The sequence below is a fragment of the Bufo bufo genome, chromosome 1 (assembly GCF_905171765.1).
Source record: "Bufo bufo chromosome 1, aBufBuf1.1, whole genome shotgun sequence".
In the NCBI taxonomy this organism is placed as follows: domain Eukaryota; kingdom Metazoa; phylum Chordata; class Amphibia; order Anura; family Bufonidae; genus Bufo; species Bufo bufo.
The window spans coordinates 234,532,492-234,604,580 of NC_053389.1; the positions used below are offsets into that span (position 1 = coordinate 234,532,492).

At 44.4% G+C, this 72,089-nt stretch overlaps 2 protein-coding genes across 2 annotated transcripts in view; one reads left to right on the forward strand and one right to left on the reverse strand.

Annotated features, from left to right (window-relative positions):
• Nucleotides 1-13,561: 13,561 nt before the first annotated feature.
• B3GALT6 (beta-1,3-galactosyltransferase 6) lies at nucleotides 13,562-19,034 on the reverse strand. The gene is made up of 3 exons (XM_040437146.1): nucleotides 18,948-19,034; nucleotides 14,817-16,155; nucleotides 13,562-14,677 (listed from the first exon to the last, which is right to left on the reverse strand). The coding sequence occupies exon 2, from the start codon at nucleotides 15,839-15,841 to the stop codon at nucleotides 14,831-14,833; it is 1,011 nt and encodes a 336-aa protein (XP_040293080.1). The 5' UTR covers nucleotides 15,842-16,155; nucleotides 18,948-19,034; the 3' UTR covers nucleotides 13,562-14,677; nucleotides 14,817-14,830.
• Nucleotides 19,035-71,780: 52,746 nt separating this feature from the next.
• MANSC1 (MANSC domain containing 1) overlaps nucleotides 71,781-72,089 on the forward strand; it is a 20,178-nt gene continuing 19,869 nt past the window's right edge. The window contains exon 1 of the mRNA XM_040437136.1: nucleotides 71,781-71,913. The gene's annotated coding sequence lies outside the window, so the exon portion shown is untranslated. The remainder of the gene's footprint in view (nucleotides 71,914-72,089) is intronic.

The following is a 72,089-nucleotide window of genomic DNA, read 5'->3' on the forward strand; positions in this document are numbered from 1 at the left end:
AGGAACAAGTACAACGTTCTGGAATGGCCATCTCAGTCCCCAGACCTGAATATAATTGAAAATCTGTGGTGTGATTTAAAGAGAGCTGTCCATGCTCGGAAGCCATCAAACCTGAATGAACTAAAGATGTTTTGTGGTCAAGGCTACGGCCGAGCTCGTGCCTGAACGTGCCGAACCTGACAGAGGAAAACCACCATGCCTACCTGATATGGCTGGAGAGGTGCCCTTAGCCATGCCGCGGGTAAGCCTAAAAGGGGGCAAAAAGACAAACAGGTAGGGAGGAAAAAACCTTTATTGGCAGTGAATCGAGTTACAAAACCAACTTGTGGAAAGCCTGGGATATCTCGACCTGGGGGTTAGGTATGTAGCGTGTGAAGCATGAGGAGCGCCAGCGACCCATTTTCCGGATGATGTGACCGGGGACGTTGTGCTTTGACGCTGCGGATGCAGCTCCAATGCGGAATGAGTGCCCTGAAATGGCCTTGGGGTCGAAACCCCAGCCCATTGCCAGAGTGCGGACGTGTGAGATGAACTGCGAAGCTGTGAGGGCGGTGGCCCGAAACGGGAGCAAAGGTTGATCAGGGGCGGAGTCCCCTAGAGCCGACAGCAGACTCTTGAGTACCTGGACCGGGCACCATGCGTTGGCAGAAGGGAAAAAATCCACCTCCACTGGTGGACCTACCTGCGAGGTTTTGGAAGTGAGGAGGTGCAGGGAGAAATGGTCGTGGTGCCAGACTAGCTGACCCCTAGTGAGACCCTTGGACCTAGCTGAAGTGCGGGTGAATTCGCCGGGTCTTAAGAACCCATAGAAACCAAGGTACATGGCGGCCTTAATGACTATGCTGGGAAGGAGCCCAAAAGGAAGACTATCTAGGGAGTTTGAGAGTTTCCTAAAAAGTTCGCCAGATACGGGCTGCCTGCTCGGGATAGCTGCGTGACTACTTTTCTGAACCCCCCTAAGGGTTGCCCTGACCGCTTGGGATAGAAAAACCGACCTGCTTTCGGGGTCTTCCAACATGGAAAAATGTTGGACTCCGGCTAAATACAATTTAATGGTATTGAAGGACAGCTTGAGATCGAAATGACAGAAGGCTATGAAAGCTGTGATGTACGTGGTTTTGTTGGTGTCTTGACTTGGGTGTAGGCCCCTGAACCTGTTGAAAGTGTTCCAGGCGGTCCTGTAGTTCCTGGCAGTGTTGTGAGACAAAGACTTCTGCATCAATGTTTTTGCTGAATTAATGAAACGGTTTAATCCAACACTAGAAATTGGTACGTTGGAGGAGGTAGCCCCACACGGTCTGCCTCTGGCATGACCTGAAAGAAAGTTTCGTAATTAAAACGAGATAGGGCATCTGCGGCCACATTGTGAACCCCCTGGATGTGCCTGCATGCCACGTGAAAATTGTACATCAGCGAGAGCCAGACCAGCCTGCGGACAAATGACATGATCCGAGGTGACTGAGACCTGCCCTTGGTGATGATGTCCACTACTGTCTGGTTGTCAGTGATGAACGCCACAGAAGAATTGGCCCACTGGCTGCCCCACACCTGGGCTGCCGCCACGACTGGGTAGAATTCCAGCAACGGGGATGACTGCAAAGCGCCTCTGGCTGTTGATACCTCGGGTGGCCAAGGGCCCGCAAACCATTGGTTCCCACAGATTGCCGCGAACCCCCCGGAGGCGTCCGAGAAAATCAAGGTGGATTCCGGGCCTAGCCGAGGAACAAACAAAGAGACTCCGTTCCAAGAGGCCAGGAAGTTCTCCCACATGGCCAGGTCGGCCATGGCCTGGGCGTCTAAGGTGACGAGGCTGTCCTGCTCTGGGGCTGAGGGGAGTAATTGGAGAAGCCTGGACAAGAAGGCCCTGCCCTGAGGCATGACTTTGGTGGCAAAGTTGAGCATGCCTAAAAGGGACTGCAACTCGACCTTGGTGCACGTCCTGCAGCCTGCCGCTGTTGAGATGGCTTCCTTAATCTTTGCCAACTTCTCGGCTGGAAGCCTGGCCTCCATCTTCCCTGTGTCTAGAACTATGCCTAGGAAGGTGATTACCGTGGCGGGCCCTTCGGTTTTTGAAGCTGCCACCGGAACGTTGAGTCGACCGAACAGTTGTAGCAGAGCCTGGAGTTTACAAGGCTGGTGGTCTGGGCTTTCGATGATGAGAAAATCATCCAAGTAGTGGATGGTCATAGGGCAATCGCAGTGGTTGACCAGAATCCAATGCAATGCCTGAGCGAACTGGTCGAACAGCCAGGGACTGCTCTTGGACCCGAACGTCAGGCGATTGGCAAAGAAGTACTGATCTTGCCACTTGATGCTGTAGAACCTCCAGAGCCGTGGATGAATGGGCAGCAACTTAAAAGCGTCGGCGATATCTGCCTTTGCCAACCAAGCCCCCCGACCTACTTGGAGGATCAGTTGTATGGCCTCATCTATGGTGGCGTAGCTCATGGAGAACTCCTCGGATGGCACTAAGGAGTTAAGACTGGGTACGCTGGAGCCATGAGGCGCCGACAAGTCATAGATTAGACGCTTTTTATTTGTGAACTGCTTGGTCACAATACCAATAGGGTTGATCCTCCAGAGGTCGAATGGAATGAAGGGGAAGGGGCCAATGACAAAACCCCTTCTCCAACTCTGACCTGATCAGAGTCCCCACTGGCTCAGGGTCCCTGCTTGCTGACAGCAGGTTGGGCCCTTCCCAGGAAGTTTGTGGGAGAGCTACCAGCCCCGTGTGGAACCCGGTGGTGAACCCGGACACCAAGAACTGCACCCAATGCGGGCTGTGATGCTCGCGCAACAGGGACTCTAACAAGACCACGTTGACCCCGCTTAGTCAGGATGGCCTTGCTCTTTGTGGACACGCCGTCTGCGGGTGAGCCCTGAAACAGCCTGCGCAGACGTGGAGAGCCCTGCACTTATTATAATAACAAGCCTCCTGGTTGAAATTATTGCAGACTTGGCTGTTGCCCAGGAAAACTATTGGCCGGCCTAGCTTATCCGTGGTTGCGCCAGGTCGTGGGAGGGACCCGGAGCTACTACGGAGGGATCTGCCCTGAGACGTGGAGGGACCTGAGTTGGGGCACCAATCCGATGAGTGAGTAATGGACTGGCACGACGCACATGCCGGGGCCCTGAGGCATGCGAAATGTCGGCAAAAAAGCTCCATGTCCATGACCGCCCAGTTCGTGAGGTGCTGGAATTGGACCAGTGAGGCGGCGGCTTTCGCTGAAAAAGAGCGATGATAATCGTAGAAAGCCTGGAATCGTCCAAAATACCTTCAACCAGAATCCAGACTCTCATTGGAACCTACAGGAAGCGTCTAGAGGCTGTAATTTCTGCAAAAGGAGGATCTACTAAATATTGATTTCATTTCTTTTTTGTGGTGCCCAAATTTATGCACCTGCCTAATTCTGTATAAACAATTATAGCACACTTTCTGTAAATCCAATAAACTTCATTTCACTTCTCAAATATCACTGTGTGTGTCTCCTATATGATATATTTAACTGACATTTTTTATCGTAACAACCAACGATTTATACAGGAAAATCATGACGATTAACAAGGTTGCCCAAACTTTCGCATCCCACTGTATGTACACAATGACATCTCTATTTATATGCGTATCACATCACAGGTGGACACTGGAGTGAAGACACATGCCTTGGTGACACATATTAATGTTTGTGCAAAGTCTTGGTAAAGTTGCAGCAGATGGCAGCAATATCACTTACTGCTTTATATGTTGGCTGCCCCATGGGTCAGAGAAAAGTCTATTTGTTAGGTCCCACCGAGTTTTAGTCATATGTCACTCAAACTACTGCACTGATCAGAGGAGCAGACCAAGACGAGAGGTGGAGGAGGAGCAGAGCGAGGTGGAGGAGGAGCATAGCAAGATGAAAGGCAGCGGCTGCGAAGCACCAGACTTGTGCGGCAGTATATGACAGGTTTATATAAAGTGAAAAAAAAAAAAAGCCTGCTCGTCCCTGGTTCAGCCCTCCGTGTGCTAGTACTAATGCAGGAGGCAGCGGCCAGTGACCAGGGAACGCACGCAGGTGGAATCGGACATTTAGAAGTAGGTCAGCACACATGCGACCACTCCTATGACGTCATTAAATACCGCGGTTATTCGGAAACGGTGATATCGCCATATCACCGTGTTTTAATATCGCGGTATATCACTCAACCCTAGTCCGGGGGTAATCCGGGCGATTTCCAGCATAAATGCTGTGTTTTGGCTGGACAAAAACCATTGCATTGAACATTTTTTGTCTGGCGGACAGCCAGCATTTTGCACCAGATCTCCAAAACGGAGATGTGAACGCTATCTTAGACAGTTTGTATATATGCTTACAGCCAGCAGACATGCTGATAGCAGTGGCATATATTTGTAGAGAATGGGCTCCTATGATGATCTGATGGCAAGTGGTCTTGGGCCTCTGGGCCTGCTCAATCCCTTTCTTGCTTGGTTCTATGTTCTGTATAAAGGGGTCTGCATGAAAGGGTTGTCCAGCCTGTTCTAACAGATGGCCTTTCCTCAGGATAGGCCATCCCTCGCGGATCAGCTGTACGGGTGTAGCTGACTTCAGTGGGAGCAGCACTGCACTGAGGAGCATTGTCCACTACAATGCTGGTGGCGTTGTCTGCTCCGGAGGTACCGCTGATCAGCATGGGTGCAAGGTGTCAGTCCCCTGCCAATCAGCCATTACTTACAAAAGGCTGGCTAAACCCTTAAAGGGGTGTTCAAGCTTTTTGATACTGATGACCTATCTCATGTATGGAGATTAAAGGAGAAGGCTCCGTCCATTGTGCAGTGCCCGGCGTACTGCAGCCCAGCTCCATGAGCTGGCAGCCAGGAGACTGTTTTCTAGTGCCCAGCAATACTGGCATGGTCTGGAAGTGCTGCCTTGTACAACAGGCTGCCAGTTCACACAAGGGCCAATATGTGGGTGCACAACATGGTAACAATAAAACTTCAACCCCTTATAGACTAGGCCTTTTTTTGGACTTCAGGATGAAGCCCCATTTTGCAGATCTATATTGGATAGAACCGGCACTCAAAACAATAGGAATTCACGTGGGACTGAAGTAAAAGTATTTAAGAATTTATTAAACAGTATATCCTGTGTACACTAGGTTAAAATATATATAAAAGGCATATATAAAACATATCAATAAAAACGTATATCAAAGAAAAAAGCATACATCAAAAACACATTGCCCATATAATTCACTGTGTCACAGAAGGCTGCATCCGTATCTTCCCCGTTGGGTACGACTCATTGAATCACAGCCGTCTGTGGCAGAGCGAACCAGGACTAACCATATAACTGTGCTCCAAATATAGTTGATTGCATACAAATTTCATATATTGCTGAGTGCATACAGAATGGGACGCCACGGCAGTAGTCCTCCGGCGGAATAAATGCAGTGAGCCTACATGGGACACAGTGAGTAAATATACAATTTAAACATAAGTGGAGCTGCACCGTATCGTTGAACGAAAGGCGACACAAGTGCGGATGCAATAGACTTGCTGGATAGTTGAACTGACACACATAGTGTACTCAGACCTGAGACAACTATAGCGGATGGACAATCTATATACCGTATGAAGTGCAATTACGGATCACATCCGAATAATCTATATCTTGCGTCCTACACGGTGGCATATTATATTTAATCTGTATGCACTCAGCAATATATGAAATTTGTATGCAATCAACTATATTTGGAGCACAGTTATATGGTTAATCCTGGTTCGCTCTGCCACAGACGGCTGTGATTCAATGAGTCGTACCCAACGGGGAAGATACGGATACAGCCTTCTGTGACACAGTGAATTATATGGGCAATGTGTTTTTGATGTATGCTTTTTTCTTTGATATATGTTTTTATTGATATGTTTTATATATGCCTTTTATATATATTTTAACCTAGTGTACACAGGATATACTGTTTAATAAATTCTTAAATACTTTTACTTCAGTCCCACGTGAATTCCTATTGTTTTGAGTGCCGGTTCTATCCAATATATATCTATACCAATCAGAACTAGGGGTGTTTCTTCGAACCTGTGCACCAATCGGGATAAACCAGAGTGAGCCACCTGCTTATTATTTACTGTAAAATTTTGCAGATCTAGCATGTGTCAATTTGTGTGGTATTAATAACTTTGAAATGTTTTCTTTGTGTCACATTAGGGCTGATTTATTATTCTGTTTGCACCTTGTTTTTGGCATTGTGTATGCCTGCTTTCTTGTTTCATGGCTTTCTAGAATCCAGAGGAAAAAAATAACAGCAGTCTGGTTGGAAGTTGCACTTATACAAGCAGACAAACAACGCGAGTTTAGGTGTGTTTGCGTGTTTGATTTCCAGTGTGTGTTTGTATTAAGTGTGTGACTTTAGATTACGTGACTTCAGATTCAGGGACTTTAGGAGGGGACTACAATAAGTTAGATTCTTATCACTGCACTGTATTGTATTTTTTCTCTTTCTTGTGTAATCCCCATTTAGTAGGTGTTCCATTATTGACAGCGCAGTCCAGTGCACATCTTGTCTAATGTATGCAGTCTAATGTATGCAGTCCTGGAACAGCCGTTTGAGGGTGCATATCTTTGCTCAAAATATGAGAAAATTGCCCGTTTGGAATCGCACATCGTGTATCTAACCAGGCAAGTTTCAACACTGAGAAGCGTTGGCAATCTGGAAAAGAGTTTGCTGCTCACTGATCAAGCACTCTATGGGGTAGATGTGGGGGATGGTGGTAGCGAGGAGGCTCAGGAAAGTGAGGTAGCTAGCTGGATAACAGTTAGAAAGTGGAGTAGAGGGAAGAGTGCTAGGGAGGCTAGCCCTGATCTGACACACCCCAACAAGTTTGCAAGGTTGGCAGATGAGGGGGATGTCAGTTCAGGGGGAGCACTGCTGCAGCCGGACCATTCCTCTGCCAGTAAGGGGAATGTCAGCTCCAGTAAGCAGGGGACCAGGAGAGCAGGGCAGGCCAGACAGGTGCTGGTAGTGGGAGACTCCATTATTAGGGGAACAGATAGGGAAATCTGTCACAAAGACCGTGATCGCCAAACAGTGTGCTGTCTTCCTGGCGCTAGAGTTCGACACATCGCGGATCGGGTTGACAGATTACTGGGAGGGGCTGGAGAAGATCCAGCGGTCATGGTCCATATCGGAACCAATGACAAAGTTAGAGGTAGGTGGAGCGTCCTTAAAAATGATTTTAGGGATTTAGATCACAATCTTAGGGCAAGGACCTCAAAAGGTAGTGTTTTCCGAAATACTACCTGTACCACGAGCCACACAAAAACGGCAGCGGGAGATTAGGGAGATTAACAAGTGGCTTAAGAACTGGTATAGGAAGGAGGGGTTTGGGTTCCTGGAGAACTGGGCCGACTTCTCTGTCAGCTACAGGCTCTATCGTAGGGATGGGCTGCACCTCAATGGGGAAGGACCAGCTGTGTTGGGGGAGAAGATGGCTAGAAGGTTGGAGGAGTGTTTAAATTAGGGACTGGGGGAGGGTAATTACGTTATAGGAGGGGAAGATAGTGCAGATAGAGACCGGGGGCAAGGTAATGGGACTGGGGGAGGAATGGAAGGAGGGACTAGGACAGCTCAGAAGGAAAGGTGTAGGGTAAAAAATATACATAAACCTCTTAATTGTATGTAACACTGGAGAGTGTCGCGCTCATCCACAGAAAGCCAGGAGCCCGGACCTCGCCCTGAACCTTAGGCGCACAGCAAATCCAAAATGAAGAGAAAGATGGTCCAGCTGGACCGTCTTTCTCTTCATCTTAATTGTATGTATACTAATGCCAGAAGCCTGACTAATAAAACTGGTGAACTGGAATTAGTGATGTGTGAGGAGGACTATGACATAGTGGGAATAACTGAGACATGGCTGGATGATAGCTATGACTGGGCTGTTAATGTACAGGGTTACAGTCTGTTTAGAAAGGATCGAAAAAAACGGAGGGGGAGGGGTCTGCCTTTATGTAAAGTCCTGTCTAAAGCCCACACTCCGGGAAGATATGAGTGAGGGACATGAACATGTGGAGTTACTGTGGGTAGAGATACATGGAGCTAAAAACAATAATAAATTACTAATAGGAGTTTACTATAAACCACCTAATATACCACATAAAATCTACTTCTAAACGAGATAGACAAGGCGGCAAATCGTAATGAGGTGGTTATTATGGGGGACTTCAACTACCCAGATATAGACTGGAAAACTGAAACTTGTATATCTCATAAAGGAAACAGGTTCTTGGCAATAACCAAAGACAATTACCTTTCCCAACTGGTTCAGGACCCGACTAGAGGGACGGCCACACTGGACTTATTATTAACCAATAGGCCTGACAGAACAACAGACGTGCAGGTTGGTGGACACCTGGGAAATAGTGACCATAAAATAATAACCTTCCAATTGTCATTCAAAAGAGCCTTTCTGCAGGGAGGAACAAAAATACCAAACTTCAAAAAAGCATAATTTAACCAACTAAGAGAGGCCATAGGCCTAACTAACTGGCACAAAGTCCTCAAAAATAAAAAAATACAGTCACAAAATGGGATATTTTTAAAAGCATCCTAAACTCTAATTGTGAGAGGTACATACCTTATGGGAATAAAAGGTTAAGGAACAAGAAAAAAAGACAATGTGGATAAATAGAACTGTACAGAAAGCAATAAATGACAAAAAGAAAGCATTTAAATCACTAAAACAGGAGGGTAGCGAGGAAGTATTGTAAAACTATAAGGAAAAAAATAGAATATGTAAAAGACAAATAAAAGCAGCCAAACTAGAGAACGGGAGATACATTGCCAAAGAAAGTAAAACTAACCCTAAAATGTTCTTCAATTATATAAATGGTAAAAAGTATAAATCTCAAGGTGTCAGCATTTTAGTGGTGAGGGGAGAGTTGCAGAAAGTGATGAGGAGAAAGCAAAGCTATTAAATATTTTTTTCTCCATTGTATTTACTGAGGAAAATAAACTGTCAGATGAAATGCAGAATGTAATAGTAAATTCCCCATTAAACATACCCTGTCTGACCCAGAAAGAAGTGGAGCTGTGTCTTAAATCGATGAATAAAGACAAATCAGCGGGACCAGATGACATACACCCTCGTATCCTAAGAGTAATGTCATAGCCAGACCCTTATTTCTGATATTTAAAGCCTCTATACTGACAGGGAGTGTTCCACAGGATTGGCGCTTAGCAAATGTGGTGCCAATATTCAAAAAGGGTTAAAAAACAGAGCCTGTAAACTATAGGCCGGTAAGTTTAACATCTGTCATGGGTAAACTGTTTGAAGGTTTTCTAAGAGATGCTATCTTGGAGTACCTCAATGAAATAAGCAAATAATGCCATATCAGCATGGCTTCATGAGGGATCGGTCATGTCAAACTAGTTTAATCAGTTTCTATGAGGAGGTAAGTTCTAGACTTGACAGCGGCGAATCATTTAATACTGTACCACATAAAAAGTTAGTATATAAAATTAGAATGCTTGGACTGGGGTCAAATGTCTGTATCTGGGACCCGCACCTATCAGACAATAAGGGCATATCCTAGCGATATTCCCCCATTGTCTGTGATGGGAATACCCCTTTAATTTTGAAACATCCCCTCAATGTGCCGGGCCTCTCACAGGTAATATACTTACCCCGTGCCACTTCTGGTCCCCGCACTGCTTCTCTCTGTACACGGATGAAAACATCCGGTGTCGATGGGGAGCAGCCAATGACAGACGGGGACGAACAGCCCTATGTCACGGTCCCTTAGGTGACTGATGTCAGGAAATCAAGGAGATTGGCTGAGCGTGGAGGAAGCTAAATGTCTCTTTGATTTCTATTGATTCAGTGTTGATAGGGTTAATGACCACTTCCCTTTTCTCAGCTGTTGCTCAGTGGTCATCACTTCTACCCTTTATAGTCTCACCCCACCCTTCTGACTATGCAGTGGATAGCTTTATTTGGGTTTGGCTGAGCTGGTGTGAGATCCTCTCTGGTGTTCCTGTTCTTCCATCTCTACAGAAGTTAAGTGTCACGTTTGTTTGTATTTGTTATATTCCCTGTTGTTGTATCTGGGCCTGAGACAAAGACTTCCATTCGTCCATCTGGGGAGGAATGGGTTGTCTCTGGTCCTATACTTATTACAGGGCCTTATAGGGAAATCAGGGCCTAGGTATCCTGCTTATGAATATTCCTACCTTCAAGGTCTATTCATATTGATAGGTAGTCAGGGCCCGGATTAGGGTTGTCCAGGAGGTGACCCGTTTCTTCCCTTGTTTCCAGGCCCAGTTACTGTTCCCCTTCCCTCCTGTGTTCAGTGTGCAGTTTGCCCCCCCCCCCCTTCCCCACACTGATCGCGACAGGCTCCTCCCCCATCCCCACCTGCAATTGGCTGCTCCCCCCCGAAACCAGATGTTTTCATCCATGTACAGGGAGTAGCAGCAGCGGCGGTGCGGGACCAGGAGTACACTTTTCTCCCTACTTCGGATATTTCAGGGATGCTCTGTTTGTTTTACATGCAGTTTACACAGGCGTGCATTTGCTTGCTAGCCTCTTTATACCCTTTGGGTGCTACTACTCTGTCCTTTCGGGCAATCTTGTTCTACTTGACTTTGCATCTAGATCACAACCTCTATATTGTTTGGGTTTTAAAGAGGACCTTTTATGGGTCCAAACATTATAAACTAAGTATCAGGATATGTAAGGGATAGTGCAGGGATCTAACTGAACTTATTATTTTTTCTGGGCACTGCTCCATTCTCCCGCTTAGTATGCTAATTAATATCATCGTAGCATTGAGGAGGAGACTGAGTCTTTCTCTGTGGGCGTCTCCTTCTCCCTGGCTGTAGCACTATCCAATCGCAGCAGAGCGTCACAGCCAGGGAGAAGGTGAGTTTTTTTGTTCTCCCTGGCTGTGACACTCTCCGCTGTGATTGGACAGCGCTACAGCCAAGGAGAAGGAGATGCCCACAGAGAAAGACTCAGTCTCCTCCTCAATGCTACGATGCTATTAATTAGCATACCAGGTGGGAGAATACAATGGGGGCCACAGTGGGCTAATGGAGCGACGCCCAGGAAAAATAGTAAGTGCAGTTAGATCCCTGCACTACCCCCTACGTATCCTGATACTTAGTTTATAATGTTTGGACCCATAAAAGATCCTCTTTAACAGATTTTATGGTGTGATGGCCTTTATGCACGGAGTATGTATGTATTAAAGGAGTTTTCCTGCACTAAAATATTGATGACCTATCTTCAGGATCGGTGGGGGTCTGACTACTCGCACACCTGACGATCAGCTGTTTGACAAGACCTCCGATAAGTGATGCAGCCTCTTCCTAGGCCAATGGCGTCATGTTCATTGCCTATGTGCAGTTTACTCCTACTCAAGTAATGGGTCTGAGCTGCAATACCAAGCATGGATGTTGTCCATAGACGGCGCTGTGCTTGGTATGCAGTGAGGAGGCAGTGACACTCACAGGAGTGCTGCAGCCTCTTCAGACAGCTGATCATGAGGGTGCTGGGAGTCAGGCCCCCACTGATCAGATACTGATGACCGAATCATCAATACTTTGCTCCTGGAAATCCCCTTTAATAAAGACAATGGGGGAGATTTATCAAAACTCATGTAAACAAAAATGGCTTAGTTGCCTATTGCAACTAATCAGATTCCATCTTTCATTTTTCAGAGCTCCTTTGGAAAACAGAAAGTGGAATGTGATTGGCTGCTATTGGCAACTAAGCCAGTTTTCCATTACACCAGTTTTGATAAATCTCCCTCTATATACCTTCAACTAACATCTGGAGCTGTCGTTTTTGCAGCAAAAAATTAAAAAAAAATAAAACCACAGTAAAAAAATAGCAGGAAAACAAAAAAATAAATTAAAAATAAAACTGTGTGAAAGCAGCCTAATAGTAGAACTAGTAGGACACAATTTGTTAGGCAATTTCCCTGAGTAAGGCCTCGTGCCCATGACCACAAAACACAGATCCGGCTGTGTTTTCTTCCACGTCTATAAAAAACGTGGGTCTGTGAAAACCACTGACACAACACGGATAGCATCCTGATGCCTGTTAGATACATCTATGGTGGTCATTGTTTTTGTTATCTTGCCATCTTTCCCTTACGATTACTAGATGAATGGCGCATACTAGGTTTTCTGCCATCAAATGCTTTTAATTTGCATGCCTTGTTGTATGTACTAACCTTTCTGCTTTGAAAATATCTTCAATTTATTTCATATTGGCCCCCTGACGAACCTCCTTGGGGAAACGTGTTGGGGCAGTTGCCTTAGCTTTTTTTTTTCCCACCATATCAGCGTAGGGTTTATTAGGGTAATTAAGGGGTAGGTTCCTGAGCGTTTGCACCCACCATCAGAGTGTTATTCCGAGGGGTAAAAAAAAACAAAAAAAAAGGTAGGGACAGGTCCCTTCGTCTCTTTCTAATCCTACCCCTAAAGGAAAAAGAAAAAAAATTCTTGTCTCACCATATTCTGCGATCTAGAACTTTAAAAAAAATAAATAAATTGAATTGACATTTTCATTGGGATACCATCCACCTTTTTAGCACTTTCTATACCATTTTCAGAGTAAAAAAAACAGCAATTGTGGTACGGTTTCACATTTTATTTTATTTTTTACAGCGTGCAACATGCACATTAAATAACATGACCATTATGAACGTAATAATACCAATTATGTTTTATTTTTTTTACAATAAATTCGAATGGTAAAGGGTACTTTTTTAACTTGGGAGTTTCTTAAATTTTTTCTAAAACCTTTTGTCAACATTGCTAATTTTTTTTCTTAAGTGTGGGGCAAGTGATTCTGTATATTTTTGCAATATATATTTTGTAGATTTTCAACATTTTTATTACAAAACTGCCTCTGAAGTTGTCCCTAATCGGTCTGCACAACGCTGTAGTGAACGGTGATGATGCTCTTTACTCACTGCTGCTCCCCTCACGGACCACTAAAACTGTCTATGTATTATATATATCGGACATATGCAGTTTTAGCGATATAGAAGAAAGGCAGTGAGCAAGCAGCGTTCTCACTGTTCAGTACTGCGCTGTGCTGAACGGTGAGGAGGGATTTTCCATAGCAACTCACTGCAAAAAGACTTCAGAGGCAGCTTTGTAATAAATAAATTTAAAAAAGTAAAGCATACTACAAAAATAATCTGAATCACTTGCCCCACACATTTAAAGGGGCTTTCTCACTTCAGTAAGTTGCATTTATCATGTAGTGGAAGTTAATACAAGGCACTTACTAATGTATTGTTATTATCCATATTGCTTCCTTTGCTGGCTGGATTCATTTTTCCATCACATTATCCACTGCTAATTTCCATGGTTACATCCACCCTGCAATCCATCAGTGGTGGCTATGCTTCCTTGCACACTATAGGAAAAAGCATGGAAGCACACATAGGCTAGTGCTTTTTCCCTATATTGTGCAAGCACGACCACCACTGATGGATTGCAGGGTGGTCTGTAACCATGGAAACGAGCAGTGTATAATGTGATAGAAAAATGAATCCAGCCAGCAAAGGAAGCAATATGGACAATCATAATACATTACTAAGTGGCTTGTATTAACTTTCTCTACATGATAAATGCCACTTACTGAAGTGAGACGACCCCTTTAAGAAAAGAAAAGATAAAAACAGTTACATCAAAAATCTCGTTTTAGTCCCAGTGAGAACCTTGAGCCTGCAATCCTCGGGCCTACAGCTGTTGCAAAACTAAAACTCCCAGAATGCACCGCTCGCTTTTATAGGAGTCTTGAGAACAGCCAAGCAAGTGTGCATGCTGGAAATGGCAGTACCAAAAGGTTGTATGCTCCTGGAAACTTTACAGACAGAACAAACGTGGATGCTATTATTCCCCAAAGCAGGGTATCAGCAACCTCCAGCTGTTTGGAAACTACAACTCCCAGAATCCTCCTTCCACGGTGGCATGCTGGGAATTGTAGTGTCACAACAGCTGGAGTGCTGAAAGTTGCTGATCCCTGCCCTAAAGCATCAACTTGACTTTTCGTACCAGTTAACCCATTCATTTAACCTATCAGTGCTTACGGATCACAGAAGCATATCAGCGTGCCCATTACCCTCAGTACTCACTAGAACCAGCTGTGCAGACAGGGCTACATCTTTTCAGTCTGCCGCCATTGTTTCGGTAGCATTATGCTGATGAACTACCTCTACCGGAGAAGAAATTAGACTGCTATCTTTTAGAGGCTAGCTCGGGGATTTAGGCAGTCTAGGTAAACAGAGAAGGGAGCTTTCCGATGTGCCAACATGCATTTTGCCAGCTTCCCTGGTCCTTGTTTGAGCAGAAACCAACTGGAATGTCTGAGAAGTTTATTCCCCATTGAACAAAATATGCATGCTTGGCTACTCCGAGCATGCACGTCTATATAAAAAAAAAAAAAAGTCAGGAGAGACAAATAATCAGCTCGAAACTAGATTGGTAACATGTGAAAATAGCAGCAAACACACCATGTCACTCATCTCTGCCTATCTTGGTACAAGGGAATTCCTCTCTATACAATGACATTATACATTATTCAGACAAGTCCTAATATAACAATGGTTGGGATCCCTCAGCTAAGAGATGGGTATCCATCATACCCCTCCCTCCACACATCTGCTCTTTAAATAATAGGATACTTCTGGCTTATTCTTGATAGAGGCATTCCGATTCTTCGTCAAAGGGAAGACGAAGAACCGCTATTTCTAGAGAACCCTCTTTTAGAAAAATTAAGAACAAGGTCCCTTCATAACGTTAGCAGCTGGGTCATTCATGGAATGCCATCTTTCCTCTGACAGCACTGGGATGGGGGCACTCCCCAGTCATAGATATAGGATAACCTCAGTTTGATTTCCTCTTTGCACAGCTTTCCATCTTTGGCCAATGTCTGGTGCTTCTCCAGCATGTCCTCAATACTCTGCTTGTGAGTGACTATATACTTATTGTTACAGCCTCTGGACTTATATTCGGTATCAAACCTAGGGTCATGGACCCTCCTGATATCCAGTGGTGCCAGCCAGGCCCCCAGAGACACATCCTCACTCTGCCAGTGTGCAAGGTAGTCTTTGGTGAGGCTCAAGTAATGCACCAGATCCCATGACATTACGTAGCCTCCCCCAAGGGCATAGGGCAGGTAATAGTCACATAGCACCCAGGAGCTCTCCTTCCACTTCCCCGCTGATTTCACCCGGCCTCGGCCTGAGAAGAAGCCCCAGTAATAACGATGGGGCTCCTGAGCCTTGAGCTCTTCCAACAGAACGCCCAGCCGGGCAAATGTATCATCATCGGCCTTCAGCACGAACTTGTAATCAACATGGTGGTCCAGCCATACATACATGAGCAGCAGCTTGACTGTCAGGTTTTCATACGAATCCCGGAGGTCAGGAAGGAGCAATAGGTCACCATGCCTCCGCTGTTCCATCTCCACCAAAGCTGCTTCTTCTTCACCTAGCCCCGCAGTGCCTATGACAAAGCGGCACCACAGCGTTCCGCTATGGGAGGAGGCCATGGACAGCCAGGTGCTGCGAATGATGCTGCGGCGCTCAGAGTATTTGGGCCCGCTGGCAATTAGGACAGCCAGAAATGTTGAGATGCTTTTCTCTGGCAACTGGAGCTGGGGTACATGGCGGTTGAAAGGCCTCTGCTGTTGAGGTAGACCCTGGGGTGTTTTCAGGGTCTCCGAGGTACATTTGGCTAGGTACAGCAGTATTATGGCAAAAAAGGACAGAACGGCTAAACCCAGCGCCGTCTTATGGCGACACAGCAGCCGTGAGAAGCTCATAGTTGAGTTTGGTCAGACAGCTGCCATATTCTGCCAGGTAACTGTTTTGCAGCTTACTGAGTCAACTGCTCAACAGTCAGGTAGGTTATGTGTTCCCATCTGGAGAGCAGGTGGGGCTTCATTTGGGCATTCTCCACCCGGCTCTACAAGTTAATATGTTATCATCACAGCCCACAGGTTAAGCAGCTGGACATGTTGGGCATCATTTCATGGAAGCAACAATCAATGGAACTTGCGTGTAGTTAAAAGCTTTTAATTATCATTCCTCAGTAAGTATTTGGCGCAACGTTTCGGACACAACGCCCTTCTTCAGGCTGAAACAGATAAATATATTTGAGTCAAAACTGCATTTCATTTGGTTAACTGCCAAACCTTAAAAGGGATTTTCCCGGGAGTGGAATACTGATAACATATCTGATGAGTGGGGGACACCTCCGCCAATCAGCTGCAATATAATGTATGGCGCTGTGCTTGGAATGCTGTGAAGAGACTGCAGCACTCACCGGAGTATCACAGCCTCTTCAAACAGCTGTGGTGCTGGGAGTCGGACCACTACCTATCCTGAGGACAGGCCATCAATAGTCTAAAACCAGGGGTCATCAATTAGCCAGGAGTAATCATTTACACCAGGGATGCTCAACCTGCGGCCCTCCAGCAGTTGTAAAACTACAACTCCCATCATTCCCAGCTGTGGGCTGTCCAGGCATGCTGGGAGTTGTAGTTTTGCAACAGCTGGTGGGACGCAGGTTGGGCATCCCTGATTTACACGAAGAACACAAATACAATCTCGATGTTAAAGAACTCCATTTCTTTTAAATTTTTGCCCCCATTAGGATACTACATAGGTAGCGTTCCAGGCCGCTGTGGCCCTCACTCTGGCTAGCCGTTTCACATGGCATCTTTAGCATGGACGGGAAGCCAGGCTCTCTATTCATTCCTAGGAGACTGGCATCAGGGATCTCATAAGATAGCAGAGGGAGCCTGACTTCTGTCCACACCACAGTGGCCGGGAACACAGCTTGGGCTACTTTCACACTAGCGTTTTGGCTTTCCGTTTGTGAGATCCGTTCAGGGCTCTCACAAGCAGTCCAAAACGGATCAGTTTTGCCCTAATGCACTATGAATGGAAAAGGATCCGCTCAGAATGCATAAGTTTGCCTCCATTCTGCTCTGGAGGCTGCTTGCAGCGTTTTTCTGTCCGCCTGACGAAGCGGAGCCAAACTGATTCATCCTAGCACACAATGTAAGTCAAAGGCGACGGATCAGTTTTCTCTGACACAATAGAAAACGGATCCGTCTCCCATTGACTTTCAATGGAGTTCATGACGGATCTGTCTTGGCTATAGAAGACATAATACAACCGGATCCGCTCATGACGGATGCAGGCGGTTGTATTATTGTAACGGAAGCGTTTTTGCAGATCCATGACGGATCCGCAAAAAACGCTAGTGTGAAAGTAGCCTTATAATTCTACAATAGAGTGACTGTACGCTCATTCGTTGCAATACCCTAGGTCTTATATAGCATTCAAATACGGGCAACAATGATAAAAAAAAAAAAACATGGAGTGCTTCTTTAAAGGGGTTATCCAGGAAAAGATAATGACGATTTATTCACTAGATAGGTCATTATCACATCAGTGGGGGTTCCAGTCCCGGCCGATCAGCTGTATCAGGGACCCACTGCGCTCATCGGAGCTCTGGTGAGCAGTGATGGTCAGTTCGCAGTGTTCGCCAGCAAACACATGCAGGCTGCCATCTTTAGTAAGGTAGACTCACCCGTCCGGCGATGCACAGGTAAAGCCCTTACCTGTGCCGGTCTGAGATCAAATGCAGTCACCGGGAGCAGGCTGCTCCGAGAACAGCCCGATGAAGGCCCCCGGCGGCTGTTCTCGGAACTGCCTGCTCCCGGTGACTGCATTTGATCTCTGACCGGCACAGGGTAAGGGCTTACCTTTGCATCGCCGGACGGGTGAGTCTATCTTACTAAAGATGGCAGCCCGCCATGTGTTCGCTGGCGAACACTGCGAACTGACCATCACTGCTGGTAATTGATGCAGACTCCCGGCAGCTTTCCAAGGACAGCGTCGTACATCGTATAGTGGCAGTACTTGGACGGCTTAAATGGGGCTGAACCACAACTAGGCGAAATGAGTGATGTACCGTGATGTCACTAGCCTAGGGAGAGGCTGCGGCGCTCAAGGCCTCTTCTAAGGGTACTTTCACACTAGCGTCGCCGTAACTGCCTGCCGGATCCAGCAATCTGTATGCAAACAGATACCATTTGTAGACGGATCCTGAACCATTTCACAAATCTATTGCAATACCGGATCCGTTTCTCCGGTTGTCATGCAGAAAAACCGATCCAGTATTTATCTTTTTCACATTTTTAAAGGTCTGCGGATCCGTTTTTCCGGAAAACTTAGGGCATTAATGCATTTCAATGTAAAATAACGCCGGATCTGGCATTCCGGCAAGTGTTCCGGAATTTTGGACAGAGAAAATACCGCAGCAGTATTTTCTCCGTCCAAAAAACGTACAGTGACTGAACTGAAGACATCCTGAACGGATTTCTCTCTATTCAGAATGCATGGGGATATGCCTGATCAGTTTTTTTCGGTATAGAGCCCCTAGGACAGAACTCAATACCGGAAAAGAATAACACTAGTGTGAAAGTACCCTAAGCTAATCGGAGGGGTCCCGGTTGTCGCACCCCCACAGATCTCATACTGATGACCGATCCTGAGCATAAGTCATAAATATCTTTTCCTTTTAAGCAGAAAATCCACAAGGTGTTCTAAGAACATGTCAAGAAATTAGTGAAGCATGGAAAGCAGCAAGGGGTAGGAGTAAGTAGCGGCTTATACTGATGACCACTGCCTCTAGTCAAACTGTCACCCATAGCGACCAATCAGAGCTCAGCTTTTATTTCTCATCTGGATAGGGAAGCTGATCTCTGATTGGTTGCTATGGCTAATGGGGCTTTGGCACATAACGGCCATGAATAAGGACCAAGCTGAACTATAAAACGCAGTCCTGCACTAATTGCTATTATGTATCTGCTCCACAGTAATCAGAAAATCAATGGTGGAGGCTACAATCCTTACCAGTTTTCTGCAGAGTAGGGCTCACTTCACACACCATACTGGCAATATGCGGCCTTTCAAAATGGTTGTTTCAAAATTCCATGCGCCGTAAGGACCTAGTGATGTCACAGGGTCACCTGACATATTAGTCACATGGGTTCTAAGCAGCCTCGGAATGTGGCAGCTGGGTAATATCTACATCCCATGTGATGCGGTAGTAAAAATTAGTAAAATAACACAAAAATAAAAACAACAAACCTGAATTATGATGTTTAGGGTGAAACGTATGGCCACTTTGAAAATTAGGTTTTCAAAGGCATGTCACCTTGTGACGTCACAAGGTACTTATGGCGCATGGAGTTTGAACACTACCCTTTCTCTTGAAATGGTCAGCGCGCATTTTACGTCAGAAGACGCAGCTGAGCACGTTCCCGACACAGTGGTCATACCGTTTGCGCATGCGCGTTGGGATATGCTGCAGCCATGTTTTAGGAGCCCAATTTGCAAAAGGCGGCGGCCATCTTGGGGAAGCCAATAACAATTGGGAAAACCACAGAGAAGTGAACAGCACTATCTTCTGGCCCATGGATATCCATGCATTCAACCCGCTGACGCAAACATACGATCATTAGTGCCTTGGTTTGTTTTCTCTTTCATTCCTTGTTTTGTCAGCTGACATCCAGTCTGAGTTAGCAGAGCTGCAGTATAAAGTATGGGGAATTGTCAGAGCAGTAGTTTGAGTCTTTGAGATGGAGGGTGATTTCAGTCTGTGTGTGAAATTATATGTGCAATCTTCGTAGACAGCACAGCTGGCTACATTGTAAAGCATGGTGGAGAAATGGAGCAGCAGCCTGAGCTTGTGATGGGGTAAGAAGTGGATGTCTGACAAAAGCTTAACATACCGCTTTGTTGTTCTTCCTCTGGCAGCTACAAATTCATGTGCTGGAAACAATGGCGGCTGTTCTCATCTGTGCCTCATGTCTCCAGTGGAGCCATTTTACCAGTGCGCCTGTCCGACGGGAGTGAGGCTCCAGGATGATGGCATGACGTGTTTACATGGTGGGGGAGATTTATCAAAACTACTGGTGTAAAAGAAAACTGGTTCAGTTGCCCCTAGCAACCAATCAGATTGTATAATCAAGGATGTAACTCAGTACAGGATAAGGGCTCTTTCACACTTGCGTTCTTTTCTTCCGGCATAGAGTTCCGTCGTCGGGGCTCTATGCCGGAAGAATCCTGATCAGGATTATCCCCATGCATTCTGAATGGAGAGAAATCCGTTCAGGATGCATCAGGATGTCTTCAGTTCCGGACCGGAACGTTTTTTGGCCGGAGAAAATACTGCAGCATGCTGCGCTTTTTGCTCCGGCCAAAAATCCTGAAGACTTGCCGCAAGGCCAGATCTGGAATTAATGCCCATTGAAAGGCATTGATCCGGATCCGGCCTTAAGCTAAACGTCGTTTCGGCGCATTACCAGATCCGATTTCTGAATGGTTACCATGGCTTCCAGGACGCTAAAGTCCTGGCAGCCATGGTAAAGTGTAGTGGGGAGCGGGGGAGCAGTATACTTACCGTCCGTGCGGCTCCCCGGGCGCTCCAGAGTGACGTCAGAGCGCCCCACGCGCATGGATGACGTGTCGCATGGATCACGTCATCCATGCGCATGGGGCGCTCTGACGTAATTCTGGAGCGCCCCGGGAGCCGCACGGACGGTAAGTATACTGCTCCCCCGCTCCCCACTACTACTATGGCAACCAGGACTTTAATAGCGTCCTGGCTGCCATAGTAACACTGAACGCATTTTGAAGACGGATCCATCTTCAAATGCTTTCAGTTCACTTGCGTTTTTCCGGATCCGGCGTGTAATTCCGGCAAATGGAGTACACGCCGGATCCGGACAACGCAAGTGTGAAAGAGCCCTAAGTAATGTATGCACACAGTGACTCCACCAGCAGAATAGTGAGTGCAGCTCCGGGGTATAATACAGGATGTAACTCAGGATCAGTACAGGATAAGTAATGTATGTACACAGTGACTCCACCAGCAGAATAGTGAGTGCAGCTCTGGAGTATAAGGCTACTTTCACACTTGCAGCAGAGTGATCCGGCAAGCAGTTCCGTCGCTGGAACTGCCTGCTGGATCCGGCAAAACGTATGCCAACTGATGGCATTTGTAAGACTGATCAGGATCCTGATCAGTCAGAAAAATGCATTGAAAGGGATATGATCAGTATAACAAAGACTTTAATGTAGGATTAGTGCAGGATAAGGGCTCGTTCACACAAATGTTTTTTGTGTTCCGTATACGGGCTGTATTTTGGTTCCGTCCATATACGGAACCATTCATTTCAATGGTTCTGCAAAAAAGGAATGTACTCCGTATGCCTTCCGTTTCCGTTCTGTTCAAATATAGAGCATGTCCTATTATTGCCTGCAAATCACGTTCCGTGGCTCCATTCAAGTCAATGGGTCCGCAAGAAAAACATAACACATACAGAATGTACTCCATATGTCTTCCGTATCCGTTCCGTTTTTGCGGAACCATCTATTGAAAATATTATGCCACGCTCAATTTTTTCTATGTAATAACTGTATACTATATATGCCATACGGAAAAACCGAATGGAACCGGAAACACTACTGAAACAAAAAAAACTGAAAAACGGATCCATTAAAAACAGCCCGAAAAACACTGAAAAAGCCTTACGGTCGTATGAAGGGGACGTAGTGAGGGGGGGGGCAGCCGGAGCATGTGCCCTGGGCGCGGGAAGGGGGGGGGTCCCTCTGGTCCCTGCTTCACCCTTCTGCTGATCACCTGATCTGATTTAATTAAATATAATAAGTAGTATATACATATAGCGATATAATGTTCTTCTTGTGCACTTATCTGTATACAAAGGATAAAGAACATAATACAGAATTACATAAACACTTCATCTGGAGTCCTGACTATATCCAGAATGAAAGTACATACATCACCGATGGAGTTCACATTATCTGACAGCGCCATCAGCTGGGTTGCCCTTTTCAGCGAAAGCAGAGTCTCGAACAGGAAAACATGAGGTCTCTACACGAGCTTCTGACTTCTGTCCTGAAGGGTTACAGCTTTATACCGTTTAAACAAAAAGCTCTATTCCCTAGTGGAACGTAACCAGCGCATGCGCTCCATAATTGTCACTGTGTACGTGTTGTTCATCTGTTCTCATTTCAGACCTTGGAGTGGACAGTTCTCAGGTCCGCAGGGAGGACATAACCACTGAGGGGGCACAAAGGTGGGCCTAACCACTGTGAGGGGGCACAAAGGTGGGCCTAACCACTGTGAGGGGCCACAAAGGTGGGCCTAACCACTGTGAGGGGCCACAAAGGTGGGCCTAACTACTGTGAGGGGCCACAAAGGTGGGCCTAACTACTGTGAGGGGGCACAAAGGTGGGCCTAACTACTGTGAGGGGGCACAAGGGTGGGCCTAACTACTGTGAGGGGGCACAAGGGTGGGCCTAACTACTGTGAGGGGGCACAAGGGTGGGCCTAACTACTGTGAGGGGGCACAAGGGTGGGCCTAACTACTGTGAGGGGGCACAAGGGTGGGCCTAACTACTGTGAGGGGGCACAAGGGTGGGCCTAACTACTGTGAGGGGGCACAAGGGTGGGCCTAACTACTGTGAGGGGGCACAAGGGTGGGCCTAACTACTGTGTGGGGGCACTACTGGGAAATGCCTTAGAGTACCCTGTTATACATTAGAATAGCTCTGTCTTAAAGGGCAGCACAGCGCCCCCTGCTTATGTAGTAAAACATAAAAGAAACTACATAAACTCTTGGTATCGCTGCAATCGTACTGATCTGCAGAATAAAAGACATATCATTTATGCTGCCCAGTTAATGGCGTAAAAAAAATAAATAAATAGAAATAAAAAAAAGAATGTTCATATTTTCCTTTCCCTCCCAGAAAGGGCTAAAAAAAAGCACTAACTTTTATGTGCCCCAAAGTGGGCCATTGAAAAATACAACTTATTAAGTTAGGGCTAATGCACACGACCATAGTATTAGTCCACAACCAATCCACATTTTTTTTGCGGACCCTTTTACTTCAAAAGATGCGGACAACACACCAGGCCGCAGCCCCACAAAAAAATAGACCATGTCCTATTCTTGTCCATTTTGCGGACAAGGATAGGACATTTCTGCAGGAGAAAAAAAAATGTCAGCAGGCTCTTGGCCGGTATCTGTGTTTTTTGCGGATCCGTTATTTACAGAGCGCAAAAACGGCTACTGTTGTGTGCATGAGCCCTTATCCTGCAAAAAACAACCCCATACAGCTATGTTGACAGAGAAATAAAACAGTTACAGCTCTTGGAATGCAACAAAAAAGGTGGGAAAAAAAAGCTTGGTCTGAAAAGTCAAAATAGGTTAAAGAGCACCTGTCAGCAGGATCAATCCTATTAAACCAGTATGCCTGGTAGGGTGGATAATTCTTATTAAAATACTTATCTTTTGAAAATTGGTTGCAGCATACCTAAGGAAAAAAATGACTTAAAGGGGTTGTCTCACTTCAGCAAATGGCATTTATCATGTAGAGAAAGTTAATACAAGGCACTTACTTGTATTGTTATTATCCATATTGCTTCCTTTGCTGGCTAGCCTTATTTTTCCATCACATTATACATGTTTAGTTTCCATGGTTACAACCACCCTGCAATCCAGGATTGGTGGTACTCAATGAGCGCATGGCCTCTTCTAACAGCTGATCAAAAGTCTGACCCCCTCAGATCTGAAATTGATGACTTATCCTCAGGATAGGTCATCAATATCTTTTTCTGGATAACCCCTTTAAGAGTATCTTAACATGAGGCAAATATTCTGTAGATTATTTGTCCAGATTGTGGGTGGAAAAGCTGCAACATATTATAGTAGCAGCAAAGCGGAGGAGCTTTTACCAAATCTCATCCACACGCTGAAAGAAAATCTATTCAGGATCAAGGAAATTGACCTGCAGGTCCCCCCCCCCCCCCCGTGTGCTCGTCAGTGGCTGGTTGGGTTTACAGCTCCAGCACGTCTCACTTGCACTCATGAACTAGAAGCGCCAAATGGCCTCCTCCGCTGACTGCCATCTCCTCCAGAATGGCATCCAGGAACGCTGTCCTTGGTGTCATCATCTGCCACAGGTATGAGACAGTAGCACACCAGCTCCTACTCTCCATGCCAGGAAGTGTCCAGACTATCGTGTGTGCAGAACATCATCAAGACCCACGTTCCAGTGGTTTTATTTTGGAGTGGATCTCTCTCGTACCACAAGCATTGTGACTCACATGACATAGATTCCTCATACATTGCATTCAGTCAGGCTTTCCTAAGGCTGCTCCTTTGTTGGGCCTTTTCTTTGGAAACCACTCTATGCCTTGCAGTGTAGCTTTCTGTTCCTTCCAACCATCCCAGATCCAGTAGGACTGTCCCTTATTTCGCCCTCTGTCCCACAGTCCCAGGAGTGCTGCCACGTGTTTCGACTTAACTGTATGAGCATCCTCGGAACACACATACAGATGAACGGAATGGTGAAGTATATGGTCGTCAGCTGCCTGCTCCACCATTCCATTGCTGCCGGTAGTGGAGTGTAGGCAGGTGCAATACAGTAACATCACCCGCCTGGGCTGGAGACCAGAGCAGCCCTGCTCTGCATTGCTTGTCGTGGGAACCTGGGATCGGTGAGTATTCAAACTAAAGGGGCATCACTGAGTATGAGGATACTTATGGAGCCTCATACTGTGTGGGGGGCACTTATGGGAAGCCTCATAATGTCTGTGGAGATACCAGGGGCGTTGCTAGGGTCTCAAAAAATTCAAAGCCCAGGCTCCAATGCATATTTGTTAGATTATTTATACAAGGGCAGGAGAGAACACGGGAGAGGTGAGGACTGATTATCTTTCATCATTTTAGCACCCAGCTTATCACTGTAGTATAAGAGACACGAGAGAACACAGGAGAGATGAGAAATGATTATCATCACTAGAACACCCTGCTTATCACTATTTATAGTATAAGGGACAGGATAGAACACAGGAGAGATGAGAACTGATTATCTTTCATCATTTTAGCACCCAGCTTATCACGGTCTGTAGTATAAGGGACACGAGAGAACACAGGAGAGATGAGAACTGATTATCATCACTAGAACACTCTGCATATTACTGTTTATAGTATAAGGACAGAAGAGAACACGGGAGAGGTGAGGACTGATTTCCTATCACCACTAGAGCACCCTGCTTATTACTATTTATAGTATAAGGGACAGGAGAAAACACAGGAGAGGTGAGGACTAATTCTCTAGCACCACTAGAGCACCCTGCTTGTCACTGGTAATAGTATAAGGGACAGGAGAGATGAGAACTAATTATCTATCACCACTAGAACACCCTGCTTATCACTGGTTATAGTATAAGGGATGGGAGAGATGAGAACTGATTATCATCACTAGAACACTCTCCATATCACTGTTTATAGTATAAGGACAGAAGAGAACACGGGAGAGGTGAGGACTGATTTCCTATCCCCACTAGAGCACCCCGCTTATCACTATTTATAGTATGAGGACAGGAGAGAACACGGTAGAGGTGAGGACTGATTATCTATCACTACTAGAACACCCTGTTTATCACTGTTTGTAGTATAAGGGACAAATGAGAACTGATTATCATCCCTAGAACACTCTGCATCTCATTGTTTATAGTATAAGGGACAGGAGAGGTGAGAACTGATTATCTTTCATCATTTTAGCCCCCAGCTTATCACTGTCTGTAGTATAAGGGACACGAGAGAACACAGGAGAGATGAGAACTGATTATCATTACTAGAACACTCTGCATATCACTGTTTATAGTATAAGGGACAGGAGAGGTGAGGACTGATTTCCTATCACCACTAGAGCACCCTGCTTGTCACTGGTAATAGTATAAGGGACAGGAGGGAACACGGGAGAGGTGAGGACTGATTTTTGTTACCTCTCAAACACCCTGCTGATCACTAATCTTGATAACTAAGTCCTTTAGATTGATAGAACATGAGTTGATACATTTCTACCAACTCTTACAACCCCTAAAACTAGCTTTGACTCCAACTCAACTTTTTTGACTCCACAGCCCTGATTTAAGACTGGTAATAAACAGACAAGAAAAAGAGCTTGCAAATAAGTACACGAAAAGTACAAGAAGAAAGATAATATGTCTTAAGGGCCCTTTACACGGGCAGACAATTGAACAGATTATCGCTAACCATTATCTTGTTAGTGATGATCTGGTGGTGTAAATGCACCACTGATTACAACTGAATTACTGAATCCAACAAAATGTTGAACTAATTCCTACTTGCCTAAAGATACGGGAGTATAGCTTGTAGCGAATAATGGGAAAGGCAAAACTGACAATGGGAATGGGCAAGAACAAAATACAAGTGGGGTGAAGGGGGAGGAGGTCAACTGTAGGACAATTGGTGGGGTACACAAAGAGACTCCATGATCATGTTATATAAAATTTCAAATGGGGGGGGGGGGGGCGTGGCCGGAAGCTGATATGAGCGGTCGCATTTAGTGGAGCTCCGGACCCTATACCCTAACTTCAAGCTAATCCTGTTACTTATTTGCCTCAAAAATTACATCCAGAACAGGCAGATGGTCGGGAAAGACCCGCAGCACAAACATGTCCCGGAATAGAGCGCAGTCGGCCGCTGACTGGCTCCGAGAGTTTGCCCGCGTGGAAGACCAAGATGGCTCTCGCTCGCCATCGTTAGACGGGACTAAGGATGATCCTGCAATTGAAGGAGCAGAGCATGCAGCCACTGAACCATCTCTAAAACAGGTCACTGAGCAGCTGCTGCAAGCGATAGCCACCTGCCGCACATCAATGGTGGGTAAGCTGGAGGAAGTGAAGGTGGATATAGGCCTACTCCGCCATTACATGCAGGCCATACGTGACCGTATCAAAGAGACAGAAAATAGGATCTCAGACGTGGAAGACCGCTTGCAGCCACTTCCCACAAAACTACAAGAGGTGGAACAGAAGGTCAATTTTTGGCAACAGAAATGTGACGACTATGAGAATCGCATGAGGCGCAATAACTTGCAGATAATCGGGATGCCTGAAAAAGCAGAGGGCAACAACCCATGTGCGTTCGTCACTACCTGGCTCCGCAACTCCTTTCCAGAGGCAACATTCTCATCGGCTTTTATCATAGAACGTGCACATCGCGTTCCTGCTAAACCCCTTCCACCGGGGGCTCCTCCAAGACCTCTACTTGCAAGATTATTAAACTCTATGGACAGAGATCACGTGCTACAGATGGCACGCAACAAACAGGAGCTAAAGCATGATAACAGCAACATCATGATCTTCCCGGATTTTTCCTCCGAGTTGCAGAAACGCAGGGCAACATTCAGCACGGTGAAGAGGAGACTTCGTGAGAAGAATCTACCCTACTCCATGGTGTATCCGGCCCGCTTAAGAGTAGTGGATGGGGATGTGAGCCGGTTTTTCAACAATCCTGAGGAGGCCACTAACTGGCTGGATGGAAGAGGAAGGAATGCTAGACCTCCAAGATGACAGCCTGTACAGGCGTACATAGCCAACGGCAAGGAAAGAGGGTCTAAGGACTTGGACATGGGACCAGCGGGGACGGTTTAACTGACTAAGTATCGGATCTCTTAAAAGTTCTTCTTTTATATTTGCTCCTGCTCTTACTAGATCTCACAAGAGATAGTTTGATTATGTCCATAGTCGGATAAGGAAAGAAAAGTGGGATTGGAGGGAAATTAGACAAGATAGGATATAATTCTCATATGCTACAGGTATTATTTAGAATGATGAGAGAACCGGGGCCTGGATCCCATTAGAAGTTGGGGATTGGGTCCCTAGTTAAGTTACAGTTTTCCCATATATAAGATAAAAGATATATAGTGCTACTGGTAATTCACCGTACGCACACCCCGTTCATTTGAAGTGCCGCATAACAAACGAGGTATTCTGTCTTTAACGGACAAGAGTGTTGTAGATGGTTCAAGGTTTCTTCATGCAGGCACTTGCAACATATATCAGGAGATGCCCGATAGTTCAAATGTTGTATGTTATGTGCTGTATCGGAAAGGATAAGGTGCTGGGAGAGAGGCAGGAGGAGGTCCTTTGCATAAGATTGGAATGTCGGAAATGCGTATAATGTCCTGGAATGTTAGGGGACTGGGTACAGCCAGGAAACGCACCATAGTTTTTTCTGCAATCAGAAGATTCAACCCACATATTCTCTGTTTACGGGAAACCCATTTAACAACAGACAATACTAGACGTATCCAAAAGCCCTGGGTCCAATGGGCGCAACACTCATGTTATACTAGTATGTCAAGGGGAGGGTCTCTCATGGTGCACAAATCCCTTAGGTGGGAAATAGAGGCATGTCAGATAGATTCAGCTGGGAGATATGTGTTCATAGCTGCGTACATCAACTGTGTACTAGGTATATACATACCACCGCCTTTCTCCTTACAGATTGTTCAGCAGGCAGTGAGTTTTGCAGCCTCATATCCGTCAGCCCGTATAGTGATAGTGAGTCTTGGGGACTTTAATATGACCCTAGACAAGAATCTAGATAGACACCACCCGGCGGAGGCTACTGACAACCGCCCTAATAATAAGACGTCACTGGCTGCATTATTGGAGGAAGTAGGATGGATGGATATGTGGCGCCTTAAATATCCTGACATCAGACAATACTCATGTCACTCAACTAGTCATAATACGCTATCACGAATAGACTATGCATTAGGTAACTCAACTATGTGCTCCCTGGCATACGGTATAGAGTATGGACCAAGGGGAATTCCTGACCATGCACCGATACAACTAGTGTTGAGGCTGGGAGGGGATGTGATCAGATGCTCAGCGCGGATCAATCCTTTCTGGTTGTCCCTGTTTGGACTGTCTGATCGCATTCCTGACCAATTGAAGGTTTTTATGGAAGGGCATGAAGAGGTTACGGATTATGCATTGTTGTGGGAAACTATGAAAGCATATCTTAGGAGATGTCTTAGATCTACTATATCATTCATTAAAAAGTCAGCAGCTAGACAGGAGGAAAAACTGGCAACGGAATGTTCTAGATTAGAAGCAACATATATTGCTGATCCCAGCGATTTAAATAGAGAGTCTTGGTTAACAACAGGGAGTCAATATCTGACCCTGCTCAAAGGAAAATGTTCTTTGTCAAACAAACGTATTTTGAACTGGGCAACCAATCCAGCAAACTACTCGCTCACATAGTCAGACAGAATCAGGCATCCCCAACAGTATTGCGCATCAAAGCATTAGTTGGCCAGATATTGTCAGATCCGGAAACTATAGCGGGTAGATTCCAAGAGTACTATAGAGACCTGTATGAGACCAAAGTAAATTATGGGATGGATGACGTCATGCAATATCTTGAGGATGTGGAATTCCTTACTTTAACAAAGGAGGCAATAGACAGTTTAGAAGCTCCTATAACTACTCTGGAGTTAGAAGAAACTATAGCACAGTTAGATAGGGGTAAATCTCCCGGCCTGATGGACTACCTCTAGAAGTTTATATCAAATATGCTGCCCACATCAACCCATTGCTGATATGTATGTACAAGGATGCATTTCAAAAAAGGTGCTTACCCCCATCAATGTATGATGCAACCATATTAGTCCTTCTAAAACCGGGCAAGGAACCAGACGAGTGTGGGTCATATCGACCGATATCCTTATTAAACATCGACTATAAATTATCATAGCAAAGATATTGGCCATATGTCTTGGGAGAGTAGCGAACACCTTGGTGCACCCGGATCAATCTGGATTTTTGACAGGTAGATCCACCACTGATAATATCAGGAGGGTGCAAGTTGTGACCCAGATAAGAATACAGAAAGGGGAGAAATGGGCTCTGGCGTCCTTGGACACAGTAAAGGCGTTCGACTCTGTTGAGTGGCCCTACTTGTTTCAGGTTCTTAAAAGATTTGGCTTTGGTCCTAACTTTATACAAAGGATAGAAATGCTATACAAACATCCCAGGGTGGGCATATTAGTGAATGGGTTGCTGTCGGATAGTTTCAGCTTGGGGCGAGGTACAAGACCGGGATGCCCTCTGTCACCATTGCTATTCGCTCTGGCTATAGAGCCTCTGGCTATGCGTATCAGGGCGGACTCGCAATTTCATGGAGTCCAAATAGGAGAGCAAGAGGACAGAGTCGGCCTATATGCTGATGACATGGTGATCTTCATGTCACAAACGGAAACAACACTCCCTAGAGCAATTACCATAATTGAAGTATTTAGCCAGTTCTCAGGACTAAGGATAAATTGGTCCAAGTCAACCTTATGCCCTCTATACAAGTTAGAAGATTCATTCCCCCAAGGAGAGTTACCTGTTGTGCCCAGTTATAAATATTTGGGTATATATATAACAAAGGATGTCGCTTCCTTTCATACTCTAAATATCCAACCTCTCATAGAATACTGCAAAGATAAATTCAGGGTATGGCAGGGATTACCTCTATCAGTATCAGGAAGGATTAATTTGATAAAACTGATTATTCTGCAGCATGCTCCATATATAGTCCCAAAAGCATTCTTTCAGAGACTTACTTCCCTGATGTCACCCTTTATATGGGGTGTGAATAGATCAAAATTATCTATATTAAACCTGACACGTCTTAAAAAGGAGGGTGGCATGTCTCTGCCTGATATTCACTTATATTATCTAGCTGGGCAATTGAGAAATATTAAAACATGGATATCGCCGGGAGGCACTCTCTGTAGACAGGAGAAACATCTTGCAGAATACCTGAATCTTACCAACTTATGGCCAGTCCTAGAACAACCTAAATTGTTTCCACGTAGGCCGTTACCAATCCATAGGGTAGCTGTTCAGGTTTGGTCAGCTTGCAAACGTATACATAATGTAGGGTCGGACCTGTTGGAAACCCCGATTTGGGATAACCCCATGTTTCCTGACCTGATGGCATTGCAGGACGGAACGTTCTTGAGGGAACATGGGGTTGCCACATTGGGAAACCTATATAGTAATAATGTCTTCAACGATTATGAGTTCATGAATCACAGACATAAACTTCCCATACAATCATTCTACAGATTCCTACAACTAAGGCATGCCATGCAAGCACACTATCGTGATTCCCCAGTTCTATTGTCTACCTTCCCGATGATCGGAGTTATACGCTCTCAAGGACCACGAGGCTTTATATCCGCATTGTATACCCACCTCCTTTGTGTTAAACTGAAAGGTAGCCCAGTGCAAGCATTATCCCGGATTTGTCTAATGAAGACAAAGAGGATATTCTTTAATTCCCCACCCTAGTGTCACCTGCAATAAACAATAAGTTTATCCAATTGTGTATAATACATCAAAGCTACCTGTCCCCACAGAGGCTACATAGGATGGGTAGGATTGCCCATTCTGGGTGTCATAGATGTGCATCAGAACGCGCTGATTTCTGGCATCTTATTTGGGCATGCCCTTCCATACATAAGTTTTGGGAGGAGGTGGTAAATCTACTTTCAGATCTACTGGAGTGTGCAGTGCCACTGCACCCTAAGATATGTCTTTTTGGAATACTGGATGAGGCTCTTTATTCTCATCATATAAGGATATTCCTGAGAGAAACACTATTCTTAGCGCGAAAAGCAATAGCCATTAGATGGATGGGAGATAGAGCACCCACTTTAGCGCAATGGAAACAAATGGTCAACACTATCATACCATATGAGAACATAGTTTTCAAGAAAAGGGGCTGTATGCCCAAGTTTCAAAAGGTGTGGGGGGTATGGTCTTCATCACCACGAACTCTCTATTCAGTTCACAGATTAACAGAAGCTTTGCGGGCAGAACAAGTTAGATAGTTATAAAGTTTGACAGCAGGAAGAAGGTGGGACATAATGAAATAGATAAGCCAAGTTAAGTTGATAACTTCACTGCTCTCTCTGATAAAAATGTGAACCTCCTATCTAATGGTAGAAATAATTATACCGATACAGCACAGGTGTTAATGGTTTTATTTACTGAGCTATATATATGATATATGTACAATCCAATTTGATATTACTGATGTATAACAAATGACAGCTTATGTACAAAGTATGTCAATATAATTGGCTTTGTGTGTTCAATAAAGCGAATAAAAAATAAAATAAAAATTCAAATGGGGGCCAAATCACTGAAAGTATCCCAGGGATCCCAGACTGAATGAAACATGTCCATGGCATTGTTTAGTGAAGCTGTTCAATACTTGAAGGAGCAAAGTTCCTCTAAAGAAGCACTCCAACAACAATCTTTATTCTCTGGTCCGTTAGAAAGGTACATGATGTAAACTGTAGTGAAGGTAACCAGAGACTGTATTTGTGAGTTATAACCTCCCTTGTGATCCTCAGCTGTGTCATGTGACCAACACTCTGACTCTCCAAATAATACAGTATCTTATGTGTGGACAGGAAGCCAGTTTCTCTATGTATTCCTATGGGAGCCTTAATGTCAGTCTCATAGGAATTTATAGAGATGAACTGACTTCCTATCCTGTGTCAGTTGGAGAGGCAGAGTGTTGATCACATGAGACAGCTGAGGCTCAGAAGGGAGGTTATAACTCACAAATACAGTCACTGGTAAGAGGATTACCTTCAGTACAGATTAAATCATGAGAGTAACATTTTTAGCGGGAGTGCTTCTTTAACTTTAGGCACAAGTGCTAAGTGGTAAGCAGGAACAGTTTGTCTCCAAGACCTAGCTATAAGTCTTAGCTGCTGTGCAAAGTCAGAAACAACCTGGAGGACATTCAAGTAAACTAGAGGTTCCAACTGGATTCAAACCTTTACTAAGGATTGGGAAAGTGCTCGAACGCAAGCTATACCAATTGACTTAAAGGGGTATTCCCATCTGCATCTGGATCCCACCTCTGGGACCCACTTCTGTCTCCAGAGTGGAGTCGCAGGCAGAAATGAATAGAGGAGTCACGCATGCGCAACCACCCTCGGTTTTCTGCTGTGGGAATTCTGAAACGCCAGCTTGTTTATTTCTGGCAGTCCAATAGCAGTGAATGGAGAGCACACTGTGCAAGCATGGTGTGCTCTCCTTGGCTTTGGGGGGGCCTGTTCTGGAGATAGGAGCAGGTCCCAGAGGTAGTACCTGCATCCATCTGACACTGATGGTGTATCATAGTGATATGCTATCAATATCCCAGAGGGCCAACCCCTTTAAAGGGAACCTGTCATGTTGAACATAGTGTCTGAGCTGCTGGCAGTATATTCCAGAATAGGAGGAGCTGATCTGCTTGATATATAGTTTTATGGCAAAAGATCTAGTATAAATGGTAATTTATGTATTTGTTTCTGCTCATTCTGGGTTTTGACATAAAAAAGCTGGTCCTATCAGTGATTGACAGCTGTCTGTATACACAGTCATATAGGGAAGGCTAAGCCCAGAGCTGGCGTCAGCACCCGGCATACCCGGGCAAGTGGCCCACAGCACAGCTGATTGTAATGGTGAAGCAGGGAGCCATTTGCTCCCCACTCCACCATTCAGCCACCAGTGCTCCATAGCAGCAGCATGATGTCCTCACACATCGTGCTGCTGGTCTGTGTAGGAGGAGGAGCAGGGAGTCAGTGTCTGCTCCATACAGCAGCGTAATGTGTCACAGTATCCTGCTGCTGGATAGTGCAGATCATGGGAGGATCCAGGTGAGTATTTACTAATTATTATTATTATTATTATTATTATTATTATTATTTATTATAATTTTTATTTTTATTTTTTTCACTTCCTGTGACGGGGGGCATATATCTTGGCATATCTACTGTGAGGGGTCACATATCTTAGTGTATCTACTGTGAGGGGGCACATCTGGGCATACCTAATGTAAGGGGGCACATACCTGGGCATTACTGTTGTAAGGGGGCATATCTTGGCATAGCAACTGTAAAAGAAGCACATATCTGGCTAGAGCTTTTGTGAAGGGGCCACATGTGGGCATTACTACTGTGAGGGGCACAATGTGGGCATTACCACTGTGAAGGGAACACAGTGTGGGCATAACTACTGTGACGGGACACATCTGGTCATTACTATTGTGTGCTAGCACAAATGGGGAATAATTAAATTTCTGCTCTTAGCCAATAGTAGCTGGTGACACTGTGAGCCACAGGAAAGCCCAACAGGCTAGGTGCCAGCGCGGAGTGTGAGCAGCCATTCAGAGGAGGCCGGCTGCACATCAGCATCATAAGCATAAAGTGGAGCAGTGTGGCTGTGGAGCAAAGTGGCTCCAGCTCAGCAACCCTCTCCCAGTCTGCAGTATATAACAAGTAAGATATTGTGATTTTAGAAAAGGATGGGGAGGGGGGCAACCTGAGGGACTGAAACACTGGGTAGGTAAAAAAAAAAAGCTCCTAAGGACTGATTCACATATAGCCACTCTGTAGCATGCTCTGTCTATTGTATTTGGCAACATCTATAATACATCAACACCAATATAGAACAAACCACTGTTAAAAGGTCATATATGTAAAAAGGTTAAAAACGTACCCAATGATTGTCAAGATGCGGGACAGGGGAGCACATCGGAGCCTACAGAAAAGGCACAAAACTATTTGTCACTAGTGGTGCAAGTGACTTCAAGGTGTAAATCCACCAAGTTTCTCGTTGAGCAAGGAGTCTTTTCCAATTACCCCCTCTCCTCTGTGATATTCGCACATGATCAATACCCCTAAAGCGGAGTCGAGATCCGTCGTAATCATGTGTGTCCCTAAAATGTCTTGGTATTGTTGTCGGGGGGGTTGAGCCGATGGGTGGGTGTGCCCTTTGAAGAAGCAACTGCGAAATGGACGTTGGGCCGTTCCCTCCTGGTTTGTTGTTATTGTTCTCAGCCCACAATTTAGGGAGGTGGCTGTTCCATTAGAGGGCTACATTATTACCTTTCCACTTGGTTAACATTTAGGAGGCCACTGGCACCTTATTATATGCATCAAGTTGGTTTTGTTATTTTGCACAGTGACTGTAGAACTATATCATTGCACGTTATTCCTACCACTGGAGGGATTCTTTTTCTCCACAACCCTGCTTCCCTATAATATATGGTATTTTAAATGTTTGTACAATATGTATGTCGTCCTTGTGGATTAATAAAAATGTCATGTACTATTTTTTTTGTGTGGTGTAGAATTTATATATAGGAGTTTATCTATAATACATGCAGTTTCATTGCTGCGTGCATCCTGCAAAATGCCACAAGGGAGCCCACATGAATCTGTAGCCGGCCCTGGCTATGCCCCTCCCTTAACGCCTCTGCAACCACATATATGAACTTGCCTGATTTCCCCATCAAAGTGTCCGCCTCATCCATCTCTTTCCGTCCCAGAAAATAATCCGAGTGTCACTAAACCTGTCATACTGGAGCGGGCGTGGACTCTCACCTACATCTGAGGGCAAAACTGGGGAAGGAGGTAACGCCAGATGCCACAGCACAAATAACAGCACTAAAAATAGGCTGAAATATGCTACAAATGCCTATGCAAATAAAGATCACTCACCAGATACTGAATAGTCCTGCAACTCTTGTTTCTGTGAACACATTCTTAGCTGTGCAGATTATCTGCCTCTGGATTTAAACACTGGGGGAAATTTACATCAGCTTTCTGGCATTAAAAGTGGCACATTTTGATGCACATCATTTTTTTGTAAAAAAATGTGTGACTTTAAATAAAGCAGACCACGCAAGTGCTACGAGGCCCAGGAAGAGGGGGACCTGGTGTCAAACTCCTTTTTTCAACAAGAAAATACTATTTTCATGCAGTCAACACTAGGGGAAGCTTAATGCAAAGAGATTATTTCAGCTTCTATGCCAGTAAATGCTAACTGTATAAACTCCTATGCACTGAGCTCCCCCTAGTGGTGGCTGCAGGCGTCCAGATTTATAATAGATGGAAAGCAGGAGATTTATCAATGTATTTTTGCCAATCGTCTGTAAATACATTGAGAAATATTATGTTCAGAATGTGCGCCATATTTATGAAGCACCTGTTCCACTTTTTCTTAAGTCCAGTTATTAAGTTGAAGAAATAACATTTCTTTCACTTAATAAAAAATAAAAGGAAATGCAATGTATATTCATGAGGCGTCTGGGGAGTTGCGCTTTGCTATTTGCCACTTTTGAACAATGGGTTGGAGCATGAGCAGGTTAGCTACTGGAGTAGGTGTACGCTAGACTTATGAAAAGCATATTTTTTTCAAAAAGGTGTCAAAAAAAAAAGTCCCAAAAAGGGGTGGTGTAAAACATCTCTAGAAAAATGTAAAGGGCCATATATATTGATGACCTATTCTCAGGATAGGTCATCAATATTTGATCGGCGGGGTCCAACACCCGGCTGTTTGATGAGGAGGCCGCGCTACATGCGAGTGCTGCTTCCCCGTCATTACACTACGTGGAGCAGCGGCACAGTGTAATTACAAGTACTCACACCATTCAAGTGAATAGAGCAAGTACTCGTCATTACACTGCACTTCCGTGACTAAGGCTACTTTCACACTAGCGTTTTTGCTGGATCCGGCAGGGTTCAGCAAAGACACTTCCGTTACTGATAATACAACCATCTGCATCCGTTATGAACGGATCCAGCTGTATTATCTTTAAAGGGGTTGTCCGAGTTATATAAATATAGGCCAATCAGCATTATAACATATCTACTATTATCTTTGTAAATCACTCTTTTTACCTATAATGTCTTGTTTTTTCTGTGCTGATGCGGGTCACGTGACCCGTGATGTCATCCAGCAAACTCCCTGTGCTGACGTTTCGTGTACAGGCATATCCCAGAGCCCTGTGTGGCTGACCCCCCCCCCCTGCATCTGGCTGCCGCGGCTCCTGTAAGGGACCGCGCATGCGCAATCCTTACCAGTGCCGGCAGCCTTGTGAAAAGATTCACTGGACTGGTGTGCCCGCTCCCTCCCTGTGATCCACCAGTGTGCCCATTCCCCTGCCTCTGGCTGCCGGCCGGCTCCTGCGCGATCCTCACCAGTCTTATCAAATTAGCATTGCCCTATTCCACTGGCCATCAGAACCAAAAGCCACCCCCAGAACAAAACAAAGTATAGCTTAGATATACTTTTATATATTAGCTATAGAGCTACTGTATATCTAAGCTATACTATATATATATATATATATATATATATATATATATATATATATATATATATATCTCTAAGAAAAAGTTGGCAGCACCGAGAAAATGAAAACTGGACGGGTGCTATGTCCTAGGGCATAGGCTAATAGCCCAATATATAAATGGAAAGATGAACAGCACTCCAAAGCTATAAAATATAAGAAAATGTATTCACCCATGTGGAACAAGATAGCAGCAGCGACGTTTCGGCTCATCCATAGAGCCTTCCTCAAGCGATGAGCCAAAACGTCGCTGCTGCTATCTTGTTCCACATGGGTGAATACATTTTCTTATATTTTATAGCTTTGGAGTGCTGTCCATCTTATATATATATATATATATATATATATATAGTAAAACAAAAAATAGGAGGCACCACCGATGCAATATGAAATAGTCGGGTGCACGCACTGAGGGCTAAAGCTTACCCAATTATCATATGTAAAAAGAGAGCAGCACTCCAGCATAGGATACAACAAAATCCAAAAGATTTATTCACCCATACTGTGGCCACGTTTGGCAGGTGGATACAATATCGTGAAACTGAAACTCGTGGATACAGCGTTCCGGAACTTGAATTGCACATGTCCGTGATGTCACTCAGGGAAATCACATGATTCTGAGTGAAACATCACGCGATCAGTCATATGGTCAGTCATGTGAGCGTAGCGCCAAGTAAAGGTAAACAAGTCATAAAACATATGTATTAACCCAACCATAAATAAGGACAATTCACCCTAGGTATAATAGCGGAGGATGTGCTATCTTTCGACGCACTATCCTCCCGTGTATGTGAGTGAAAATAGCGAGGGCCAGCGTCAGCTGTACCCCACGTATCTCAACCACACCTCACTAACCTGTAGCAGGCGATAATGTCCTGGGTGGCCGTAGTAAACATTATTAAAGCAAACTCTTTCATAAGGCGCATATAGTGGAAAACCCACCAGACTTGGCGCTACGCTCACATGACTGACCATATGACTGATCGCGTGATGTTTCACTCAGAATCATGTGATTTCCCTGAGTGACATCACGGACATGCGCAATTCAAGTTCCGGAACGCTGTATCCACGAGTTTCAGTTTCACGATATTGTATCCACCTGCCATTGAGCACGCCTAACTCCATGCCTGGCCCTCCCACCTTCTTGAACACACAGGTGACGATCATTTAATATTAATTATCACTTATGTATAATATTGAAATTTTTTTTACACTACCACATCTGGACAAGTTTTGTGTATTAATTTAAGTTGTCCAAATGATGTCCTCTTCGGAGCACTGTTTTTATATGCACATATGAGCTTTTTTGAGTATTTTTTTTCATGTAAAGTTGATTGATACTTATGTATGCTAATAAGATGTGACCTCATAAATATGCACTGCTCACTGAGATGTATTGCTTGAAAATGGTCCCAACAAGTGGATCGAAACGTTGCATGGGTGAATAAAGGATCCCACTGTTTTCACCTACTGAAAGTGCTGCGGAGTACTTTATTTATTTATCATCACTTTGGTCGAGTGCAACACCGCTGGCACCCATCGCTATAAAGTTGCTTCACAAGGTGTGCTGCCCTGAACTTCTTACGAATATATATATATATATATATATATATATATATATATATATATATATATAGCAAAAAACGAAGGCAGCACTCCAGATAGTGAAGAAAGTGGAAGGTTTATTCACCCAACCAGCAGCAACGTTTCAGCTCTCTCTATGGAGCCTTTGTCCAGCCTTTGGCGGGACAAAGGCTCCATAGAGAGAGCTGAAACGTTGCTGCTGGTTGGGTGAATAAACCTTCCACTTTCTTCACTATCTGGAGTGCTGCCTTCGTTTTTTGCCTTGTATCTACAATCTGGACCTTGGTCACAGGTCTGATAGGAGGATTTTTTTGCACCCGCATACTTTGAGTGCTGCTTCTTATATATATATATATATAATATATATAAATAAATTTTGTAGGAAGGAACAAGGGGCAGTCATTGATGGTCGGTATGTGTCACTGAGGTTCCTGGCCTCGGTGAGGTAGGAGCCAGTTTTTCCCTTATGCCTATGACAGCACCCTTGAGAGAGCCCGCCTCCATCCAGGACAGGAGACAGGAACTTCTGTTGAGAGCTTCTTAAGGAGGGACCCGGCCTCTATCCACCAGTTCCTGTTTCCTGTCCTATGGATAGGACGCTTTCTGTGGAGAGCTACAAAGGCTGCAGGGCCCGTCGGTGTGTTATATCCATAGGGGTTACCTGGTACGGCGTAAGTCTCCACTAGGAGCCGCCTAAAGTCTGGATTTCCACCCTTCCTGGTCCTGGCTGAAGCTGAGGGGGGATCCGCATGCAGTCCAGCGGTACCGGGTGGTACCGCTGTCACGCCGGAACCTCCTGGTGGTGTTCGGGAGGTCCGGGGCCTCTTCCTCCCGCATGCCGCTTCCCTTGTGGCATTACAGAGGCGGGGGGGGGGGGGCGGAGCGGGGCTCTTGTTCTCGCATTTAGGCGTGGACCGGAAGTGACATACGGCCACTTCCGGTATTTGGAACGCACGGCATTCCTGAAGTAGAGAGCGGAAGGCCGCAGGCGGATTTCTCCAAGAGACCTTACCTGGGGTAGCAGTATCCATGGAGGGGCAGATCCACCACTTTCAATACAGAGCGCTCCCATTCGGAGTATCCCAAGCTCCCAGGCTTATCACCAAGCTAATGGCTGAAGTGATGGCTCATGTGAGGGAAAAGGATATCCTAACGATACCCTATCTCGACGACATACTGGTCGTGGCAGAATCAGAAAGCACTCTGTCCTCCCACCTCTCAGAAATAATCAGGATATTGGAAGAGTTTGATTTTTTTTTTTTTTTTCACCGATAAGACTAATTCCAAGGGTTCTACAGAAACTGAGGCAACACAGGACAAGACTAATTCTGATCGCCCCCTTCTGGCCCAAAAGGTCATGGTTCACCTTGCTACGCAAACTATCAATAACAGAACCATGGATTCTGCCAGACAGACAAGACCTGCTGTATCAAGGACCAGTTCACCAGCCAGACGTAACCAACCTACACCTAGCAGCATGGTATCTGAGAGGTCTATACTAGAGAAGAAGGGCATTTCCAGAGATGTGATTAATACCCTCCGTCATGTAGGAAAGACATCACTTCTTCTATATACCTAAGAATATAGAAAAACTTCTTCCATGGTTCCAATAGACCCTTTAGGGTCCCCTCCTATGCCGATAATCCTCGATTTTCTTCAGAGTGGCCTAGATAAAAGACTAAGGGTTAGTACAATAAAGTGCATGTTTCAGCTCTTAGTGCATATTTTGACTTCACCTTAGCCAACCATCCTTGGGTGAGAAGATTTTTTTTAAACCTGTCAGTCGTACCAGACCTATTTCCAGAATGTCTGCTCCTCTGTGGGACCTCAACTTAGTATTGTCCAGTATGATGGAGCCTCTGTTTGAACCTATACAGGATTTGTCGATTAAATTACTTTCCTTTAAGACTGCTTTCCTGGTGGCCATCACCTCTGCCAGATGTGTAAGTGAAATGTATGCCCTTTCCACCTCTCCCCCCTATACTAAGATCCTGGAGGACAGAGTAATAATCAAGCCGGACTCTTCTTTTCTCCCCAAAGTAGTTTCCTTTTTTCACAGATCTCAGGACATCGTCCTACCTTCATTATGCCAAGCTCCGAATAATGAAAAAGAAAGGAAATTACACTGTCTTGATGTCAGGAGATGTCTCCTAAAGTATCTGGAGAGGACTGAACCCTGGAGGAGATCCTCTAGACTTTTTGTGCAGTTTGCCGGGAAGAACAAAGGTGATAGTCACATCTAGAACACTATCTAGATGGATTGTCGCAGCCATTTCTTTGGCCTATTCCTCGGCAGGGGAGCCTTGCCCTTGGGATTCAGGGCACATTCAACCAGGTTCATTTCTACCTCCTGGGCAGAAAGAGCTGAAGCTTCCCTAGAGCAGATCTGTAGGGCCGCTATTTGGAAATCCCCTTGTACTTTCTTCCGCCATTACAAGCTAGATCTAGACTCCAAGGATCAGCTATCCTTTGGTAGGAAAGATTTACAGGATGTAATTCCTCCCTAGTCTACTTCTATTCTAGTCTTCTCTCAAGGGTGCTGTCATGGGCATAAGGGACATAATTCCCCCCCAAAAAAGAGTTTTTGGTATGTTCTATATGTTTTGGGACAGGTTCTCGCAAATAACTGGTGGATAGAGGCCGGGTCCTTCCTTAAGAAGCTCTCCATGGAAGTTCCTGTTTCCTGTCCTGGATGGAGGCGGGCTCTCTCAAGGGTGCTTTCATGGGCTCATGGAAAAGTGATTACCGATGAGTGTAATCTTATATTTATCAAGTGTCATTATTGCAGATTGCAGTCTGACACTTCAGCTGTTTAGTATGGCTGTAAAGCTGATCTGGGACGGCTTTTACTGGGAGTAGGGAAGTGCTGGGTGAGTGGCTACTCCCCACGTTCCAGGCCGGGTCTTGGCAGCATAAAGCTGCCAGCACTATCGGGTGGGGTGGATCTACCTCCATCTGACAGTGAAGCTGTGGAGTCCTCTGTGCTGAAGACTGTAAACAGGTGTGCAGGCCGCCTGGAAGCCTGCCAGTGAACTTTTCTGTGGCTGAGCATTCAGCCGGGTGTGAACTGACACCTAGGATTCCAGGTTAACATTGTTTATACACAGCAAAACAAAACAATCACCAAGTGTAATGACCGGCGTCACGCACAGGGAGGGAAAAGGGAAAGCCCTGCCCAAGGGAGAGGGTAAGGTGGTGACCCCTGACTCACCTTGCGGCTGGCACCTGACGTCCCTAGACGGGTTCCTCACCCGTGCGGCGATCACTTGCCTAAACCCTGGCTTTCCCTAAAATGAGCCCTAGATAGTGAACGGGCCGGTGGGATCGCTAGTCCGCACCACTGACACTAAGAGGGAAACACCAGGGAGAGGACAGACAATACAAACAAACACATACACCCAGGTGGGCGACCACAGCAGACCGCAAAGGTCCAACAGGGATCCGGAGGGCAGCGTTCTGGACCAACAACCAGAGAACGCAGCAACACAGCTCCAGAGGGTCAGAATAGATGTCCAGGCAGGAAGCTCTATATCTGGCAACCAGAGAAGTGTGAGAGGGGAATATAAGGAGGTTTGGGAGTGCTGGACAAGGAACAGCTGAGGAGAAGGAGCTACGGATCCCTGAGTGAGCCAAAAGGGTTTGCAAAGCAAACCCAGAAAGCTACCATAAGGAAACAGCCCTATCTTACATAGAGCGTGCAGCCAACCGCTGCGACTTCCTGACCCTGGGTATAACGGAGTCAGGCGTGGTTCTTGACACCCTCGTGACACCAAGACTGTTATGTTTTGCTTAGTGTGAATAAAACACTGAAGTTTGACTTACAACCTGGTTCATTGACTCTATACTCCGTCCGCTAACCTGTCTGCCAGAGCAAATCCCCACAACATTATATATATATATATATATATATTATTAGGCAAGTTGTATTTTTGAGGATTAATTTTATTATTGAACAACAACCATGTTCTCATTGAACCCAAAAAACACATTAATATCAAAGTTGAATATTTTTGGAAGTAGTTTTTAGTTTGTTTTTAGTTTTAGCTATTTTAGGGGGATATCTGTGTGTGCAGGTGACTATTACTGTGCATAATTATTAGGCAACTTAACAAAAAACAAATATATACCCATTTCAATTATTTATTTTTACCAGTGAAACCAATATAACATCTCAACATTCACAAATATACATTTCTGACATTCAAAAACAAAACAAAAACAAATCAGTGACCAATATAGCCACCTTTCTTTGCAAGGACACTCAAAAGCCTGCCATCCATGGATTCTGTCAGTGTTTTGATCTGTTCACCATCAACATTGCGTGCAGCAGCAACCACAGCCTCCCAGACACTGTTCAGAGAGGTGTACTGTTTTCCCTCCTTGTAAATCTCACATTTGATGATGGACCACAGGTTCTCAATGGGGTTCAGATCAGGTGAACAAGGAGGCCATGTCATTAGATTTTCTTCTTTTATACCCTTTCTTGCCAGCCACGCTGTGGAGTACTTGGATGCGTGTGATGGAGCATTGTCCTGCATGAAAATCATGTTTTTCTTGAAGGATGCAGACTTCTTCCTGTACCACTGCTTGAAGAAGGTGTCTTCCAGAAACTGACACTAGGACTGGGAGTTGAGCTTGACTCCATCCTCAACCCGAAAAGGCCCCAAAAGCTCATCTTTGATGATACCAGCCCAAACCAGTACTCCACCTCCACCTTGCTGGCGTCTGAGTCGGACTGGAGCTCTCTGCCCTTTACCAATCCAGCCACGGGCCCATCCATCTGGCCCATCAAGACTCACTCTCATTTCATCAGTCCATAAAACCTTAGAAAAATCAGTCTTGAGATATTTCTTGGCCCAGTCTTGACGTTTCAGCTTGTGTGTCTTGTTCAGTGGTGGTCGTCTTTCAGCCTTTCTTACCTTGGCCATGTCTCTGAGTATTGCACACCTTGTGCTTTTGGGCACTCCAGTGATGTTGCAGCTCTGAAATATGGCCAAACTGGTGGCAAGTGGCATCTTGGCAGCTGCACGCTTGACTTTTCTCAGTTCATGGGCAGTTATTTTGCGCCTTGGTTTTTCCACACGCTTCTTGCGACCCTGTTGACTATTTTGAATGAAACGCTTGATTGTTCGATGATCACGCTTCAGAAGCTTTGCAATTTTAAGAGTGCTGCATCCCTCTGCAAGATATCTCACTATTTTTGACTTTTCTGAGCCTGTCAAGTCCTTCTTTTGACCCATTTTGCCAAAGGAAAGGAAGTTGCCTAATAATTATGCACACCTAATATAGGGTGTTGATGTCATTAGGCCACACCCCTTCTCATTACAGAGATGCACATCACCTAATATGCTTAATTGGTAGTAGGCTTTCGAGCCTATACAGCTTGGAGTAAGACAACATGCATAAAGAGGATGATGTGGTCAAAATACTCATTTGCCTAATAATTATGCACGCAGTGTGTATATGTGTATATATGTATATATATATATATATATATATATATATATATATAAAGAAAGTCCAACGGGAGCACCAACCTGACAAGTGGGTGCAATGTCCAAAAGGGGGGCAACGGCAATCCCCAATAGTATAATCGAATAGAAAGCAGGACTGCACTCCAATATGTGATGAAAAAATCAAATCAGTTTATTCACCCATGTTAGGCAAAGTTTGCGACGTTTCAGCTCTTGCGAGCCTTTCTCAAGCGAAAGGCTCGCAAGAGCTGAAACGTCGCAAACTTTGCCTAACATGGGTGAATAAACTGATTTGATTTTTTCATCACATATTGGAGTGCAGTCCTGCTTTCTATTCGATTATATATATATATATATATATATATATATATACACACACTCACCTAAAGAATTATTAGGAACACCTGTTCTATTTCTCATTAATGCAATTATCTAGTCAACCAATCACATAGCAGTTGCTTCAATGCATTTAGGGGGGTGGTCCAAGCCAAGACAATCTCCTGAACTCCAAACTGAATGTCAGAATGGGAAAGAAAGGTGATTTAAGCAATTTTGAGCGTGGCATGGTTGTTGGTGCCAGACAGGCCGGTCTGAGTATTTCACAATCTGCTCAGTTACTGGGATTTTCACGCACAACCATTTCTAGGGTTTACAAAGAATAGTGTGAAAAGGGAAAAACATCCAGTATGCGGCAGTCCTGTGGGCAGAAATGCCTTGTGGATGCTAGAGGTCAGAGGAGAATGGGCCGACTGATTCAAGCTGATAGAAGAGCAACGTTGACTGAAATAACCACTCGTTACAACCGAGGTATGCAGCAAAGCATTTGTGAAGCCACAACACGCACAACCTTGAGGCGGATGGGCTACAACAGCAGAAGACCCCACCGGGTACCACTGGTCTCCACTACAAATAGGAAAAAGAGGCTACAATTTGCACGAGCTCACTAAAATTGGACTGTTGAAGACTGGAAAAATGTTGCCTGGTCTGATGAGTCTCGATTTCTGTTGAGACATTCAAATGGTAGAGTCCGAATTTGGCGAAAACAGAATGAGAACGTGTATCCATCCTCTGATGGCTACTTCCAGCAGGATAATGCACCATGTCACAAAGCTCGAATCATTTCAAATTGGTTTCTTGAACATGACAAGGAGTTCACTGTACTAAAATGGCCCCCACAGTCACAAGATCTCAACCCAATAGAGCATCTTTGGGATGTGGTGGAACGGGAGCTTCGTGCCCTGGATGTGCATCCCTCAAATCTCCCATCAACTGCAAGATGCTATCCTATCAATATGGGCCAACATTTCTAAAGAATGCTATCAGCACCTTGTTGAATCAATGCCACGTAGAATTAAGGCAGTTCTGAAGGCAAAAGGGGGTCCAACACTGTATTAGTATGGTGTTCCTAATAATTCTTTAGGTGAATGTATGTGTGTGTGTGTGTGTGTGTGTATATATATGTGTGTGTGTGTGTGTGTGTGTGTGTGTGTATATATATATATATATATATATATATATATATATATATATATATATAATCAAACGAATGATGAGGCAGCACTTCCAGTATAGAGTGAACAGGTGAGAACCCCAAACTTTATTCAATCGACGTTTCGGCCTGCTCAATGAGGCCTTTCTCAAGCTAAATAACAGTGCATATGACAAGGTATATATACCCATCAATCAATACAGATCAATTACAATCAGTGATTGGGCGTGACTCAAGTCAAGTCACATGATCATTAACCATATAAATACATAACATAAGTGTATAATGAACATTCTCATATTACAAGCGTAAAAACATTTCATAAGTGAACATAATGATATCAAAACTAGTATATAGAGATAAATCTCTGTGCTTCAATTATAAAATAGAATATGTATCCCTCTCTATTCAATACATAATTACCCACAGTGAACACTGTGCAGAAAGTGATAGGTGCATATGGGGTTAAAAACATCAATAGTTGGTACAGCTGTACCATATCATAAGTTAAAATCAACAGGAAGGAGCTCACCACACTGAGACACTTGGAACCGGCCGGCATTGGCGTCCCCCCGCCTGCGATGCGCATGCGCCGAGTCAGACGTCATTGGCCACGCCCCCCAGCAAAGCCGCGCTCACACGTGACCGCTCCATGGACCGCAGCGTCATCCTCTGGAGCGCACCGCAATGCTGAATGTAGATGGGAATTATGTGGGTGATGGATAGGTGCTGCGCTCGCCGACGTGGGGGTCCTTGACTGCTCTGTCTGGGGTAGGAGACATATAACAGTGCTAGTATGTCTGATTAGATCATCAATGTATATTGATGGTATTTTCATTTATTCCAGATGATTTTTGATGAGCCTTGGTCTTTGTACTGGATGGAGCCGCCCAATGACCTTGGACACAAGATTGTGATAGTGACCATTGTGTGGAGACTAGCGGGACTGCGACTCACGACTTGGATTGTCACCATGGTGCATGCTATTTTTATTGAAATTTGATTGTCACTTTACTTGTACTGATGATGTGTGCGATTTCACTTGCCTCATATTTGTGAGCTGGTGGTATTATACACACGTCAGTGCTATAGGTGTGGGCAGATGGGAGGTGTGTCCCACTGTAACCACACATGAATGGGGTGCAATATTGATGGCCAGTGTCGGGTGGGCAGTCACTCTGTGTGAGTTCAGAGTTTGATGGCCGATCCTTTGGGCCAGCTATATGCTCCTGTATGTGTATTGCTATTCAGATTGCGTGCATTGATATGTGTCTTGGTGACGGCACATACGCTCGCATTCCTCCCGGTTGTTTACATCACCATGGTCACTAAAACACGCCCCTGTGTGCTGTGCGTCTGACGCTGAGTCACATGACTTGGCCTCCCTCCCTCACAGCTGCGCCTCTTGCAGTGCGCTCCAGAGGATGACGCTGCGGTCCATGGAGCGGTCACGTGTGAGCGCGGCTTTGCTGGGGGGCGTGGCCAATGACGTCTGACTCGGCGCATGCGCATCGCAGGCGGGGGGACGCCAATGCCGGCCGGTTCCAAGTGTCTCAGTGTGGCGAGCTCCTTCCTGTTGATTTTAACTTATGATATGGTACAGCTGTACCAACTATTGATGTTTTTAACCCCATATGCACCTATCACTTTCTGCACAGTGTTCACTGTGGGTAATTATGTATTGAATAGAGAGGGATACATATTCTATTTTATAATTGAAGCACAGAGATTTATCTCTATATACTAGTTTTGATATCATTATGTTCACTTATGAAATGTTTTTACGCTTGTAATATGAGAATGTTCATTATACACTTATGTTATGTATTTATATGGTTAATGATCACGTGACTTGACTGGAGTCACGCCCAATCACTGATTGTAATTGATCTGTATTGATTGATGGCTATATATACCTTGTCATATGCACTGTTATTTAGCTTGAGAAAGGCCTCATTGAGCAGGCCGAAACGTTGCTTGAATAAAGTTTGGGGTCCTCACCCGTTCACTCTATACTGGAAGTGCTGCCTCATCATTCGTTTGATATATTTCGTGGAGGAAGAGCCGACCTCTGTGGGGACTTTGCACCCGGTACATCGCATCTGACTGTGCTGCTGCATTATTTGTGTTATATATATATATATATATATATATATAATATATAGATAAAGAGAGGTGACGCACTGGATCTGGAGCAGATTATGGTAGAGGTGCTCTCAGTAAAAAGGAATCACCCTTCCTTTAATAAAATGTGCAAATGAAAAAAGATACTGGGCACTCTCTAGAATACAAGGAACCTCACAATTTATTATCAATAAGACATATAAACATATAGACAGTTCATTTGATACCATTAATACACCATAACATAAAATCCGGATAAATATACTAAAATATAGATATAAAACTAGATTCCTAATAGTCTAAAAATATATATAGGAATAAGATCGCCTCTGATTGTTCGGGGATAAAAAGTCTTTGTAAATAAATGTTCCTCCAACTTTGAGTTTGGATATACTGTAGAAATATTCTTTAGGGTATTGATAGCCCAAATATAACTTCTCCTCCACAAATGAAATGAAATCTCAGTTTTTCAATACAGTGATTTAGTTGTGCGGCGTCCCGCTATTACTCACTGTTCAGTTGAAATGCTTTATTCCGCTGCTATGCCGGTACTTTGAGTTAGCTGCTTTTTTCTTGCCATAATACAAATTCTAACAGTCTATTCAGTAGGACTATCAGCTGTGTATCCACCTGACTTCTCCTCAACGCCACTGATGGTCCCAACCCCATTTATAAGGCAATAAATCCCACTTATTAAACCTGACAGGGCACACCTGTGAAGTGAAAACCATTTCAGGGGACTACCTCTTGAAGCTCATCAAGAGAATGCCAAGAGTGTGCAAAGCAGTAATCAAAGCAAAAGGTGGCTACTTTGAAGAACCTAGAATATGACATATTTTCTGTTGTTTTACACTTGTTTGTTATGTATATAATTCCACATGTGTTAATTCATAGTTTTGATGCCTTCATAGTCATGAAAATAAAGAAAACTCTTTGAATGAGAAGGTGTGTCCAAACTTTTGGTCTGTACTGTACATATATAACTATTGTGGTAAGGTGAACAGAAAAGTGTATGGTAGAGTCCTGGAAGGGGTGTATATCCCACCCAGCTTCCTCAACTGGGTGAGGTAAATAAAATCCAGAAGGTTAAAATCGTCTTAGCAATGTGTAGGTTGCTGAGACAGTTTTGTTAAGTTTATGGGCTGGATTTTATTGGACTGGGAGAAGGTAGGATTGGTAGAGGGACCGCCCCAGTCCACCCCATTCCGGGACAGGTTTTCCCCTAGCCTGAGGGATCCCCAGTTGAAGCCAGCTGGGATTGTCAAGGGGAAATAAAGCATAGTCCAGGCTGTCAGTCTAGGAGAGTGAGGCCTGGAGAAAGTCTGGGAAGCTGGCTGCCCTGCTGGCTAAAGAAACAGAGTTCTCTGTGTGAACTGTGTTCAATAGGTGAGTTAGGAACTTCACTGTATTAGCCAGAGCCCAGACGGGCAGGTGTTTATTTTGGTTTATGTTTAGTGGTGCTGGACCTTCAGTTTATCCAGTGAATTATAACTGGGGTTGCCTGTATTGCCGGAGTGTGATAAATAAAGATACATTTGGACTTTAACCCTGCGGTCTGCAAGAGAATCTGTCATCGCCGCCCTACCTGAGAGTGTAACCCCTTACACTATTTATACATCTATATATAAGTATATGGAGATATATATTTACTAATAAATATATATATATACATATATATATATATAATTAGTTATATTAGTCCAGAAAAATGAGCGGGGCACTCCAATAGGTCATAAGAAAATAACTCCTTTAATCACCCGTGCGGTGCAACGTTTCGGCTCAATGCTAGAGCCTTTTTCAAGCAAAGAACATATACATATGGTGGGTATATATAGGTAAAACGGCACACATCATCATCATTATCATATGACCCAATCAAATCAGTGGGTGTTGACAAAATTAGCATACATAACAATGAGAAAAAAATACATCAAAATATACAATGTGCATTGCAAACTGGAAATTGCATAGTGAAGCCATACAATCATTATGAAATAAGGTATAATCTGATGTCCATATATCAAAACCTGTGATCTATAATAATAAACACCATCTCCAGTTTTGACCATGACAGATGTAAAAATAAAGTGTAAGGGGAGGAGCCAAAAAAACAAAAATGCTAACATACCCACGGGTATAAGAAAATCCACGGCACTTCTAAAAAACAGTTGATGTGTTTATTACATCAGGTGCGACGTTTCTGTCCTCTCAATGGAACCTATTTCAAGCAATAACAATACAATGGTGCACTCATGAAGTATAACTACCAACATACATAATTAAATAATATGATAATTAACATTCAATGTGCAAATGTGTACAAAAAATACTATAAAAATAAATAAAAAATCCAGATTGCAATACATCAGTGATATAAAAAAATCGATACATAATCATGTATAAAGTGTAAATCCATAAAAAGTGTATATAATCATAAATAAAACCTAATATTACATAATTAGGAAATAACATCCATATGTGCCAAATTGTCTGCGTTAATTAAAAACGATCATGGATTGGTGGAAAGAAATCAGAACCATACCTGCCCAGCATGGAGTTGTACATGTGGCTTGGCGTCCCGGCGACCTGACTGCGCATGTCAGGAAATCGAACAAGGAGAGAGCGATCACGTGATGCACCCCTGGTGTATTATATAGCTTGCTGCATTTATAAGTGCATTGGAGATATTCAGGAGACTAACTTAGAGCTTTTCCACTGTAGCAGAACTTCAGCTGTGTTTCTGGTGGATACTCCGACACTGTGCTTCCAAACAGGTAAGGAATTTGTTAGACAGGTTCTTGCTATTGTCTGATTGCAAATGAGCATAGGTGATTAAAGGGAACCTGTCATGTGGATTTTTGATTATAATCAAACTAATTATATACAATCATTAACTACTAAAAAGTGCCTTAGATGTATTCACTTACTGGTGTGACAGATGGTTATCTCATAATATACACGCAAAGATGCTGCATGCCGCATGCTAATGAGCTGATTTGAGTCCGGCGTGATGTCATTGAGTCCAGCGTATATTTAATTCAGAGCTATAGCCACTCCCCTGCCCACCTGCTGCTGATTCCTATGGAAACAAACTGTCATTCAGGTGGGCGGGGAGAGTCAGGAGCTCATGAATATTCATGACTCATCATTATCAGCTGGAGCCCTTCAATACAAGATGTTGGCAGATTGACTGGGTCAATTAAAGAAAGTGACCCAGCATTGTGCTAAGAGAATCAGTCACTTATTTATGTTGCCCTTAGTTAGGACACCATAAAACTGGTGACAGGTTCCCTTTAAGGTGTTAAATTTTTTGTTGGGGGAGGAGCTTTTGTGGGAGTGTGTGTATATATAGCAACATAGTATTAGCTTGCCTAATTTATAGCTTGCTGAATTCTCAAGTGCTGCATTTATAAGTGCATTTGAGATATTTAGGAGGTAATCTGGAGGTGGATATAATAACTAAAAAAGATTTGTTTGTTTAAAATCGTTCTCCCCTTTAAAATGGCAGACCTGGTTCTGTGCAGGAATTGTGCTTTTATTTCAGGTTCCACTTTTCGGAGGTTTGGATGCTGTCTGATCTGTAGACAGCTCTCCATAATGCAGCAGGAAATAGCATTTTTGTAATTCTGAGATTTGTAAATTAACTGTTAAACAAACTCAGGCTGGGAATGTTGCAATGCCACTGCCACAGAGGCCCCCTAGAAATGGAAGATGGGTTACTGCAGGTTCTGGTAGACTGAGAGTTGTTTTTAGAACACATGTTCCACAGTCTGTGGCTCTCAGCACTTTCAGAGCGCAAGAGCAACATGGAGGATGGCTCAGGCACAGTGGGTGAGGAACAATCATCTCCCATGCCTAAAGTATGCAAGACTGCAGCCAAAGACAAAAAGGAGAAGGTGAGGACTGATAGTAAGCAGCTGTTGGTGGGTGATTCTATCATAAGAGGTGTGAAGTTTGAGGAAAATCGTTTTGTGAGATGTCTCCCTGGTGCTACCGCTAGCAGGGATAGACTACGTATCCTTAATATTGTTAGGCAAGCAAAGCAGGAAAGGGAGGTGGATGTTATTGTCCATCTTGGAACAAATGATCTGGCTTGCAATGAGGTTTCAAAGGTGAAGGAAGCTTTTCACACACTTGAAAATGATATACAACTGTTTCATTCTCTGCAGTTTTGCCTGTGCATAACCTTCAGCATGACAGAAGGATGCACATTAAGGAATTCAATGTATGGCTTGGTGAATGGTGTCTGAACCAAGGGTTTGGCTTTGTGTCTCATGTTAGCTCTTGTTGGAATGGAAAAGAACTGTACAAGAAAAATGGTTTGCATCTTTCTCTCAAGGGAATGAATGTTCTCAGTGAACAGTTTAAAGTATTTGCTAAGGAGCATTTAAATTAGGAAAGGGGGGCAAAAGAGTGATAATGCAGCAGTCCGACTGCCCCCCGGAACAATGCCAGAAGATGCCAGTAGCACATAGGTTAAGAAATGACAAGCTCAGAGTCTTGTCTACAAATGCTCGCAGTTTAGGGAATAAGATGAATGAACTTGAGTCTATAATGGTATCTGAGAATATAGATTTAGTGGCTGTTACTGAGATGTGGTTCAATGGGAGTAATGACTGGGATATAACAATACCAGGGTTCTCTCTATACAGGAAAAACAGAGGAGGCAAGAAGGGGGAGGGGTGGCCCTGTATGTGAAAGATAGCATAAAATCGAATTTAATACAAGTTAGCGAGACCAATTTAGAGTCAGTTTGGGTTACCTTGCAGCTTGATAATCATAAGGTAACTCGTGTAGGTGTGATATATAGACCACCTAGCCAAGTCAAAAAATTAGATGATCTACTAGTTGAGGAAATAGCTAAAATGACATTGAAAGGGGAAGTTATCATTATGGGAGACTTTAATCTTCATGATGTAAACTGGAAAACCAAAATAGCAAAATATTCTAAATTCCCTACTGGGATTATCTCTACAGCAAGTAGTTGGGGAGCCAACCCGGAAGGAGGCCGTTTTAGACTTAGTGTTCACAAATGGGAATTTGGTATATGATATTACTGTAGGGGAAAGCTTGGGATCTAGTGTACACCAGTCAGTGTGGTTTACTATAAGTTTACTGAGTCACACCACACAAAAACAAAAGTTTTAGATTTTAGAAAAACTGACTTTTCTAAAATTTAGATTAGTGGTATAAGAGTCCCTATCAAATTGGAACAGTGTTCAGTGGAGTCCAGGAGAAATGGGACTACTTAAAAGTGGCACTATTGAAGGCAACAGATAATTGCATTAGGCTTGTCAGTAAAAGCAAAAAAAAAGGAAGAGACCACTGTGGTACTCAGCTGAAGTGGCCAAAATCATTAAAAACAAAAAGATAGCATTTAGTAATTATAAAAACAAAACAAGAATGACCGGCAAATTTATAAGATTAGGCAGAGAGAGGCCAAACAAGTTATAAGAGCTTCTAAAGCACAGGCAGAAGAGAAATTAGCTCAGTCAGTGAAAAAAGGCGATAAGACATTCTTCAGATACATAAATGAAAAAAGGAAACTAAAAAAAGGAATTACCAAATTAAAAACAAAAGAAGGAAGGTATATGGAAGAAGATAAAGAACTAGCTGACTGCCTCAATGAATACTTCTGTTCAGTTTTTACAAAGAAAAATTAAGGAAAAGGACCTCAGTTAGGAAAGAAGACTAATTAATCTTTTGATGCATGTGTCTTTACAGAGGAAGAGGTTCTAAGTCAGCTGTCTAAAATTAATACAAATAAGTCACAGGGGCCTGATGGGATACACCCAAAGCTATTAAAAGGAGAATATGAGGAGTGCATTTAAATAGGGGGGCATGGTGCGCATGGAGTAGCGGGCCTTTGGAGGAGCAGGACGCTTTACTTTAGAGATGGATGACTGACTGTAAGTAGGGATACACATTCCCCATGAGTTTTTATTATTCTTACTATATCTGGTGAAACTGAATGTGTACTTTCCTGATTTAGGATATCTAAGTATATTGATGCCATCTAACATTCGTTGGACCTTTGTGATGCTTGTAGAGACTGTGAGTTCTGGTTTTAACAGAAGTGGTCACTGGTGGAGGTGCAGGCTTTGGACTTCTATACCATATTTTTTTTCTCCTCCACAGATGCCTCTATGGAAGTGTAACTTCAGTGGATATCGATTTCGTACCAGTTATCTTTGTTATGGTCTGCATTAGGTCCTAACGATTTTTGATCTCCTCCTACCATCATCAAATGGCTCCCCTATCATCATTAATGTATTACGGACACTGGGGAAAACGTGTTGGAGTATTTTCTTTGTGCATATCTTTCTATGGGGTGTATTTAATTACGTACACCTTGATGTACTGTGGACATTCTGGCTGTTATAATACAGCACTAGGGCTGTATACATAGTCCATCAACTGACCCTATTTTTATAGGGGAATGTGATGTAATGTTTGTTCTTTCCACTTGCAGGCACCTATTTAACCCTGACCATGGTAATAGGGCTGGTGTAGGATTCTACTAGTCCAGGTTCGAGGACAGGGAGTCCCCACCATCAGGGGCCGTCCCTGGGCTGAGTACTAGACCAGGGTGAGTTCATAGAGATAGTGTCCCCCACCCTTATGGATATCTGTATAGCTGCCTGCTGTGGTACTATCTGAGTTTACTCTCAGTGATTTGTATTCTGTGTGTCTACTATTCTATATTTTAGGATGTTTAATTAAAGTATATTAATTTTAAGGGTTATACTAATTGCTGGAGTTGGATTTATGTTCACTTACCCTAATTGAGACTGTATATCCATTTCGCTGGACTAAGACAAAGCTATTAAAAGAGCTCAGCGGCGAACTAGCAAAACCATTAACAGATTTATTTAACCAATCGCTGGCAACAGGAGTCGTCCCAGAAGATTGGAAATTAGCAAAAGGTCTGCCCATTCACAAGAAAGGTAGTAGGGAGGAATCAGGCAACTATAGGCCAGTAAGCCTGACATCAATAGTGGGGAAATTAATGGAAATCATACTTAAGGAGAGGATTGTGGAACATCTAAAATCCCATGGATTGAAAGATGAAAAACAGCATGGGTTTACTTCAGGGAGATCATGTCAAACTAATCTTATTGATTTTTTTTTGATTGGGAGACTAAAAAAATTGATGGTGGAGGTGCAGTAGACATTGCTTATCTAGACTTTAGTAAGGCTTTTGATACTGTCCCACATAGAAGGCTTATCAATAAATTACAGTCTTTGTGCTTGGACTCCCATATTGTTGAATGGATTAGGCAGTGGCTGAGGGACAGACAACAGAGGGTTGTAGTCAATGGAGTATATTCAGACCATGGTCTTGTTACCAGTGGGGTACCTCAGGGATCTGTTCTGGGACCCATATTGTTTAATATCTTTATCAGCTTAATTGCAGAAGGCCTCGATGGTAAGGTGTGTCTTTTTGCTGATGACACAAAGATTTGTAACCAGGGTTGATGTTCCTGGAGGAATACACCAAATGCAAAAGGATTTAGGAAAACTAGAGGAATGGTCAAAAATCTGGCAATTAAAATTTAATGTTGATAAGTGCAAGATAATGCACCTGGGGCGTAAAAACCCAAGAGCAGAATATAAAATCAGTGATACAGTCCTAACCTCAGTATCTGAGGAAAGGTATTTAGGGGTCATTATTTCAGAAGACTTAAAGGTAGGCAGACAATGTCATAGAGCAGCAGGAAATGCTAGCAGAATGCTTGGGTGTATAGGGAGAGGCTTTACCAGTAGAAAGAGGGAGGTGCTCATGCCGCTCTACAGAGCACTAGTGAGACCTCATTTGGAGTATTGTGCGCAGTACTGGAGACCATATCTCCAGAAGGATATTGATACTTTGGAGAGAGTTCAGAGAAGAGCTACTAAACTAGAACATGGATTGCAGGATAAAACTTACCAGGAAACATTAAAGGACCTTAACATGTATAGCTTGGAAGAAAGACGAGACAGAGGGGATATGATAGAAACTTTTAACCACTTAAGGACCACAGGTTTATACCCCTCTAGTGACCAGTCCCTTTTTTACACATCGGCACTTCACAACTTTAACGGTTTATTGCTCGGTCATGCAACTTGGCACCCAAATGAATTTTACCTCCTTTTCTTCTCACAAATACAGCTTTCTTTTGGTGGTATTTGATTGCTGCTGAGATTTTTCATTTTTCTGATATTAATCAAAATAGACCGCAATTTTCTCAAAAGTGTATTTCTAACTTTCTCTGGTTAAATTGTTCAAATATAATTACATTTCTTTACAAGTTTGTGTCAGAATTTATTGTGCTACATGTCTTTGATAAAAAAAAAAATCCAATAAGTGTATATTTATTGGTTTGCGCAAAAGTTATAGCATTTACAAACTATGGTACAAAAATGTGAATTTCCGCATTTTGAAGCAGCTCTGACTTTCTGAGCACCTGTCATGTTTCTTGAGGTGCTAGAATGCCAGGATAGTATAAATACACCCCAAAGTATTTGCGGAGGGGCATGGTGAGTTTATGTATGATTTAATTTTTTTTCACAAGTTAGCGGAAAATGACACTTTCTGAGGAAAATAAATAAAAAATAAAGTTTCCATTTCTGCTAACTTCTGGCAAAAAAAAAAAAAATCTCCCACGGACTCACTATGCCCCTCAGTGAATACCTTGGAGTGTCTACTGTCCAAAATGGGGTCATTTTGTGGGGTGTGTTTACTGTTCTGGCATTTTGGGCAGGGCTAAATTGTGAGCAACCCTGTACTCGTTGGACTTTCGGCCCCTTTACGTACCTAGGCTGCAAAAAAGTGTCACATATGTGGTATCGCTGTACTCAGAAGAAGTAGGGCAATGTGTTTTGGGGTGTATTTTTACATCTACCCATGCTGGGTGAGAGAAATATCTCTGTTGACAACTTTGTATAACATTTTTTAAAAAGTTGTCATTTACAAAGATATTTCTCACACACAGTATGGGTATATGTAAAAATACACCCCAAAACACATTGCCCTACTTCTCCTGAGTACGGCGATACCACATGTGTGACACTTTTTTGCAGCCAAGATGCGCAAAGGGGCCCAAATTCCAATGAGTACCTTTAGGATTTCACAGGGCATTTTTAGACATTTGGATTCCAGACTTCTTCTCACGCTTTAGGGCCCCTAAAATGCCAGGGCAGTATAAATACCCCACATGTGACCCCATTTTGGAAAGAAGACACCCCAAGGTATTCAATGAGGGGCATGGCGAGTTCATAGAATTTATTTATTTATTTTTGGCACAAGTTAGCGGAAATTGATTTTTATTATTTTTTTTTTTCTCACAAAGTCTCCCTTTCCGCTAACTTGTGACAAAAAGTTAAATCTTTCATGGACTCTATATGCCCCTCAGCGAATACCTTGGGGTGTCTTCTTTCCAAAATGGGGTCATTTGTGGGGTGTTTGTACTGCCCTGGCATTTGAGGGTCTCCACAATCATTACATGTATGGCCAGCATTAGGAGTTTCTGCTATTCTCCTTATATTGAGCATACGGGTAATGAGATTTTTTTTTTTTCGTTCAGCCTCTGGGCTGAAAGAAAAAATGAACGGCACAGATTTCTTCATTCGCATCGATCAATGTGGATGGAAAAATCTCTGCCAAAAAATGTGCAAAAAAAAAAAGAGGGGAAAGGCGTCTGCCAGGACATGGGAGACCCGCCCAACATCCAAACCCACTCAGCTCGTATGCCCTGGCAAACCCGATTTCTCCATTCACATCAATCGATGTGAATGAATAAATCATTGCCAGAATTATAATTTTTTTTATACAAAGTGTTTGCCAAAGCATATGAACACCTCCCCTCAGCTCATATGCCTCGGCAAAAGTATCTTTTTTACTGCAGAGGAGAAATCTCGTCTTGCAGCGCCGCATACACCGACTTTGTGTAATCTGACAGCAGCTCAAAAAACAGGCAGCAACGCAATAAATTTATTAACATTAACTTTTATAAACTTTATATAACATTTGAAACAGAACGTTAACTTTTTTGCTTACCTGTGATTTTTTTTTTTTCTCTTTTTTTTTTTTACCTTTAGAGGACACACCTCTCCTTCCCCATGGGACAATGTGCAAAGCGCAAATCGCCCAGACATGTGGCGAAGTACATTATGCACTTTGTCCCAGGTGAAAGGAGAGGTTTGTAGCCGCTCTGTGTGAAAGGGCCCTAAGACCCCTGTGTGCCTGTCCTGTGTCACGCAATACCTATACTAATAGTGTACCTGTGTGTGGTACTTGCGGAAACACTCCCCTGCATAGGGCAGGCTGATCAGGACAGTCAGGACAAAAAACGGTGGTGTCACGCCTTATTCCACCCCTGCTACAGACACAACATCTTTTTCTTGGGGAACGTTGAGTTGGGGTACCAGGATAGACAGACGGGAAGTGTCTGCCATGTAGCCGGCTCACTACATCAGGGACTTGGGGCACGGACCCTCCTGGATACAGGAGTTCCGAAATAATCTCTTCCTGGAATTTCAGGAAGGATCCCGTTCTCCCAGCCTTACTGTAGAGAACAAAACTATTATAGACAGCCAATTGAATTAAATAAACAGACACCTTCTTATACCAGCGTCTGGTGCGGTGGGACACTAAATAGGGAGCCAACATCTGGTCATTGAAGTCCACCCCTCCCATGTGATGGTTATAGTCGTGGACAGAAAGGGGTTTCTCAATGACTCCAGTTGCCCTTTCAATTTGTACTGTCGTGTCTGCGTGAATGGTGGACAGAAGGTAAACGTCCCTCTTGTCCCTCCACTTCACCGCGAGCAGTTCTTGGTCACACGAGGCAGCCCTCTCTCCCCGTGCATGTCAGCTATTAACGAGTCGTTGGGGGAAGCCCCGGTGACTAGGTCACGCGGTGCCACAGCATTGAATTCCGACTATATGTAAGTGCCGAAAGAGGGCCACGCTTGTGTAAAAATTGTCTACGTATAAGTGGTACCCCTTGTGGAGTAAGGGTGACACCAAGTCCCAGACAATCTTGCCACTGCTCCCCAGGTAGTCAGGACATCCGACCGGCTCCAGTTTTGAGTCTTTCCCTCATAGACCCTAAAACGATATGCATAGCCTGTGGCCCTTTCACAGAGCTTATACAGTTTGACCCTATACTGGGCACGCTTGCTGGGGATGTACTGTTTGATGCCAAGGCGCCCGGTAAAATGTACTAGGGACTCGTCTATGCAGATGTTCTGATTGGGGGTATACACATCTGCAAACCTGGATGACAAACGGTCTATGAGGGGCCGAATTTTGTGGATCCGGTCATAAGCAGGGTGGCCTCTTGGATGACAGGTTTTATTGTCAGTGACCTCAAAACGTGCCCTGGACATAGCAGCAGAGAACATGGGCATGTAATGTATTGGGCCTTTAGACCAATAGGACCGCAATACATATTTTTTAGTTAGACCCATGCTGAGGATAAGGCCTAAAAATATTTTAAATTCGGAAACTGTGACTGGTTTCCACCGGTAAGGGTGGGCATAGAAGCTTTCCAGATTGGCGGTTATATACTGTGTGGCGTAGCGGTTGGTTTCTGCCACAACTAAGTCATAGAGATCCGCTGTGAAGAACAGCTCAAAAAACTCAAGGGCTGATCCTAAATGAGCTGTCTCCACGCGAACTCCAGACTGGGCGGTGAAAGGGGATTGCCAATTTGGGTTTGCCAGCACCTCTGGGAGACAAAAGGCTCTACAGGCCTGTGAACGTGGTGGCTGCGACGGGGGAGTTACTGCACGTGCCACCGTACCAGCTTGAACTGCCCTTCTGGTGCTCGCCACTTCACCAGGGAATACGGCAGTGCTGGTAGAAGGTCCAGGATGTGCTGCACTGCTGGTGTATGCCGCACCATAAAAAAGATCAGCGCTAGCACCACTCTGCTGCAAATGAGGCTCATCACACAGGGTATGCAGAAAACTGACATGGGGTCGGGTACGTCTGACCGTAGCAGGGACATCTACCTCGTCATCTTCGCTAGCGGTTAGAGTGCCACTGCTGTCTACAGGTTCATATTCTGAACCACTGGATTCAGCGGGTGAGGCGTCCCCATCGCTTTCATCCATCACGGCCAGAATCCTGTAGGCCTCTTCAGCGGAATACCCCTTTGACATTTTGGGCTAACTAAATTTAGGGGGTATTCCTTTGAGACTACCCAGGAAAAAGAGCACACCTGCCTAGTAAAAAGGAGTGCTTGCGAAGTAAAGCTGCGATCGCTAATAAAGATCCAGAAAGCTCAAAAGTGATCTTTATAGCGCTGCAGCGATTTTACGGTGTTTTTGCAGTGATCAGAAAAATATATATTCTGTCACTGCGGTGGGGCGGACTGAACGCAAGTGTACGCACAAGATCAGGCCTGATCGGGCGAACACTGCGTTTTGTAGAGCCTAAGGTGACCCTAATGTACTTATATAGATCTGATTGCGATCAGTCTTGATCACTTACAGATACTATATAGTACTAGTGCTGATTAGCGACAGCGATGATGCTAATCAGCGACTAATTAGTGAGTGCGGTGGGCTGGGCGCTAACTACCTAACATGTAGCTAAGTAACTGGCGGTGATGAGGGACCCTTACAGGGGGGTGATCAATGACAGGGGGTGATCAGGGAGTCTATATGGGGTGATCAGGGGTTAATAAGTGACAGGGGGGGGGGGTGTAATGTGTGTGTGTGTGGTGATTGGTGCTACTTACAGAGCTGCCTCTGTCCTCTGGTGGTCGATCCAAGCAAAAGGGACCACAAGAGGAGCAGGTAGCAGTCATATCAGACGCTATTTACAAAATAGCGTCTGACATACCTATTTGGTTATTTTAAAAATCTACAGCCTGCCAGCCAATGATCGCTGCCGGCAGGCTGTAGTTCAACTTGTTTACTGTGCGATCCTGTGAACGCGCGCTCCTGTGAGCGCGCGTTCACAGGAAATCTCGGGTCTCATGAGATGACGCCAATAGGCGTCGCTGAGACCTGACAAGGTAAAAAGAGGAGAGAATATTTAAAAGAAGAAAAACTGCTACAAGAGGACATAGTTTTAAATTAGAGGGGCAAAGGTTTAAAAGTAATATCAGGAAGTATTACTTTACTGAGAGAGTAGTAGATGCATGGAATAGCCTTCCTGCAGAAGTGGTAGCTGCAAATACAGTGGAGGAGTTTAAGCATGCATGGGATAGGCATAAGGCCATCCTTCATATAAGATAGGGCCAGGGGCTATCCATAGTATTTAGTATATTGGGCAGACTAGATGGGCCAAATGGTTCTTATCTGCCGACACATTCTATGTTTCTGTGTTTCTATGATGCTGACTCCCTAGTAACGCCACAAACACCAGTGCCTGGTAAGTGAGGTAAGCGGTCATGTGATCCAAAACAGACACATGATCGCCATCACCATAGAGACCATACAAACAAAACCAGAGCAGCATGTAGAGATTCGATGTGAATCGCTGCCTGCAGCGCTCTGATCGCCTGGGACTCTACTACCTGCAAAGGAGGAAAGGACTCACAGCACACAAAATGGATGCCCCACCCCTAGGAAAATGTCATGGGCCCCTCTTCATGGTGCGCTAGGAGCGGGGCATCCATTTTGTGTGTTGTGAGTCCTTTCCTCCTTTGCAGGTAGTAGAGTCCCAGGCGATCAGAGCGCTGCAGGCGGCGATTCACATCGAGTCTCTACATGCTGCTCTGGTTTTGTTTGTATGGTCTCTATGGTGATGGCGATCATGTGTCTGTTTTGGATCACATGACCGCTTACCTCACTTACCAGGCACTGGTGTTTGTGGCGTTGCTAGGGAGTCAGCGTCATGTGACCAGGGGCAGGGCTGGCCTTAGGTGTTCAGGCGCCCTGTGCGAGCTAATCTTGTGGCGCCCCCCCCCCCAGTTCACCTAAACATACCCCAAAGAGGAAAACAATCTTTGTAACAAATAGTTTTTCACACAATCTCGGGCCGGCCTGCTGTAAGAGACCGACTGCGAGCTGTGTCCAGTGGCGGATCCAGAGCCTGGTCTTGGGAGGGGCACTTCCAGATTATTTTCTGTCCGCCGCCACAAAACAATGGTGCGTATAGAACAGACTACACAGTGTAGAGGTATACTGTATATTGTGGGGCACAGTGTATGCTATATATGTATATGTTAAAGGGGATATTAATTATTGGAATTTATGCAAATCTCAATAATTAATATACATAAATAGACGCGAGTCGTCTAATGATGCCTCCGCCTATTTATACCAATTAGACAATCACTACTGATTACTTTACTCTACACTGAACTGCCTTCGTCTATTGCTGCAGCGCCTATTACAATAAAAGACCACACACGGTGATTAAATAAAAGGTATTTATTAAAACACTAAACGTTATAGTCTAATATTTGCTCATAATTTTATATATCTATAACAATGGAATAGATATATATATATATATATATATATATTTATAGCAGTACACAACAATATAATATGTAACAACACACTAATACGGTACTAACTACACTAGACACAATCCCACTTCCAATAATCACCCCTAAAATCGAGCTATATCTAACACTTACATACACGTTAACAGCCCACCCAACCTAGCTCTAAGCTGTCCCTAGGGGGGTAACGAGGGGTTAATACACACTTGGCTGCTGCTGGGGTATGCAGGGCAGCCGTGAAGGGGTATCAAGGGGTACCAGGGGATCAAGGGTAGATGATGGGTTGTACAGGGGTTAATCCAGTGGAACTGTGCAGGGGGTAACCCAGGAAAGGGTTAACACTAAATGCAGGGGAATGAGGGGTATAATAAGGGTAAATGAATGAGTTGGTGGTATAGGGCAGGAGTACAATATTTCAGGGGTATTTCGTTGGTGGTATAGGGCAGGGAAATAACAAGGGTTAAATTCAGGGGATCGTTGGTGGTATAGGGAGGGTTAATAACGCAGGGTAATGCAGGGGATCGTTGGTGGTATAGGGAGGGTTAATAATGATACTCAGCCGATGTGCTCGTTGTCCAGGGGGTGCTCGTTTCTCCAGGGGATGATCCTCTCTTGGATGGGGTGGTCAGTCCGACTGTTGAGCGTAGCGCCGCCGAACTATTTAAGCTCGGTGGCGCTCGCTCCCGTACCACTAGTGCCGGCAAAAACACGTGGGCCGGCGCCGTGATATGACGTCACCGCGCCGGCCCGCGCCTCTCGGAGCGCGCTTTTAGGCGGGGGGATCCTTTGATCCTCCTGCCTGTGGAGCGGATGCACACCTCCGGCGCTGTAATTATAGCGCCTGAGGTCAGCCACACACAGGGGCATGAGAACTTTTTGTTCCCATGTCCCTGTTAAGCACACCATCTCCGGCGCTGCCGGAGATGGTGACAAAGGGCAGGGGATCTTATTGATCCTCTGTCCTTTTGAAGAGGCCGACGCTGGACATAATTGTCCAGCTGTCGTTCTCTTCCACCCCCCCTAGCAGGCGCATTCCAGAAGGGGGGCAGGGGAGACTGGACATATTCCTTTGCCCATACATGTTTATAGATACTTGGGGCACATCTATAAACATATATGAGCGGACCTATTATACACATAGGGGGCAGTTATATATATTACAATAAGCCCACCTATAATATACATACAGGTATACATATACATTTATAGATGCTTGGGGCACATCCACAAATATATATGTACACATACCAATAAGCCCACCCATATAAAACACTATATACATAGAGATGCATGCTGCCAAGGGTGCATACATACATCTCCATGTATACACATATATCCTACCTGGAAGGGCCCATAAAAAGGGCCAATATATATGCATATATGTCAGGGCATATATACATATATATTTAAATATAACACTTCCCTCAACAGTATAACAAACCTATTTCACATGAGAACTTACAATTACTTGGCTTGGCCCTTGGGGCTCTCGGACACCACTTCAACACTTGGCTGGGGGGCTCGGTGGAGCTGATGTGTTTTATCCTAATGAGAAAGATTTCATAATAGGGATATCAGAGCAGGGAGAGGATAATGCTGCTACTAGGGGGTCATACTATGGGGGAGTAATAAAGCCCACCATAATGCCCCCCCAGTAGTAATAATTCTCCTTATAATGTGACAGTGCAAAAAATACCCCCTTGTAATGCCTCCAGTTGAGCTAATGTCCCCATAGTACCCCCATGTGCCAGTATAAAATACCCCTATACAGTGCCCCCATAGTGCTCCTCTCCCCCCTTCCTCCTAGTGCCCCCCATAATGTACCAGTATAAAATGCCCCAGTAGATGCCCTCAGTGTCCCTCTTAATTTGCAAGTATAAAATACCCCTTCTTAGTGCCCCCCGTAGATGACCCCAGTGTCCCGCGCTGTACGGCTCAGGCGGCGCGATTACGTCATCGCGCCGCCTGCATCGGCCTCTGATAGGCTGCAGGCCTAGTGCCTGCAGCCTATCAGAGGAAGGGAAAGGGACACGCCTCTCCCTCCCCTGCCACAGCACAGTCATCTGTATCGCTGTCCTGAGGACGTGATACAGATGACTATGGAGATGAGCGCTTCCACAATGGAAGCGGTCATCTCCCTGTGCCCCCCCCCCCGCCCGGCGCCCCTGTTGCCATGGCGCCCTATGCGGCCGCACAGCTCGCACACCCCAAAGGCCGGCCCTGACCAGGGGTGTATCACGTGATCGCTCTCTCCTTGTTCGATTTCCTGACATGCGCAGTCAGGTCGCCGGGACGCCAAGCCACATGTACAACTCCATGCTGGGCAGGTATGGTTCAGATTTCTTTCCACCAATCCATGCAGACAATTTGGCACATATGGATGTTATTTCCTAATTATGTAATATTAGGTTTTATTTATGATTATATACACTTTTTATGTATTTACACTTTATGCATGATTATGCATCGATTTTTTTTATATCACTGATGTATTGCAATATGGATTTTTTTTTTGTATTTTTATAGTATTTTTTGTACACATTTGCACATTGAATGTTAATTATCATATTATTCAACTATGTATGTTGGTAGTTATACTTCATGAGTGCACCATTGTATTGTTATTGCTTGAAAAAGGTTCCATTGAGAGGACAGAAACGTCGCACCTGATGTAATAAACACATCAACTGTTTTTTGGAAGTGTCGTGGATTTTCTTATTTTTATACTTATATCTGGATGTTGGATTGCTTCCGTGGCCGCTGGCACTCCGTCTTTCTATTTTGTCTGCAGATGTACAGATAGATAGATCAGTAACTATATACATATACATAGATGATATTAGCTGATCTATATCAGTTCCCCCATAGTAATACTGCCCCCTACGTGATAATGCTCCCCAAGAGTGCCCCCATTTGTAGAAGAGCCCTTCAGTATTAATAATACCCTCACAGAGCCCCCAGTACAAATAAGGCCGCTTATTGTTCTCCCGGTGGTAATAAACCTCTCTACAGACCCCTCAGTAGTAATAAGGCCCCCCATTGTGTTCTTAGTAGAAATAAGGCGGATCTATAAGACCCTCCTATAGAGCCCCCAGTAGTAATAAGAATGCCTATAATGTCCCCTGGATTTGCAGTACCTCCTGTTATATTCCCGCCTTCACCATACAGTCCCATGTAAATAACATCACACCATCTCTCCTGCCCCCTCCAAAATATAGCCCTATGTAAATAACATCACTCCCCTCCTTTCACCCCTTGCAACATACAGTCCTATGTAAATAACACTATTTCCCTCTCTCCGCCATACAGTCCCATGTAAATAACATCACACCATCTCTCCAGCCCCCTCCAATATACAGTCCCATGTAAATAACATCCCTCTCTATCTACAACCCCCTCCAAAATACAGTCCCATGTAAATAACCACCTCCTCCCCAGCCGCCTCCAACATGCATTCCCATGTAAACATCACCCCCTCAACATTCAGTCCCATGTAAATAACATCATTCCCTCCCACCAGCCCCCTCCAACATACAGTCCCATGTAAATAACCTAATCCCCTACCACAGCCGCTTTCAACATACAGTCCCATGTAAATAACATCACCCTTCCCCAGCCACCTCCAACATACAGTACTATGTAAATAACATCACTACCTCCTACAGCCACTATCAACATACGGTCCCATGTAAATAACATGACCCCCTCCCCAGCCACCTCCAACACACAGTTCCATGTAAATAACATCCCTCCCTTCAGCCCTAACATACAGTCCAGCATTGCTCTGCCTCTCCCGATGTAGCAGACATCTCCTCAGCTTCTTTCCCTCTTCACTGCCGTCCTCTCCTGCACTGGTCACATAATGGTGACATTGCAGGTCCTTCTCAACCAATGACTGTTTTACTGGTCACATGACCTGTGATGTCACCACAGGTCCTTCAGCTCTTCCACCGCATTAGATTCAATTGTATTGCCGTCCTGTGGACGGCAATACAGTTGTATCTAGCAGGCAGGCAGGACATTCGGGGCCTGGGACAAAACATCAGGGGCCCAGACCCCGACTGTTTTAACCTAGCATCACCCCTGGTGTCAGAGAAAACGGATCCGTCCCTATTGACTTGCATTGTGGGTCATGACAGATCCGTCTTGCTCCGTATCCCATTACAGCATGCTGCGGTTTGCTCTCCGATATGAGAATCCAACCAAACGGAACAGAATGCATTTTGGAGCATTCCGTTCAGTTTTGTTCCCATTGACAATGAATGGGGTCAAAACGGAAGCGTTTTTCTCCAGTATTGAGATCCTTTGCCGACTCTCAATACCGGAAAATGTAGACACTAGTGTGAAAGTAGCCAAACCTGATCCTCGCCGATCAGATATTGATGACCTATTCTGAGGATAAGTCATCAATATATATGGCTGAACAACCCCTTTAACCACCTCAGGACCGCCGTACGCAGGATTGCGTCTTTGCGGCGGTCCTGTTGTTCTGGGTGGACGCGCCGGTGCGTCCTCTCGCGAGACGCGAGATTTCCTGTGAACGCGCGCACACAGGCGCGCGCGTTCACAGGATCGGAAGGTAAGCGAGTGGATCTCCAGCCTGCCAGCGGCGATCGTTCGCTGGCAGGCTGGAGATGTGATTTTTTTAACCCCTAACAGGTATATTAGACGCTGTTTTGATAACAGCGTCTAATATACCTGCTACCTGGTCCTCTGGTGGTCCCCTTTGTTTGGATCGACCACCAGAGGACACAGGCAGCTCAGTAATATGTTGCACCAAGCACCACTACACTACACCCCCCCCCCCCCGTCACTTATTAACCCCTTATTAGCCCTTGATCACCCCTGATCACCCCATATAGACTCCCTGATCACCCCCCTGTCATTGATTACCCCCCTGTCATTGATCACCCCCCTGTAAAGCTCCATTCAGATGTCCGCATGATTTTTACGGATCCACTGATAGACTGATCGGATCCGTAAAAATCATACGGACGTCTGAATGCAGCCTTACAGGGGAGTGATCAATGACTGTGGTTATCACCCCATATAGACTCCCTGATCACCCCCCTGTCATTGATTACCCCTCTGTCATTGATCACCCCCCTGTAAAGCTCCATTCAGATGTCCGCATGATTTTTACGGATCCACTGATAGACTGATCGGATCCGTAAAAATCATACGGACGTCTGAATGCAGCCTTACAGGGGAGTGATCAATGACTGTGGTGATCACCCCATATAGACTCCCTGATCACCCCCCTGTCATTGATTACCCCTCTGTCATTGATCACCCCCCTGTAAAGCTCCATTCAGATGTCCGCATGATTTTTACGGATCCACTGATAGACTGATCGGATCCGTAAAAATCATACGGACGTCTGAATGCAGCCTTACAGGGGAGTGATCAATGACTGTGGTGATCACCCCATATAGACTCCCTGATCACCCCCCTGTCATTGATTACCCCTCTGTCATTGATCACCCCCCTGTAAAGCTCCATTCAGATGTCCGCATGATTTTTACGGATCCACTGATAGACTGATCGGATCCGTAAAAATCATACGGACGTCTGAATGCAGCCTTACAGGGGAGTGATCAATGACTGTGGTGATCACCCCATATAGACTCCCTGATCACCCCCCTGTCATTGATTACCCCTCTGTCATTGATCACCCCCCTGTAAAGCTCCATTCAGATGTCCGCATGATTTTTACGGATCCACTGATAGACTGATCGGATCCGTAAAAATCATACGGACGTCTGAATGCAGCCTTACAGGGGGGTGATCAATGACAGTTGGGTGATCACCCCATATAGACTCCCTGATCACCCCCCTGTCATTGATCACCCCCCCTGTCATTGATCACCCCCCTGTCATTGATCCCCCCCCCCCCTCTGTAAGGCTGCATTCAGTCTTTTTTTTGGCCCAAGTTAGCGGAATTTTTTTTTTTTTCTTACAAAGTCACATATTCCACTAACTTGTGACAAAAAATAAAATCTCACATGAACTCCCCATACCCCTCACGGAATCCAAATGCGTAAAATTTTTTAGACATTTATATTCCAGACTTCTTCTCACGCTTTAGGACCCCTAGAATGCCAGGGCAGTATAAATACCCCACATGTGACCCCATTTCGGAAAGAAGACACCCCCAGGTATTCCGTGAGGGGCATATTGAGTCCATGAAAGATTGAAATTTTTGTCCCAAGTTAGCGGAACGGGAGACTTTGTGAGAAAAAAATAAAAAATATCAATTTCCGCTAACTTGTGCCAAAAAAAAAAAATTTCTATGAACTCGCCATGCCCCTCATTGAATACCTTGGGGTGTCTTCTTTCCAAAATGGGGTCACATGTGGGGTATTTATACTGCCCTGGCATTCTAGGGGCCCCAAAGCGTGAGAAGAAGTCTGGTATCCAAATGTCTAAAAATGCCCTCCTAAAAGGAATTTGGGCCCCTTTGCGCATCTAGGCTGCAAAAAAGTGTCACACATCTGGTATCGCCGTACTCAGGAGAAGTTGGGGAATGTGTTTTGGGGTGTCATTTTACATATACCCATGCTGGGTGAGATAAATATCTTGGTCAAATGCCAACTTTGTATAAAAAAATGGAAAAAGTTGTCTTTTGCCAAGATATTTCTCTCACCCAGCATGGGTATATGTAAAAAGACACCCCAAAACACATTCCCCACCTTCTCCTGAATACGGAGATACCAGATGTGTGACACTTTTTTGCAGCCTAGGTGGGCAAAGGGGCCCACATTCCAAAGAGCACCTTTCGGATTTCACTGGTCATTTACCTACTTACCACACATTAGGGCCCCTGGAAAATGCCAGGGCAGTATAACTACCCCACAAGTGACCCCATTTTGGAAAGAAGACACCCCAAGGTATTCCGTGAGGGGCATGGCGAGTTCCTAGAATTTTTTATTTTTTGTCACAAGTTAGTGGAAAATGATGATTTTTTTTTTTTTTTTTTTTTCATACAAAGTCTCATATTCCACTAACTTGTGACAAAAAATAAAAACTTCCATGAACTCACTATGCCCATCAGCGAATACCCTGGGGTCTCTTCTTTCCAAAATGGGGTCACTTGTGGGGTAGTTATACTGCCCTGGCATTCTAGGGGCCCAAATGTGTGGTAAGGAGTTTGAAATCAAATTCTGTAAAAAATGACGAGTGAAATCCGAAAGGTGCTCTTTGGAATATGGGCCCCTTTGCCCACCTAGGCTGCAAAAAAGTGTCACACATCTGGTATCTCCGTACTCAGGAGAAGGTGGAGAATGTGTTTTGGGGTGTCATTTTACATATACCCATGCTGGGTGAGAGAAATATCTTGGCAAAAGACAACTTTTCCCATTTTTTTATACAAAGTTGGCATTTGACCAAGATATTTATCTCACCCAGCATGGGTATATGTAAAAAGACACCCCAAAACACATTCCCCAACGTCTCCTGAATACGGCGATACCAGATGTGTGACACTTTTTTGCAGCCTAGGTGGGCAAAGGGGCCCACATTCCAAAGAGCACCTTTCGGATTTCACTGGTCATTTACCTACTTACCACACATTAGGGCCCCTGGAAAATGCCAGGGCAGTATAACTACCCCACAAGTGACCCCATTTTGGAAAGAAGACACCCCAAGGTATTCCGTGAGGGGCATGGCGAGTTCCTAGAATTTTTTATTTTTTGTCACAAGTTAGTGGAAAATGATGATTTTTTTTTTTTTTTTTTTTTTTTCATACAAAGTCTCATATTCCACTAACTTGTGACAAAAAATAAAAACTTCCATGAACTCACTATGCCCATCAGCGAATACCCTGGGGTCTCTTCTTTCCAAAATGGGGTCACTTGTGGGGTAGTTATACTGCCCTGGCATTCTAGGGGCCCAAATGTGTGGTAAGGAGTTTGAAATCAAATTCTGTAAAAAATGACGAGTGAAATTCGAAAGGTGCTCTTTGGAATGTGGGCCCCTTTGCCCATCTAGGCTGCAAAAAAGTGTCACACATCTGGTATCTCCGTACTCAGGAGAAGGTGGGGAATGTGTTTTGGGGTGTCTTTTTACATATACCCATGCTGGGTGAGAGAAATATCTTGGCAAAAGACAACTTTTCCCATTTTTTTATACAAAGTTGGCATTTGACCAAGATATTTATCTCACCCAGCATGGGTATATGTAAAAAGACACCCCAAAACACATTCCCCAACTTCTACTGAATACGGAGATACCAGATGTGTGACACTTTTTTGCAGCCTAGGTGGGCAAAGGGGCCCATATTCCAAAGAGCACCTTTCGGATTTCACAGGTCATTTTTTACAGAATTTGATTTCAAACTCCTTACCACACATTTGGGCCCCTAGAATGCCAGGGCAGTATAACTACCCCACAAGTGACCCCATTTTGGAAAGAAGAGACCCCAAGGTATTTCGTGATGGGCATAGTGAGTTCATGGAAGTTTTTATTTTTTGTCACAAGTTAGTGGAATATGAGACTTTGTAAGAAAAAAAAAAAAAAAGAAAAAAATCATCATTTTCCGCTAACTTGTGACAAAAAATAAAAAGTTCTATGAACTCACTATGCCCATCAGCGAATACCTTAGGGTGTGTATTTTCCGAAATGGGGTCATTTGTGGGGTGTTTGTACTGTCTGGCCATTGTAGAACCTCAGGAAACATGACAGGTGCTCAGAAAGTCAGAGCTGCTTCAAAAAGCGGAAATTCACATTTTTGTACCATAGTTTGTAAACGCTATAACTTTTACCCAAACCATTTTTTTTTTACCCAAACATTTTTTTTTAATCAAAGACATGTAGAACAATAAATTTAGAGCAAAATTTATATATGGATGTCGTTTTTTTTGCAAAATTTTACAACTGAAAGTGAAAAATGTCATTTTTTTGCAAAAAAATCGTTAAATTTCGATTAATAACAAAAAAAGTAAAAATGTCAGCAGCAATGAAATACCACCAAATGAAAGCTCTATTAGTGAGAAGAAAAGGAGGTAAAATTCATTTGGGTGGTAAGTTGCATGACCGAGCAATAAACGGTGAAAGTAGTGTAGGTCAGAAGTGTAAAAAGTGGCCTGGTCTTTCAGGGTGTTTAAGCACTGGGGGCTGAGGTGGTTAAAGGTGATGTTTGATACATTTTCAGCAAATTATGTCAATGCACTGAACCCTGATATCTCTCCTCAGTGACTGCTCCTAATTACTGACAGCAAGCAGAGTTTAGAAGTGTCCACTATAGGGAGGTCATATTTTGGTATATTACTGGGGTACTGTAGAACAACTTATATAAGGTAACCATAAATCTATAGCCTCCTTTTATATGAGACATCTATGAGAGAGCTCTGACCGTATAGGTTTGGATTTACAGCTAAGCGCGCACATATGTGATAACCGCCCCCTATCGGTGACACAAGGGGATAGCGCGCGTCACCCTTTATATAGCGGAGTTAGTGGGCGTGGAAACGGGGCAGTGATACTGCTGCACGGCAGATGGGTGTGGTCACGGCTCGTGAGTGACAGGGGATGTGGGCGGTGCCTTGGTTGCGGTGATCTGGACTGCTGAGGGAGTCGGTGACCGTAGCAGTCAGCTGAAGGAGAGGTCACCGGAGTCTGGATGCGTTCTTCGTGCGTGTAGCAGTGCAGGTGGGTCCCTGGGTGTATCATGGGAGACGTATGCGGAATGTCAGCGCGTGACAGGATGAGATCCCTGTATTGTGTGCAGCCATGCATCTGTAATCTACTCTCGTATGTTGAGATAATGCACATGTAGAACCAGTCTGCGTTTTAATGTTGGGGTTCCCTTCCTATAGGGGTCTGGG

Coding starts and splice junctions, on each gene's coding strand:
- B3GALT6 (XM_040437146.1), bottom strand. CDS start 15,841: ATGAGCTTCTCACGGCTGCTGTGTCGCCATAAGACGGCGCTGGGTTTA.